The sequence below is a fragment of the Passer montanus genome, unplaced genomic scaffold (genome assembly GCF_014805655.1).
Source record: "Passer montanus isolate IOZ18808 unplaced genomic scaffold, ASM1480565v1 scaffold10, whole genome shotgun sequence".
Lineage (NCBI taxonomy): Eukaryota > Metazoa > Chordata > Aves > Passeriformes > Passeridae > Passer > Passer montanus.
In genome coordinates this window covers 8,441,481-8,513,569 of record NW_024356505.1, presented here as the reverse complement: position 1 = coordinate 8,513,569, position 72,089 = coordinate 8,441,481, and positions in this window count along the sequence as shown.

Sequence of the window (72,089 nt, the reverse complement as noted above, 5' to 3'; positions counted from 1 at the left end):
GTTTGTCTGTTGGTTTTCCCATACCACAGGATTTTGGGAGCAGTATGAATCCATTAGATTTATTTTATTATCTAGTACAATATGTGTAGGAGACATAGCTCCTACGAATGTGTTTCACAGATCACTCATGTATGGAGACATTAGGAAACACTAACATTTTTTTAATCTGAAATTCCCCTTTCTCTCCCCTCAAAAAAAAATCTAAGCAATGATGCAAATAAGTTTTCAAAAAGATTGTTTTATGAATACATGTGCTATACTCAGTCTTTTTAAAGAATAGAAATCACATAAATGACACTTTCAGAAACTGTAGATTTATGAGTTTTTTAAACTTTCCGATTATGCTGGCAATGACTAAAAAAAATAAAATTTTGTAATTTTGAGGAGAGAATAATGTACTTTTTTATTAAAATAGAAATGACACACTGCTGCATATCTAACTTGATTTAGTGTTTTTATTAGTTATAGAACTGTTTTAATACCTCACTAACTATTGCTTTCTCCCTCAAGGTTTTCATTGTTCTCATACCCTAGAAACAAATTGATAATTCTGAAAAAAATAAAGTATTTCTTAGTTGTTTGCTAACAGCAGAATAGCAATCAGTCACCACAGGGTTACTACAATGAGCATCATTATATCTGGATCCTTATCAATTTCACTATATGGGTAAGTATTATTGCTGCATACCGGAACTCCTTTGGTGTTATTGCTTAATTTTAATTGTGATTGTAAAATGTGAAAAATGTGGATATTTAAACCACAATTAAACACCTGCTATACTTGTTGTGCATTGGCATTTAAAGATATATTGAGTATTTAAAATCTGCTGAATCAGATATTATATTGAGGGGGGAAATAAAAAATAAAAAATCTGGGATTGGTTTGAAAGCAAATGTTTGCTTAAGGAAACAGTTGCCGGGAAATTTAATTTAGCCAAGTACGTGATGCAACATCTGAACCTTAAAATATTTTGAAGAGTAAATTTTGACATCGTGCTGTTTCTCATGCAGCTTCAGAGGCTGCCAGTCCCTTGCAGCTTCCAAGAATCCCACTGTCCTATGTGTGTCCCTCTGACATCCTGCAAATGGAAAATCCTGCACTGGAAAACACCTGCCCAGCATTAACAAGATGTAAATGGCAGAAACAGCAGAATGTCAAGTTGCAGAGACACAAAGAAATTAAGGTTTTTTTAGAAAAAGCCTCTGCTGATTACTCCCAAATTCTTAATTTCATTCCAGAGTGAAAACATTTCTAAATTGCTTCTGGTTGTGTGGTGAGAAGAACAGAAAAACACATGAGCACATGATTTTTGTTAGGCGTGTGAGTAATCTGAATGAGTTGGAGCTCAGCACATGTTGATGTGCTTTGCTGCCTTGGATCTGTTAGTAGTGTAAGGTGGTTTAAATCTAGCAGACATAAAGAGAGGCAGCAGCTCTCAGTACAATTAAATCTGCAAGCAGCCTCTACTGCACAGCCTGGCTCATGCACCTTTCCATATCCCATCTCTTTCCCCTTCCTTAAAAATAGGTTGAAAAAATTGTTTGGTGTGAAAAATGAGAGATTTATCCTCTCAGTAAAGGCTATTTTTCTAATATTAGAGGGAAAGTTTGCTTATGGGCATTAAAAATTGCCAGTATTTTAAATCTTACTTTTGCTGCTTTATGTCTGTTGTTGTTTGGTGTTTAGCCACTTGCAAATCAGAAGAAAAGAAATTGTATCCACGCTTCCATCTTTGACAATATGGTGGAAAGATTTTTCTGAGCCTTCAGCTGGCTTTTGCCCGTTCTGGAAGAGTGCTTGGGGAATCTTTTTCTTCATGATTTACAATCTAATCGGGTACAGACCTAGAACAAAATCCTTCCCCAAACCAAACCAGTAGCTCTGGGAGGAAAACTGTTGCTCTGTTTAGGAGAGGTAACACCAGCATTTTTCTTCAACTGTAGAAGAGAGCTTGGTGTTTTTTAGTGGTCTGCTGATAGGCATCCTTGATGGTGCATTGATTTTGGGTTTATTTCCTGCAATCTAGATTCCTGGGAGGATTCCCTGGCTTCTTGCCTCTGTACTTCTGTTGACTTTGCATTGAACTTTGAAATGATTCAACATGATCAGCTGTCAGCCTCCTACTACACACTGGGCAATCAAAACAACTCCCTTCCCCTTCCTGGGAGAGGAGGGTTCCCAAGGGGTCTTCATAGTCCTTATCTTTTCCTACTTGCTGGTTTGAAACCAGTGATAACTGTCTAATAGTTGTGAAAAAGCAAACACTGTTTCAATAACTAATGCTTGCAATAGATTGACAAGTTCTGCATTTCAATTTTTTCCCCCAAATTGTTGCCTCAGTTTTGAGGTAGAGTACCCCCACTCCTTTCTGTACAGGCCAAACAGCTTCTCAAATGCCTTACCACAAATAAATCATTTAAGTATCTTCTTCTTGTCTTAAAGCATGTCTTGGCTACCAGCACACTTTCCTGTCAGTCTTCAGTAATGGCTTATGTCAGGTGGAACCTCCTGGGAAAGAAATGAGTTTATTTTAAAAAGTTTATGAGAGCATCTCCTATATCTCCAATGTGTGTCATAGAGAAGGATTATTAAATATAGAATAAATAACAGACAACTGTATTATGAGGCTTTAATTCCATTGAGGGATTCCATTTTTCAGAAGTGGATTTAGTGCTCATGAAAGGTGTCAGGTTGAGGTCCTTGGAAGCCAAAGTGGTCTTTTTAACCCATAGATCAGGTGTGGTATTAGCGAAAACATGCAGGCTCTCCCACGCTGTGCTGACCAGCAGCACTTGTATTAGTGCTTTAACCTGTCCATGCAAAGCAAGTAGAAGGGCAGGCCCAGGGGGTGCAATGGAGGTTAGTGTAAGCAATCCAGAATGAGCTCTGGGAAGGCTGGCAGCTCCACATGGGTTGGCGGTGTGTACAGAGGCATTAGCCAGGGTCCCAAAGCGTGGTGAGCCCCTGGAGCTGTGCTGGTGGGTGCACACCAACTCTCAGCACCAGGCAGGCACTGCACCAGAGGGGAATAAACCCAGAGCAGGGAAGTCTCCAAACCCCACAGGCAAAATGGTCTGGCTCACAGGGCTTCTCTCATCCCTGTGATGAGCTAACCCACAGGGAGCCTCACATTCCTCAGGCTCGGCAGGACGTGTGGCATATAGAGGCTTACATTTTAAACCTACACCTTTATAGCATGAGGCCCATCAATTAATTTACCTACTCTTGTGTCAACTTTGGCAGCTTTATAAATTGGAAAAAGAGATTCATGATCTAAATCCAGCCCCTCACTCTGCAATGCATTGATGCCTGTAATTCCTCATAGAAAATATCTTTCCTGAAGTCTGCAATGTGTTATAATCTCTAATTATGAATATGTTCACAGAATTTGTTCATCTCAAGATGCACTTGTGCATCTGTTATTTATGCACTATACATTAAACTTTACATATAGCTTTAGAAATATTTCTGCAGATGTGCACTTGTGCTTAAAAGACCATAGAAAAGGATATGTTAAGCTGTGTGATGAGGTCCTTGGGTATGGATTATAAAATACGGGAAAGAGCATCATCTTTTCCCCATGGTGGAGTTGTAACTAGAGGCAGACAATCCTGTGCTGAAATTTTGGGGTGGAAGGGCATTTCCAGAGTCATGACTACAGGTGATGTTGCAGCCCATATCTTGGTGGCCTCTCAGGCAGTCTGTGGGCTCTGTGCTCCTGCTGCCAGGCTCTTTGGGGTGGGGGGTGTTCTGCCTGCCCTGGAGCCCAGGAACAGACAGTATTTACTGTCTGGGTCGTCATGGCAGACAAGCCTGGTATCAAGGGCATCCTCAGGTCACCCTTTGAAGATGATATAGCAAGAAGCCAATGTGTTTGTGAGGGCAGGGAAGTCTGGAACTGAGTAAGAGAGACTGTAAACTTATTAGAGAGGCTGAACTTTATGTTTAAATAGCACATAATGCAGTGGGAACTGGTCCCTGCCTGGCACTTTTAATTGCTGCTGTAATAATAATACAAGAAACAGAGCCACTGTTCTGTACACAGCCATACAAAAAATGATAAATTGTTATTCTACTTGTTTTCCTATTGTAAAGTAATGCTGTCAGTATGGAATTCATTTAACTGGAAGATAAGTCCTCAAATGATTACCTTAGAATCTGAAGGGGGAAAAAATACAATTCAGCACTAGCCACTACAATAAAATTAGAATTAAAGGTAATATATCTTGAAAAATGAAGCAAAAAAAAAATCAGATGGCCAATAAATGCATGATGTACAAAAATAAATTTATCTTTGAGCACACCCCAAGGTCTCCTCTGGGCCCTGGTTCCAGACAGTCCCAGAAGAACACGAATGCCACCTTAAAGATGTGACTGCTTCAGGATCTAATGCTTTTCTAAGAGTGTGTTGCTATGAAGGAAGCATTAACAGGTTTTGACAGGGAGATGCTACCAGATTTGTTTTATATGTTAGGATTCCTTGTGTAAGCCAGCTAAAGGTGCACATGGTTTATGGAGATGAACCCTAAGAGAATGTGTTTTTGAAAGGTGCTGAGGTTCCTTCATTTCCACAGCAAGTTAATGAGGACTGTGCCAGAAGGGAATACAAATCTGTTGTGTTGGCTGGTTTTGGTTTGGTTGTCTTTCTCTTTTGTTTCTTTGAGTGTGGACTTCTGTGCTTCACAAACAAAAGCTTTTTCTCTATGAAGAGAAGACACCAACATATCTACATAAAGTGCCCCAGCAGCTCTTCAAAAAGACATTTGCTTGTTAATCTAGAAAGTAACAGTGTATGCAATTAAGTGCTCTGCTTTCTTCCCACCCTACAACCCAGTTTTGCTTTTCATGTTTTTGTGTTATGCTTAGTACTAGAAGTACCTGAAATATTTGACAATTGATATAAAAAAGTATTCCTTGCTTTGCCTTGAAGCACCATATCTTTATGGAATCATAGAAGCTGGAGATTGTAAAGGCCTTCTGGGCCATTGGAGCCACCCGTGTGCCGACACTGGATTGATACTCTTTTCTTTTCCTGTGAAAGCTGCTTGTGATATGGCGGTGCAAAGAAATTTGCACTTTAAAAGGACGCATTTTCATAAAAGCTCAACCTGATTTTGTCTCTGTTTATGGTCCAGATATATGTAGTACTATACAGGCCATATGAAATTACAGCAAGAAGTTGTGAATGATGTAGGAAATGAAAAATTCGTCACAAAGAGCAAGGAGGTAGCAAAGCTGTGCTTTTGATATTAAACTCAGATATAAGCCAGGCAAGGAAACTAGAAGCAAAAGGTCTCAAGCAAATATAACCCCTATAGAATAAAACCGAGGAAAATAAATAGGCTAATTAAAAAAAAAAAAGAAAAAATCAAGCTTTAGTGTAGCTTGAAAGCATTTATTCTCTCTTATTAAAAAGAAACGCAAACACTTCCCAGCTGAAGAGAACACTTCTAAACATGGCTTTGTCCCACATGAAGACAAATAGCAAAGGCTTCTGACAATTTGGGGAAGAGCTAGAGTATTCATATCAGAGGAAGCTGTTTGTTTCTATTGGATTTTTGGTTTGGTTGGGTTTTGGTTTTTTTTGCAAGGGATATGGAACACTCATTCTAGGGCTGGTAAGTAGCACATACAGAATTTAATTGTAGCACATATAATAAGAAGGAATCTCCTTACTAGAGATGACCTCTCAAAATAAATTCAGGTAAAAGACAGGTAATGCTTAACATCATTACTGCAGGTATTCTGACCTGATCTACCTTCACACCATTGTGTAAGGATTCTATACCACACCCTTTAGGGCGAATAGCAAATATTTCTATATTTGTTTCTGTAATGTGCTATTCAATCCTTCTATCTTTGCATACAGTTTTCTGAATCTCTTGCAGAGCCCTTAAAAATTATTTTTCTGGTGACAAGGTATGCAAGGACTCCTCTTCAGGCCAAGTCCATGCAGCATAAGGAGGTGCATGTCTCTCACTGCTTAAACCCAGGTGTGTTCTTCAACACCTAGATGAATTAGATCCTTAATCATCATCACCATCAATAGCTACTGCTTGAATGCTCTCCTTGCAAAATGTGACTTTTTAAACATGCAGCCCTGGGACTTTGTGCTGGTCAGCAAAGCAACCACACTGGGTGATGTTCCCTGCTCTCTGCATACACGTGGATTAAAATTACTGCAGCAGCTCCAGTACTTAATTCTTTTGCCAGTGAGCACCTGCATCGTGCATGTGGGACTCTAATCTTCACATGCGTGATGGCCTCAAATAATTTCTGCGGGTTTTATAGGCAATTCTGTGCTGATCAAACCACTGTAAAGAGAGACCTGTATCAACCCATAATTTCCCCCCCTTCTTTCAAACATATAATCTAAGGTTTCCCTTGTGGGTGGCCCTTCTTTCTTTTGTGCCATGGTAATTTCTTCATAGGTGGTACCTGACAAGTCCTTTTTTACCCTTAGAGTTTTTTGTTCAGATTCCATTCACTTCAAAATATCATTACCATTGCAAACAAGGAAAATGTGTTTATCAGAAACTGCAAACTCCTTTAGGGCCTCATAGGATTAATCACGGTTATAAAGTTTTATTAAACACAATTTTTGTTTAATGACAAGCTCCACCAGTCCTTCCCATTCCAAACCAATCCTGTCCTTAGGGTGTATCTAGCACAGCAGATTGTTTTCAACAGACTCTCAAGACAATCCCTATTACTTTGTCATGCACAGAGATATTTTTCTTCCTGGATAATTTGAACTTCCTTAAAAATCACATCTGTTTCATACTTTATTTATTTGTAATTTAAATCCTTAAATTGAATCTTTCATTACTAACATCTGGGCTTGAAATGCAGCCCACTTGAAAAAATACAAATTTTATTTTATTTGTAGTTACCCCCCTTCACTCAGTAGCATTGGTACAAACATTCCCTGGCCAGAGGCAAAACAGCCGGGTATCTTAAAGCTGTGATGCCGTACCACGTGTAATATGGCTCACTTGAATGTCCCTGAAGTGACTGGCAATTTGCCCAGAATTAGACTGAATGCAAGTAATAAGCTGTAGAAATTCCACAATATTGACAATTAGATATCTCTATACAGCAGCAGCTGTGTATTGTTCTCATGGTATATTCCTCTCAAAGCACCTCCTAAAAAAGGGGGAAAAAAAAACCTGGCAGAAGGTTGCAGGCAGCAGAAAGGTAATATACATTGTATGAAATATCTCAAATTCAGATTAATAGGAATGTTTCTATTAGCACAGTTTTCTACACCAGGAATAATGGCTAAGGCAAAATGCTGAGGAATTTTCAGTTTATAATACCACATCTGTACTGGTAAATTGCTGTATTTTAAAGCTTTTTTTTTCCTGAAAAAGATACCTACCCACTCTTTCCTTTCATCATGAAAAGGAGGAGATGGGAGTATGGGCTTGCCTTTGGTTGCTGCTTGATTGCCACCAAAACAAGAAAACAGAAAACAGACATCAATGTCCTGCACAATGGGGTGTCCCCAAGATCTAGCAATATGGCCCAGAACAGAAAGGTGGGGTGAGAAGAAAAGGTTTGGGTTTTTTACCTGTTTTGAGAAAATTCAAATAGCTTTGTGGGACTTGCTGGAATAAATAAATTTATTTCCTATTAATTTTCAATTCCCTCATATTTCAAAGTTTATTTGTCAGTCTTTCTACAGAAAATGTGGAAAATTAATTCACTGAACATTTATTTTATTTTACTTACAAGAAGCAGCTGCCCACAGCGAACGGATTCAAATTTTATTTTTTAAAACATACTTTTGAAGTTTGTATTATGAGCTATACATCTTTGATATTTTGCCCAGTGGATATCAATGGAGCTTGTTTCTGTCAGCTACTAAGCTTGTCAAACTTTGGTTTTGGTATCTGTCTTTATTGTAATAGAAATGATCATTTTTTTAAATAAACTGCTGTTTGGTTGGTTTGTTTGGTTGTTTTTTATTTTTTTCCAGAAGTACCATAAAACTGAGGGAACAATAAGATGTCAAGTTTTATATTGCAGATGCTAATTTATCAAGCTAATTACCAACAAAATGCAACTAAATTGCTGATAATCTTGAGACTGATTAATTCAGCAACAGAGATATTGATGAGTATTTAAAGGTTAGGAATAGGAGCGTTATGATGCAGGAGCCCCTTCCTACTTCGGTGCTTACCACAGAAGAATTATCTCAGCACTGCATGGCATACACAACATTTTGACAGATACGTGTGCTGTATGCCAAACAAATTGCTGGAGAAAGGAAAGGCCAGTTTGTGCATTTCTCTGCCTAGCGTGACCACGCTGAACATTGTGAAAATAGAGGGAAAGGTTTTATATGGCACTGTGTATTCAAGCTTCCCTATCCCGATATCTGTCACCCCAGATCCTGCCATTTTCATTTCCTCTTTTATATTGTCTGCTTTTGTGCAACTTCCCTCCCTTTCTTCCTCTCTCGTCTGGACAAAAAACACCAAACCACTCCACAAATGCAAACACAATTACAGTTTGTGACTCATGGCCTTTTCCAGCTGCAGAAGTGAAGGTGATGCCTGAATCCATCAGTCCTTTGGTCAGAGATAACTTTTCCTCCCTGGACAGTGGGAAAAGTGTTTCTTCAGGCTTTATCTGAGTGCTGTCTCCTCTCCTGTGGGTGCTGAGGCTGCTGAGTCAGTGCCAAATGAGGTCAGTCGTGATGTCCATTTCGGGGAACTGGACACAGGCCTGAAACATCCTGAAATGGCATTCCTTGGGCCCTTTTCCTGCCAGCAGCACAACATCGGGTCCCTTTGGTGCCAAATGTACTCCAATAAAGGAGGTTAAAAAGCCTGTTCATTAATTGACTCCAGCACTGAGTGAGTCCCTTTTATAACCTGTGTTATCAGCAGAAGTACAAGCATGGTGTGGTAAGGAATGTGATTACGGATGAGATTTCCTGGGAGAGGAATTAGCTGGCTCTGGTGGTGATCTCAGTTATAATGAGCGCACTGCCATCTTTATGAATGCAGTTATAGATGTACTCCCACAGCCCTGAAAAACACCGAGCTCCTCTGCCTCGCTGAGTAGCACCAGCCAGGCTCTCAAAGGGTTAATCTGCAGTTTACTATTGAATAACATAAAATGAGCTGTAAATAATGTAATGATATGTATTGTTAAGCTACATATACTGTACCAGGTGCAAGTACTCCCACTCCTCACTTAGATATAATCTGGGGCAGTCAACAAACACAGATGCATTTTAACAAAAAAGAAAGAGAGAGGAGAAAAAAAGATGAAGAAAGTATGAACAAAAAAAAATTAAAACATATGTAAGATAATTTAACTGAGATAATGATCCAGGTAAAACCTGGCCTATTTTTCAGAGTCACTTTAACTCTGCCGTGTAAAATACAATGGCATTTTGACTTGTTTTTGGAACATGCATGAGCCAAACACGTGTGGAAACACCTTGACAGGCCTTTTGTATAACTACAAGAAAACTGATAATCCTAAATCAATTACATGGGGAAAATATGAATCTTTGAATACTAGTAATTATAATGGTTATTTTTCACTTTTGTAGCACCTGCAAATGATGCACTGTATATATAACAATGATTCCAAAAGCTCTAATTAACTGTTTATTTTTTTTCTTCTTGTTTGCTGGCTGTAACCAGTCCACATTAATTGACAATTTATACGAGTGTGTGTGTGTGTGTATGTGTGTGTGTGTGTGTGTGTGTGTGTGTGTGTGTGTGTGTGTGTGTGTGTAGATATGGATGTATATTTTTCTCCCCAGCCCACAACCCCCCTCCTCCCCCCCACCACTATTTTCTATTACTTACGACTGTCTGGAAATCACAATTACTGAATTTGCCTCTTCTAGCTTGGTTCTTAAAGCCTCATCAGAGACTTTTTGCTGAACTTCCAGTAATACTCAAGGGATGGAAAAATGTGTGTGCTGGGCTGATCCTACCTAGTGGGGACAACTGCAGTCCCCTCTGTAGCATGATGACATGGCTCCCGACTAATAGTGCCAGTCAGAATTCCTAACTGCTCCTACCAAATGCGAAAGAGCTGGTTTTGGAAGACCTCCAGCCACAGCTTTCCACTGCTGATAGATTACTCTGAGCTATTCATGGAGCAAGATTAGCCTGACCACCATGAAGAAAACTCTTTGTTCCGTGTCATTACCTAGGACGGGTTGAACCATGCTAAGGCAAAGCTGCATTGGTGAGCTAAATTCATAGAGAAATTGGATCAGCGGTTGTTCTGAAATTATGCTATTATCGTTGAAGGAGCGGGGGTGGTGGATTTGTTGGGGTTCTAGGTAGGGAATGTGAAGCACAGCAAAACTCAGTGCAGAGAGAGGGGGGACAGCTTGCAGTAGGCACTGTTAGGATTTTTAATGTGGGTGCGAGCACGCAGTTGCCATAAAAGCAAAGCACGGCGGAGCTTTGTATTGAAATGAAAATGCAACTGTGCCTAGGCAGCGGCCAAAGGGTGCTGAGCCTTGGGTGGGCACCACGCACTGCGGCAGCTCCAGAGGCACCGGAGCGAGAGGGCCAGCGCCGGCGAGGAGGCACAACAGCGCCGCGCACCGCGAGCGCAAGATGGCTGCTGGAACCATCTGCAGGACATCAAAGTCTGCTGCCTGATGGCAAGTGGGCTGCCAAAGCTTCTAAAGGCTTTGGCGCCTGCATGTAAATCGGATGCAAACTGTCCATCTGCTGCATGGCACAAGTGACAGCTGATTCTTTTTGCAGTCCGTAAGATGAACTAGACCTAAGCCAATCCGTCCCTGTTCCTAATCACACAAGGTTTGTCCTACCAGTTTCATTAGCCAGACACACGAGATACAGTATGTGGTTTTTCATTTTGCTCTGTACGTGACACTATAAAAAACAATGCTGGGGATGGGCTGTGAAACCAAAGGGGACACACTGCTGCTACTGCAGAGAAAGCATATTGGCAATGTTCAAAGCATATTGGGGCATAACAGTAGTCTAAAAACCCCAATATGGATTAGGACAGCTGACCAGATGTCTTGACTGACATTTTTTAACACGATTCAAGGGTGTCCCTACAGTACATAAATGCAAACTATACATCTGTGTACTTTTTTTTTTCCACTGGAAATACCATACATGGATGCTTTGATTGTAGCTTACAGCTCCATTGTGAGGAGAGAGCCATTCAATGCTGCAGCTCTGGCCTTCTCCTCTGAGAAGCTTGCTGGATAAAGTTTGACTTGGGTTCCAGTGTAAACAGGCAAGAGAGATGTTGTCTTCAGCAGAAAGTTACCTACCTCCTCTCCTCATCAGATGGGTAGTGGGAACTTGCTGGAATGCTGTGTTGAAAGTGGGGGATGAGATGTGATATACTGTTATAATAAGGGAATGTTGTTCTTTTCTAGACTGGTCTCAAATTTAGAAAGTTGAATTACTATGAAAACGCGATTATTCAGCTGTGCAATTGTTTGTGAGAAGGAAAGATCAGGAATGGTTGGGGAGGGGAAAGCAGTGTAGGTATACTGCGAAGCAAGGAACAAAAAGGGCGAAAGAATTAAGAAGTTTTCAATTTCCCACTTTGTAGTTTTTAGAGCAGAGGTCACATATGAAGAGTGGACCCCCTTCCCCAGCCTCCTCATCTAATTAGGCATGGGTGGTGGCAATGGTGAGCTTGCACCAGCACACTGAGTCTGGACCGTGTGTGTTACTGTGGGCCCAGTCAGCACTGCTTCTTCAGATTGCAATGAACACTTCATGTGCGTATTCCACCCTTCCATAAACATCCATCAGTACTTTTCCCCCTTCTGCCTCCTGTACATTGCTGGGACAGGGTTAGGAGCTCTGTTGGTACGAAGCCAATTTTTCCACCTCCCTATTCAGAAACAGCTTGAGGTATGGCAAACCTTTCTCAGCAACTAGAGTTTATTCCAAAATACTGTTCATTGCCCCTTCTCCGGCCTCAAAGTACAGGGAAAACTGATATCTCGCCTTCTTCAAACAGGGAACTGTATTAAAAGCCAATCACAGACTTTCTCTGTCCCTGCTGGACTTCAACATGGAATTTGGTGTCCTCCACTGATGCTCCTCGTTACTGTCTGAGGAGCAGATTGATAGTGTTTGCCCATTTATAACCATATAGACTAATTGGTTTTAGCGTGCACTCTCTAGTTTCCAGGTAAATGTGAAATGGTACATAAATTTATGGTTCCAATAATTTCCTTCATATGTCTTTTGCTTTTCCAGTGACCAGCTCCAAGCCTCATGCAGAAACAAAAGATGTCTTTAAAAACAAAAGATCCTTTAGTATCAGCAAGGACACAAATAAAGTTGTACCCAGCATCTGTAGGTACATTTTCTGTGGTGCCAGCTGCTTGGCTCTACACTTTATGGATACACAATTTTTACTTAACACTTTTGACAACATAAAGGTTGTGCTTTTCAGTGATAAATCTTACTGACACTTAAGTTTGGCTTTTATGTATCCCTTCAGATTTGTAGCATACTCTTAAAAAAGGTTTTGTCCTGTGACATAAACTACCCTTGTGCCTATACAGATACTGTATATTTACCCAAAATCTAGGCCTGGTGTCTTAGGTGAGTATTTGAGTCTAGGGGAGAAGAGTTTCTCTGAGGAACCATTGAACGATAAAAACTCTGCTCCAGAAGGTCCCAGGGACTGGAGGACCCCCTGACTGTGCTGCTGCAGAGGTGCTGTCAGAGGACCTCACACTGGCAGCAAACCCCCGGAGTCCCTGCCTCTCACATCCCTGCCTGCAGGTGTTCTGTGTGTGGCCCTGGAAGGCTCCCCAGCGAGCAGGTTGTTGGTGCTGCTCTCATGGCAGCATCCTCCCAGGCTAAGCAACCCCAGGGCAGAAGGGCTGCAGGTATCTGCATCTGTGCTTAGCCTGCTGCTGGCCAGGCCAGCTGCACTGCTCCATGGAGAGGATTTTCCTGCTCTGCAGGTGAATGTTTGGATGAGTGTGCCAGAGCAAATGACCTGAGTGTGCTCAATCTTGTTCAGGAAGCAGCTGATGGCTAGGTTGGTCACCTGTATTAGAAGGGTGGAAAGAATGAAAAATTAGGTATAAGGGGTTTAAAGAAGGCAATGCAAGCCTATGAAAAGACAGCTGTCTATGTTCCTGTGAATGAAAAACAAGAGAAAACACTGTTCCTTGAGCACAGAAAATTGCTCTAGGCCTGTGTGGTGAAAAGCACCTATATCCCTAAAAAATGAATACCATTGGCAAATTGCTGATAATGTGCCAAATGGCTTTTAGGCTTGTATTATTAACTATGAAACTGATGATACAAACTCAAACATGCTGATAGCATAACACTGAACTGTGCAGGTATACCACAATTCATTTGTCTTTCCCAAAATGACCTTCCTCTTTGCTGACTGATGGAAAATCACGGATGAAAATGTCCTGGATGAAACTGATGGGAATTTTCCTTCTTTTTGGTCCTGTGCATGTGCTATGACTTTCAGAGAGCACCTGAGATTGCAGGGTTTTACTGCTAAGATTGTAAGTTTTACTTTAAATCTGCCCTAAACAGACACACATGTAAATTACTATCATGCTGTCGCATCAGTAGATCAGCTTACAGTCCCTTATAGATTCTCTTTGTCTTGTTATTTTCATTCTATCCAGGAACTGAGCATCAAAATGGATATTTAAAATACAGCTTTCGATTTACTGATCTACAAATACACTTCTGACCTCCACATGTAGGCCATTAAATCCTACTGATTTGTCTTTCTGGACTTTTCTTATTATTATTTCCATGAAAAAGTGTATTCCTGAAAACTGGATGGGGATTTTGAGCCAAAAAAACCCTCTGACCTGGGAATGTGCCTGTCACCAATGGTTATTGGAATACACACTTGTTCACACTAGACTTCCAGCTCAGCAGCTCTGCAAAATAGATCACATCAGAACATCTACTTCAAAGCAATTCTGAGAGTCTCTGAAAAATACAGTTTCCCATGTGCCTGAAGAAAAGAATTAACACTACATCTCAACATTAAATTCAGAAGTATAAATAACCTGTTTGCTAAGACTGCTCCATTTGTTCCCCATGCCGGAAGCCTTACTTACAGCATGAAGAAGGGAAAAGAATGTCACTTACCTCTTTCAGTGAATAACGTAAAATAAGGGTACAATATTGAATAAGCAGGTGGTACCACCACGCTGTGACCCAAGGGCTGGGTGGAAACAATGGGAGGCAGAGGTACTTGTTCCTGGTTTAGTGCTGATCTCATTGCATAAGATTTCCTTGAATCCATGCCAACCGTGTTTGAGCAGAGGGGCCACTTAGCATTCTTCTCCCTTTTATTGCAATGAGACTTAATGCAAAAATGGGGGGAATGGCTTTTAACAATGTAAAGGCAGTATTTTCCCTTTTCTTTGATCTCAGTTCAGATCTATTCTGTCGTTCTTCTTGCTGACAAATGAGAGAACTGAGTCATCGATGTTTTATGCTCTGCTATGACAGAGAAGGTACTTTCTGCTTTTCACAGTCCAGCAGTTATGCATGATGCAATAAATACAGAGGCAAGGTCAAGCACTTAATAAATATGTAGTGAAATGTATATATTTGTTAAAGCCTGAGTATCATGTGATATCTTAAACAAAATCGTCCTTCAAACCAACCATCCATCCATCCAGCCAGCCATCCATCCATCCATCCATCCATCCATCCATCCAATTATGTTTGGTAGTACGTGGTCTTTAAATTCTGCAGACCATCTCCCTGGCACTTCAATAAAGGGCCAAATCCCATTGTCTTCACTTGGTTTCATTCATACGACCTTCCTCTCTGTGGCACCTCTGCAACCTGCTAGAGATGCAGTGCAGTCTGCATGCTGGCCCCAAGCTGGAACACATTATTGCTCAGGCTGTGGAAAGGCTTTTGGATCCATTCTTTGCACTGCGGCAGTCCTGTGTGATCCTTGCCTGGCATGAGCTTCCCATCTCATACCAGCTCCTCTTTTTTGGGAGTTTTTGTGCAGTGTTAACGTAGCAGAAAGTTTGGGGTTTTTTACTGTTTTTTTTTTTCTTTCTGGAAACAAAATGACTCCTGACAAGATCAGGGAAAACATTTGGGACACTGCTCATTGACATTTTACCTGAGGAAAAAGAAGATTGCAGCATACTCAAAGTAAATCACACAGCAAAGGGAATGTCCTCATTTTAGACTGCAGAGCAGAGAGCCCTGTGTGCTGCAATTGCTAAGGTAATGGTTGCTGCCGCTCAACTGTTTCCTCGAAATGCAGCCACTCTGCCTTTTTATTTTTGGGCACTTTTGCATGCATAATGATATCCATCCATTTAAAGGCAAATGTCCTCTTAGTTTTAATGGGCTTCTGTTCATGGAACATTGTCAGATACTGTTTTTACTTTACTGGTTTTTTTTTTCTTTCTTTCTTTTTGTAATTTGGAGATAACCGCTGCTTTGTCATGACTCTCCTGAAAGAACAGGATACCTGTGCCCTTCAAGCAGCTGCTCAGCCTCTTCCAGAACAGGGCTGCTCTATGTACATTGTGTAAAGATATAAATTTTTATGGTGTAAGTGTTTTTACAATGGATTTATCACATAAATAAGGGATGGAAGAGACCTTGCTGGTCTGTTAATTTACCTTCTGTAATATTAGATTATTCTCCAGAGTGCATTTTCTAGATCCATGGACAGTCCAATTTTAAATGTCGCAAATGATGGGGTTTGTATAGCTTCTTGCAGGTGAATTCATAGCCTGTATGGCCTTAGTCACCTTTCAAATATTTACATGTCCTCTTCTCCTTTACTTATTTTTTTCTGAGTTGACATGATGCATACATGCATTTTATTTTACACTTTTGTTTACAATCTATTGTCTCCCTGCCTAAGAACATTAGCAGGCCCTCTTTCTTACCACTATCATTTCCTATTGATTTGTTCTTTCATATCACATTTTTTGTATTTTTAAAATACTCTTTTTTCTCTACTGTCAAACTCAGCTCAATCAAGCACTGCCTAATGTTGCCTCTGCAGCAATGCAAAGGGTGAGAAGGCATATCTGTAATTTCTAAAGGACTGAATAATTTCCAGGTGTCCATTTTAAATACATAACAATGTTTCTGGGGGAAAAATGCATTAGAGAAACACAATTATGAGAAACAAAGTTTTCAGTAATTGTTAAACTGATTTCATAATTTCTTTAATTTTTTTTTTTGAAATTGAAACAAGACCTTGATTTTCTCTTCAGTCACTGTAAATATATCTGCTCTCTGTAGCTCCCAATTAAATATCATGTGTGAATTTACCACCTTCTTCAGATCATTAATAAATTTTACTGAGTTAGATTCCAAACAGGCTTTTAGGGTCTATGATAATTGTAATACTTTATGTTATGGTGCATCTTCAAAGCTGGATTTAATGAGTCACAGAGCCTACCTGTAAAATTGTGTCTGGAATGAGTTGAAAGGGGAATCATATTTTTTTTTAAACAGAAATATTTTTTGCAGAAGCTCTGAGTAAAAAAAAAAAAGGCAATATTTCTTAAATCTACCTATCTCCCAGCTCTGCTTTTTTGCATTAATTTTTTATTTAAAAGTTTTTCATTCCAGTTGGCTTGCAAACCCTGTAATAAAGTGCTTCTAGGATCAAAGGAAGTTATTTTTATAGTATTACCTCATTTTCTTTTATTAAAATAGAGAACAGCTTTAAGTTATACACATATTTGGTCAAAATTATAGAAGCCCTAACCATACTTTCCATATTTTTTCTAAGGCGGAAAGGATAGCCTAAGTTTTGAGTGACAGTCATTTAGGGGGGCACAGAACCTCGTCTGGAACAAAACAATGCGGTTCTTCTGTGCAGTGTCAGAAACTCTCCATGGCATTTTCAGAAATCCCTTCTCTTAAGCAAGAGCAATATTTTCATGGATGTAATTCCAAAATAAAGGCCTTTTCTTTCATTTTGTTCATTGCAGTGGAGTTTAGGGTGCTTAGGAAATGAAGGCCAGGGCCCTAGGTAATTGTCTATTCAGGTCAGGAAGGCTAATTAATATGCAGACACTAGCTATGTTTCCAGTGTTGTGTTAGAAGACTTGGTTTATTTGGCCAACGACAAGAACAGTGTAATGGAAAAGAATCAGCCTTTGGAATAGAAATATTTACTTGCATGTACTCATGCTAGAGGGTGACAATTGTGTCCTCTGTACATTTAAGGATAAAGCAAGTTTTTAGAAGAGCTGTAGCTGAAAGAGAAACAATCCATACTATCTGCTGGCCTAAACAAAGATGAAGAGAGATATGTGAAATTTATTCCATAATTCCTTTATGGATTTCCCATTAGACTTTGAATAAGACTTGTAACCCTTACAAGTCATGCTCTTCTGTAAAAGGTGTATCACAGCAAACTCTTTTGCAGATATGTGTGTATTTAATGAAATTAATTGAATGAGAAAGGATTATAGCAATGTATATCTTAGAGACTTCCTCTCATTTACTCCTTTTGGAAACAAAATATTAGAAGTCACACAAGCCTTATTGGGCTCAGAAGAAAATCCTGGGTGCAATATACCATTATGTATCAATCTTAGACAATACAGTAAGATATGGGCAGGGGTCTTTGTGATTAATATAGTCCTTGATCATAAAAGTTATGCCAGTGGTTACAAGTTCATTCAGGCATTTACAGCCTGGATTTGCCTACTACTCATGTTATTTACTTGCAAGCGTGCACCCACATGTCACTGCAGGCCAAAGCTGGAATCACATGTGAGTAGAAACACTTCATCCTGAAGTAAGCACTGAGCACTGCATCTCAGCTTAGATTCATGCTCTCTTTGTGGATTTGGGTCAGACACAAACCAGTATAAAAAGTTAAAGCCCAATTCATCAGGAACCCACCAAGACTGGCTTCTCCTGAGCACAGGGAATTATTTGAACCTTAGTTATAGCTAAGCTAGTAGTCCATGATTTTGGTGTGGAGCACATGGATAGCAGACCTGGCATAGTTAAGTCTGATTCCTGGTCTATGCTTTTGTTAACATCACAGAGCTCATGACTGCTGAGCACAATAGCAATTATATGTACCCCTCTATTTAAATGAATAGTAGGTGAAGGTCTGGCCCAAAGCTTTTCTGACATATGTTGCAAAATTAAAAAGGAACCTGGAAAACAATTCTGATATACGGATGGGAAATCCACCTTGCTTATAGAGTTAAATCTACCAAAAGCATCATCGATTGCAGGGTAATGCCATGAGATGTATCAGTGTCTCTAGCAATCTATTTCTGGAAGCCACATCACTGCTAACCATTTGTATGTTGGACTCATCAAGCTACTTGTGGATTTACAAGATGTTATTCTCATTAATGATATATAACTAATGTGAGTCAAGACATTGCTTGTCACTTTAATAGAAGTCAGTGGCTTGCCCGAGAGATGTTGCCTTTGAACTGTGTACAAGAAGGTACACAGTGAAACAAAAAAAGGATCAGCTAGTTTTGACCATTCTGGATACAAATTTACAGATAACCTTTTGTTCTAAAAATAAATCAAAGGTAAGATAGGTAATAGGTAAAAGTACCAAACATTTTACTTTTTCTTATAATTCACTGTCTCTAAAATATAGCAACTGAATAACAGCCTGGGGTAAAACACCCAACAGGCTGACCAAGGGCTTCTAAGCAACAATGGAAATGCTTCTATTTACCTCACTGCAGCTTGGATTGGTCCCCAAATTATTTTCATTTTTGCAGTTTAAAACAGCAATCAAGCTGATTCCTGGACCATATGTTCCATGAGAAACAAAAGGATTGTAGTGACTGTGGATATGAAAATTCAGTACTTTTTTAGAAAACGAACAAATAGTACATACTTGTTGTGTCATTAATTTAAAATTTTTTTATTATTAAACATTGATGCTTCCTCTAATTTTTGTGCTGGTTTCTTTTTTTTTCATCTAGAGGTAATAATATATCAATAAATATTTCTCAATTCAGTGCATGTATAAACCAGATTGTTACAAAAATGTCTTTAATTTAGCCCATTTTACAAGGTAGAAGTCATTTATAGTTATATACATTTTAGAGTTAGGGCTACTGTATAAGGCAAAGCATTTCTATTTTTTCTGTTGTTTGAGCAGGCTTCTTTTTCTGCCCTTCTTTAACATTTCAGAATATAAAATGATTAAGAATGCTCTGAATTGATGGAGATTTTCTGTTTTACTCTTAAAATTTAGCTCTTAAAGTACATTTTCCTCTACAAGCTTTTGATAGCTATGAGACTGTGGTACTGTTAATATAAATAATGTGTGGCCACTGGGAAGACATATATTTATTTACAATAAAAACTGACACATTAATTATTTCATTCAGTAGACAAGCATGATCATAAAGACTGGGCTTATAGAACATAGCAGGCATCACAGCAAAAATCATAAATACTGTACTTCTGTTTAGCTTGACAATGGCAGGTAATAGACTATCATTTCTGTTCCCTTAGCTACTGTATCCTTTTCTATCCATCATTCTTTATTGTTATTATCACACTTATTTCAGCACTCTTATATCAGCAGCATTTAGTGATATTGCAAAAACATGGTTCAGAAAGGCTGAACTTTTAATTGTTATGAGAAATAAGTTAGCTTAATTATTCTGTGTAAGTAGAAAATATGTGGTTTGTTCTTCTTCCTAAGTCCTTCCTTCCTAATCGCAATTCAACACCCTTTTTAAGCATTGCTATGTATGAACTTCATGCTGCTAGACAAATAAATTCTTTGGAAAAATGCACATTTTTATTTGGAAATAATGCCATCTCTTTGTTAGATTTGCAGCAATCCTATTTTGCCTCTACTGTTTTTAAGTCGAAAATGAAAAATTATTTAGAAGATGTTTGTGCATCATATTGTGCTGAATGGTATGTAGGTCAGCATGCTGCACCATAGCAGATAAGGCACAGTGAACAAGTGTTCTATGTACTTACAAGCAAATATCAGTCATAATAGAAGTAGACAGATCTACAAGAGCGTTTTGGCTTAGGAAATGTTTCTTGTCATTAGCATTTAAAAAAAGCTATGAGATTCAGGCCTATCAGCACTGATTCACAGCAAAGCCTGGCTTGCACAGGTTGTTATCTGTTCAGTACAGAGGTGCAGCTGGTTAGCAAATGGATTTGCAGATTTTTTTTTTTTAGCAGGGATGAGTAAAAAGGCAAAGAATCAGGTACTTACAACCCATTCAGAATGTAACAATTTTGTTTGTGTTATAAACCAAACCTTCTGTTTTTTTGCAAACTGCATTATTTTTAGAAACAGAACCAAGAAAAAACGGCTGATTTAAAAAAAAATCTTTATTCATATTCCAGTTTCCCTAAGGGCTCCAATATCCATGAAGTAATACCAGCAAAGGGAGCAATGAAGACTGCAGACTTCCATGATTCAGTTTACAATGCTGCTTTATTGTGTTAGCAGTCAAGTCAAAAGGCAATATCTAATATTTTTAATTTTTTATTTCTTCCTCTATGTGTTCTCAGAAATGTGAAGGGGAAAATATGACTGATTCACTCCCTAATGCTATGGCTGAAGGTTAGGGTAATTTTTGTTTTATGTGGAAGTGGAATCATTCCTCATGGAGATAATAATCAGGGCTGATACTGAAAGTAGCTCAGTCATGCCTGAGTTGTAGGGTGCTGTTCTGCACAGTTATTTGCAAGGTGGAAGGGATGGATTTCCTTTTTAAGGAAAAATGCTGTCCATGAGCTAATAGGGCCACTTATCAGGTATGTGAATGATGTTCTTTGCTGTATGGCAGAGAAAAAGGCTATAAAGTGCATGGAAAAGGTCCTCTCAGAAGTCTTCCTTTGCTAAGGAGGGGATGGTGAAAGGGCTGTGTAGGTGCATGTCAAGGGAGTGACCTGTGGAGTGACCCAGTGAGAACCACAGCTTCAGCCTGAGATTTCACCCGAGTTTGAAAGGACAGTGGGATGATTTTTAGCCTGCCTCCAGTACTTGTTAGCTGAAAAACAGCTCCTAAGTGTATGGACTTAAGGAAAACAGCTGCACACAGAGCATGGTTTCAGCCAGCATCTTTCCATCAAAGAATCATACAATCACAGCATCACAGATTCATAGAACATGCTACATTGAAAAGGACCCATCAGGATCACCAAGCCCAACCCTGGCCCTGCAGAGGACACCTCAAGAATCAGACCATGAGCCTGAGAGTGTTGTCCAAATGGCTCTTGAACCCAGACAGACTTGGTGCTGTGACCACTTCCCTGGAAAAACTGTTCCACAGTTTTAACTTGGGCTGCTGGACTTGGAAGATCTCAAACATCATAAATAATGAACACAAATGGGGCCAGTAAGTCACTGATGCTCGTCAGCTTATCAAAGTTTTATCAAATAATAAAATTGCTCCAAATTTTAGATCAGTATTAAAGGTATTTCTCCTACATCTGAACCAAACAATAACATTTTATGAAATACCAGCCTTGGCCAGTGTCCAAACAGGAGGGTACTAGAAATCTGTACATTAAGGAGTGCATTGCTGAGTCCCTGCAGGCAGAGAACCAAAGCTTGGAATAAAAGGAATATATGCTAGGGAACAAGTATGAATGAAAGGATTTGATTGAATATGTAAGGACTATACAAGTACTGAAACTATGAGGTGAAAATATACAGTAAATATTTGTATTGTTGACTTGAAAAAGGGAAAGAAGAGATATTTAAGCCTGGACAAGTGAGAACAGAAAGGAATCATAAGTAAAGTGCCATGGAAAGCAATGCAGCTTAATATTTAGGCTTTGATTTTGCACAGAGAGTGCTAAAAAAAGGCATATAAATGCATCATGCAAATATAATTCAGAATAGAGTATGTTGTTGCAGTTCTGCTTTTTCGGGTACTGCTGCCTTGTTCAATGTATTTTAGATGTGAATCCAATGATAGGCAAAGTTTGAATCTCCTGACAACGTTTTCAGGTAAAACTAGAAACAGGAGAAGAGCCTCCTCAAATTAAGTTATTTATGGTGTCTGCTAGACTACTGCAAAATTAACTCAAATTTGCCATGAAAAAATTATGTCCTTTTTTTTCTGGACTAAATTCAGATCACTGAATTTAATGGACATTCTATGGGTGTAACAGAGAGCAACATTTTGCTCAGAAGCTACAAAGAGAAATGTCTCCAATATAATTTTATTGTATTAGTATCTTACATTGTGCACCTTACTGTTGATTGTAGTAGCAGGTCTCTGCTTGTGCATACTTGCCATTGACTGATAAGAGACATTTATGAGCTATAGCATTGATAAGATTCTCACTCTTGTTCACGGAAGATGAGAAAGATTCCCTTACTTTTATGCATGTTGAATAACAATACATGATCTGTTGGATAAAATGAGGCAAAGAAAATCCTATGCAGACTTTTTTAGATGAGTGTCCTATAGTAAAACCATTTTTAATGCATAACCATATGGGAGTGTCTGTACCATGAATTTAAAATTTACTTTGCTCTTCCTTTAATGTAAATTTTTCAATTAAGTATTCGTATCTCTATAGATTTTGTAATTGTTAATTTATTGCTTGCCTTAACAAAGTTTATCGACTGAAGGACAGCAGATTTCTTTAGCCTGAAAAAGCCAAAGTGGGAAGCTATAGTTTTCCCACACTGGCTGAAGTTCATACACTAAACATAAGGGTGGCAAACATGCTAAACCTTCTCAAAGATGTGAAAACTTAGTGCAGGTGACCTGGACATATATGTGAACTTTAAAATGGGTCCTGCTGCACAAAGAAGGTGCATTCCCCATGCTCTTTTCCTTTGCCACCACCTTTTTCTTTGCCACTACCTATCTAAGCAAGTGACAGTATTTAAAAGCCTAGAGTTGGGCTGGACTTTTCATGCAGAAATCCAGGGTCTCTCACACACAGAGGGAACCTTGCTTCAACAGAAATGTATTTATATCAAATCATCAAATCGTGAAATGTAAATCTGTAGTAAAGCACAATTTAAAAGTATGCAATAAGAAATGTAACCTTCTTTAGCACCAGTTGATGGATCTAATAATGTATCTTTTTATAGTAATGGAGATATATTTGATTGTGTATATAAATTTCTAAAGAGCATAACATAGCTTTGAAAAATCAAGGATGACATCCTAGGAATCAGTGGAAAAATTTTCATTCATACAAGGGATAGATTTTATGAAGTGAAATTGCCATTTAAGCCAAAATTATCTGTAATATGCCCAATTCAATGTAGTTCTTTGTCTTACCATAAGTTTGACATTTTCAGATTGTGGAAAAATGCATCTAAGGCACACTAGGAGGGAATTTAATTGTAAGATCTTTCATTAATTACAAAGTTCATGCTTATAATGTCTATTACCTTAGCAAGATGCATGGACAAAAATCATTGCTAAACTCAGGGTGTGAATTTATGAACCACCACTGTAGTCACATTGTAAAACAGGTCTCAGACCAGGGAAATAGATGGGAACAGCAGCTGAAGGCTCAGGGTGCAGTAGCAGAGACCTGCAACTTTGCAGGGAGCATGGGCAGCAGTGGCAACACCTGGTCCAGAGTGCCATCCATGATCAGCCCTTGGGTCTGCCTGCTCTCAAAAGCTTCCTGGCAGGTGCTGCTCTAGTGGTGGCAAAATGAGGGAATGCCACCTGCAAAGGGCAAAGAGGACAAGCTCATTGCCTCAGCAGCTGCTCCCTGCACTGAAGAGATGCAGGTCTACTGGAGTAGAGTGAGACTGTGGAAATAATGCAGGTCAAGGCAGTCTCCCCAGGGGACACTGAGTAGTTCACCATGCCTCTGCTTCTTAGGACCTACTACCTGCGTCAGACTTTGTTTACCAAGCCTGTTTCAAATGCACAATGTCCTCCACACCTCATGGAGTGCAAAGACTGTTCCAACTAAAGAGCAGCCATCCTGGCTGCTGAGATAGGTGCATTTGTTTCCTGCATGGGTAAGCTTGGTAAATTTGGATGTAATGAGGAGACATTGTTCTGTGTGTCAATAATGGTGTAAAGTGTTTCCTTCTGACTTGTCCCCCTTTGCCGCTTACATGTGTAATGAATGAGGAAAGCATTGTGGACCCTGTTTGGAGCAGCATTTTATCTGGCTATCTGTATTTGAAAAAGAGGGGTCAGAACATCAACACTCGTAAGATGGTGTTGTGTTACTGCAATAAAGTGAGTTACAGCAATTTACACCAGCTGAGGACTTGGAACCAGATTTTTAGGAACACTTGGTTAAACAATTTTAGAGCAAAATTCTATCTTAGGCAGTTCCACATTTGCATCCAGTAGTGACCAGTACCTGGTGTATCAGAGACAGAAAAATAACTAGAGCAACCAAAGCAGTACACAATTAATCTGCTGAGTATCATGCATTGGATTTCCAGAGCCAGACAAGTCAAGCTCATACATGTAAACAGAAATCTACTGATTTTATCACTTCAAAAGCAGATCAGCAGAACTTGATCTTGCTTGCACTGCAAGTCCTTTGTATCTTTGAATTCAGTGACAGCAGGATCAGGGCTTTAGTCACCATAGGGCTAAACTCAGCCTTACAGCAAATGGATGAAGGGGTGAGAGTTGATAAGGAAATACATGTAATAAACTCATTGTAGGTTTTATGTTATTTTACTGTAGCTGCATGGTACTAAAAACTGGTAAACCAAATAGCCGCACTAAGACCTGATGCAGGGCACGTGCTTTTTTCTGTATTATATAAAAACACCAAAGGAAAAATTAATAATGAAACAAGAACAGCTATAAAAAGGTAGGCAATGAAAAATGACTGTGTTCAGGGAGAGAAAACAAATGCCAAAAGACTCATATGTTGTACAGATAAAAAATACTATACATATTGTTAGAAAGCCAGCATACACACCATATTATTCTTTAAAACATTATGGATCCAATTTGTAAAATCCTTCACAGCTTCCTGTTGACTCTGAATATATTGTGATTTGCCTAACATCAGTCAGAAATTGGATTTTCAGGATATGTGTGAGCTTGGTTCTACTTCCATTCAAAGCCGAGATTCAGTTTCTTAAGTCTTCTCTGAGAGGTCTTAGTGGAGTTTACCACATTGGGCTAATGGGCAAAGAGGCCAATTTTGAGCAAATAAAAACACTAAAAACATGATGTGCATTTGCTTGATGGCAAGGCTGTAGTTATTAGTACTTGTAAAACTGCAGACACAATTAATGGAACATGGCTGTGACATGCCCTGAAAATCAGATCTATTGCTGTGATTTGACAGATTGATTCCATAAATGTCTAAAAATAAGAGGTGGATAAGAGAATAGGGTAAGAGGAAAAGAATCAAAGAGCTTGAAGGCAGCAAAGAGAAGATGTGATTAAGTAGGCTAATAAATTTCTGGGGAGGGAGGTGGTGTAGACACACTTAGTGGGTGAAATTTATAGGTGAAGATGTTTCTTCTAGAAGCTCCCAGGAAAAAGACTGATTCCTATGCCTGTAGCATAGCCCTGAAAAAACAGAGGGGTTTCAGCCCTTTGTTACTTTGCCTTCATTGGTATCTTGCTCTACCCAACATTTTAGTCATGTCTAAAGCCTCTCATCACAATTCCAGGATGCAGTCGTTCTGTTTCACCAGTAGATCCCATCCTGGTAACATAAATAATGCAGAATACCTTTTCCTGTTACTTTAAGGTCTCACAGTAACCCCTTTGGTCATAATCAGCACCTAGAGAAATCTCCATAACTGAACAGGCCTCGTATGGTAAAAGACATTCCAGAAACAAAAGCCTTCAGTGGATAAGTGGTGCACCCTGCCCTTTTGTAGGTTTCTTCCTCATCTCAATTTCTTTTGGCTGTTTGCTCACATATGAACAATATAACTCACTATCCTGATTTGACATAAAGTAATGCACTTGTTTCAGGAAACAACAATGTCTGAATTAAATAACTCTGCTGGATGGCGCATGTAGGAAAGCACATATATATACATGTGTCCAAATACACCCATTTAGAAATGCTCATTTGGCAAATTAATAGCCTAAAAACTTCCCAAACAAAATAAACATGTAAGTCGTGATTCATATAAAAAACATCTCCTTCTGATTAAATCATCAGTTCAGTGTAAACAGGGCAGAAGAGTGTTTTAAAGAGAAGGTTATGAACCCCTTCCTCACAGCGCCGTGCTGCTCCTCAGCATGCACTGACACAGGGGTTCATGCAGCTACTTTTTGGAGTAATTACTCATGTTGTAAAACAGAGGCTTACAAGCTGGGGCTTTGTCATTTGGTTATGAAATTAACTGATTTGTGCACATATTCCTGTAGATTCAAATATTTTATCAGTATGGAGCGCAAGGCATGAAGGCTATTCCTGTGCCACAGCTGTCTGAAGTGTATATGTGAGGCAAATAAAATGAAGTGAAAAAGAAATTTATGTACAAAAAAAAAATCTAAAAAAGAAAGGGAAATGGTCCTTGATGTTAGAGCTTGTCTTGCTTTATTCCGGAATTCTGTTGTTACTTTTGAAAATGTAAAAGCGGTTCCAAAGCACATTGGCACGTGCATGAAACTGCAATACTCACTTGGCACTGCCTGTTCCCAGTGCTGGCAGTGTGGCACATAGACCTCTTTAGCCTCTTCCTCTGTTGTTTTCTGCACAAGAGCCAACCATTGTGGCTACTCATGAGGCAAGGCTGGCAGCTGAAGAACCCAGATGCCAAGCTCTGGATTGTCTGTCTGTTCGGTTTGTGGCTGGTCTCTTCCCTGTCATCTGCCCTGGCACTGCAGCAGGCTGTGTAGCCGTCTGTGGAGTTGGGTTCAGGATTAGGCTTCTGCTGGATAGCATGCTCTCCTGGTCACTGTTTGCCTTTCGAATTACCCTTGATTATGAGGAATGCGTTTCTCTCCTGCAGACTCCACCCAGGATAAACGTGCTCGTGCAGAGCTGTTTGGTGGAGAAAGGGTGGGTGCTCCCCTCCCTTGGCACAGCATGGTTTTAGCTTTAGAGCAGAGCATGGGTAATTTCAGCCCTATAAACCCAACCATCTCCTCTCAGTCAGGAAAATTTTCAAGTTGAATGTGATAAAACACTTGTATGTCTTTTATGTGGCTGAGCCCCCCAGGCCCCGGCAACGGCCTGAAGAATGTCATCTCTGGTCTGTGTTAGCCCACATGCCTGCAAGACTCTGCCTAGGCTCCAGCTGATTTTTAATCCACTGCAAGTGTCACAGCTGAGCTACATGAGGTGGTTGTTTTTCTTTGGGGGTATTTATCTTTGACACCCAGAAAGTTCAGCAGGAAATTTAAGTGGGGAAATTTCCAGGACAATAGAAACACTGCTAGTGAGTGCTTGAAGGGGTAAAGTGTCTTTTCTTGCAATTTATCAGTGTAATATTGTTATAGCTTGTGACAACAATCCTTGATCATTAACATATATTCTTCTGACTTTCTTCTTTTGGATTTAGAGAATATTAGTTGACCAGAACCTGTCAGTCTTTGAGTTAAACCTCTTTGTCACTGCATCTGCCTGATACTGGGTTGAGCAAGGGAAAGGTTCCCCATATTGAGATCAGGCTCTTGTCCCACCGACACAACAATCATCTGAAGTCTGATTTTCAAAGGACTGATTTCTTTCCTCTAGAGTCCTCTCTAGCTTGTCTATGGATTGGTATAGATCCAAGTCACTGCACCCACATGTGCATATGTTGAGAAATGCAGGAAAACTGGCTGAAAGGGATTGTGCAAAACCTGTTTTGAATGCTTCTAGTATTATAAAGTTGCATTCATAGATGTTCTGTGAGAATGTTTCTAAAAGAAAGACCTTTCAGTGAGAGGATAGAGAAAGGGATTTTTTAGCAGTCCATTTGCTGGTGAGTAAGTCTGTAAAGGGTACAAAGAAGGATGTGCCTGATGCAGCATTTGTAGATGCTGGGCCGGTCAAGGCATCAAAGAATCACAGAATAGTGTGGTTGAAAGGGATCTTTAAAGGCCATCTAGTCCAACTCCCACTGTGAGGCACAGGGACATCTTGAACTAGATCAGGTTGCTCAGAGCCTGGCCAGCCTGGCCTTCAGTGCTGCTGAGGGAGATGGATGACATGGGGACTCAAACACTTTTGTAAATATTATCTGTTATGAGACTTTTGAGAAGGGAACACTGGGAGAGAGGAACCATTGCTTGTCCCAACTGGACATCTCAAATCACAAGACACCAGCATGGCTGTAAGACTAGCTGGGAATGAAGGTGATAGTTCACTACCTGCATTTTTTCTTTTATCTTTTAGCTCACACTTCAGGTGTCTCATACCCCCTACTATTCCATACAGCTAGAAATGCAGAAGTGCAGGAGGGAGCAGCACAGTGCAGCTGTGTGATGGATGCCCCCTGGGCACAGCCAGTAGCATTGGTATGCTCTCACTGCATCAGAGGCATTGTCACACCATCTATCAAAGCCTGCCACAAGCATTGTGTTGCCTACCCAGGTACTTCCACCACATCCAGAGCTACTACATTTCCAGTCCATCTCCAGTTTTTACTAGAAGTTACTTTCAAAAACATTCCTATTTGGAGCTGGAAATGCTCTGAGAAAGGCCAGTGTCCATGTTATTCTTTCTGACTGGAGGCAAAGAAAAAGTGGCTTTTCGACAATTCATCAAATTCTGTTTGGACCAGGGAACTATACTATGGTATTGTGCCAAGCTGCAATGCCAGCTTTCAGTAAGATGTCAGTAGATAATTTACACATAAATTTCATACTCAGAATATTATTGAACAATGCCTTTCCCAATTTTTAAAAAATTAAGATAATTTATAAACCTCAGAAATATAATGGCACGTCACATAGTCATTACCATTTAACAAAAAAATCTATTGATTAATTGTCTAGTTAGTTCCAATTTTAATATTATTAAAAAACAATTCTCTTTTTTTATAGAATACATTTTTCCTATCAGGAGGAAATATAAAAATTTCAGCCTCCCAAGATGATCAACTTGTTTTAATAAACTTTATAACAAGAACCTGTTGGTGATTTCTAACAAGTAAATTGCTTTCAGTTGGAATGTGAAATATGTAAAAAATATTTGAAGTAAAAGTTAATTTTCTAAATATAGTTTGGATTATATTCTCACATTTGAAAGCAGCTACAAATTCTGGCCGCAGTATGCAGAGGTAAACATTTATCCCTTTTAAACTGCATAAAACCCTATAAACTAGTCAAAAGCCTCTTGTGTAAGCTGGACTGCTAAAGTTTTTCTTTCAAAGCTTCTACCCTATGATGGTCTTTAAATCTATTTTTAAGGTGTTTCATGTCTGTAGCCTGTGCAAATGACCACAGTCAGAGAACATACAGTTTGTGTTGGCTGCACTGTTTGTGGGGAGCTGCCGTTCATGCTCAAGAAGGTTGTGACCACTTAGCTAGAAGTGCCCTCCTGCCCCAAAAATCAGGCTGATGCTGCAGCATTGTTTCAGGATGCTCTGTGAAGTGCTCTGAATTGGGTCTGGGAACAGAATCAAGGGATTTTCATTTTACCCTCAACATGCACTACATGTATTTTATACCCCTTTCATTCTGTGGTATAAATCTGCAGAGGCAGGTGCTTATCACTTCTTACATCAATAAATTCCTTCTCAAAGACTGAAGAGATATATGAATCATCATTTGTTTTGGAAATCCAACCTAAGGAACAAAATATGAAAACATTACCATTATTTGAAATCATATTTGGACAACAAATGACAGATGTATGCTGGTGTTGCATTTACCTCTTCTCTTTAATAATGTAATTTTACAAAATATGTAGTTTTGGTCTCTCACTCCTGAAGAATTTAATCAGTAGTGTTTGGACCATGTAGATAGCACGTAGACAATTTTTTGGTACAAACCCCTTTAAGAATAAGTTGGCAGAAAAAAATTATTTAAAACCTCATTAAAAGGAGCAGCTAAGGTTTGGCACAAACAAATCTCAGTGTGGGAATTAATTCTTTTTCACCAAATTAAAGAATATCGGTTTGTTTGTTTTAAAATGATATTGGTGCAGCAACCCCCCCATACTTCCTCCCCCACAATATAGCTGATCTGCTGTTTTTGATGCTTTTTTTGTGCTTGTAGAATTCCTATATAGCTGCTATTTGAGATGAAATTTGGCAAGTGATTAGACCATAATATGTCTAAATGCTTTGTGTATTTTGGAGAAAAATAAAAAGGAGCTGAGATAATAAAGCTCCAAAAGTTGCTGCTGCATATGTACTGCAAGTGCTTTTCAAAGAAGTTTCATAAGATTTTTAATTAGGTGGCTAAGACTACACATGGTAGACTGGAACTGTTTGGTCTGTGGGGTAAATAATGTGCATTTTAAAAACATTTATAAATACATATTCCCCCACTTGACATTGCTATTCCAGTCCACTGAGTAAATAATGCATATTTTAAAAAATTCATAAATACATATAATATGTAAAAAAGCTGCCCAGATACTGTATTTGGGACCTAGAAACTTGGATGATGCTGAAACAGACACAGTCCCCAAGGATAATGATACATACTCTCTAACCTCCCATGGAAGATTTCTTTCAAAATAAAGCAAGGAAGGAAATTCTATAGACTAAATTACACTCAAATAAGATGAAGGCTGTGACACAAACCTTCAGAACTCTGCAGAGTCAAAGCAAAGTTTTCCTTTGTCCTCAGATCATGCTGTTGAGTTTTTTTTACTCCATTCCTTTATTTTCCTTCTTGCTACCTTAAGAACAGCATGATTTAAGAAAAGAAGGTCAGCATTCATGTTTCATTTCTTGAGCCCTGTGGATCTGAATACACATGGATTATTCAGATAGAAAGGGTTTATTTCTGTTCAATAGTTTTCTGGATTTGGGTTTTTTAAAAATTATTTTTTAATTAAAGGAATATAGAAGAAATCTCAGGCAGAAATAATGCCCCAGTTTGAGGCAGGAAATGCAGAAACTCTAAATAAGAAGTATAGATGAAGAGGTCAGGGCTTTCACCTTTGTAGTTCTTTATACAACAAAATGCTGAAGCACACACTTAGCTTAACTTTAAGCTTTAACTTTAAACTTTAACTTTAACTTTATCCTCACTCCTATTAAAAAAACAAAAACAAAACAACAAACTTAAATACATCTTTCAGTCAATTTTAGCTAGAGCATATATGTTTTTCTGAGTCAGTGCTTCAATTTACATGGATAAAGGAGCCCTGACTCAATCTCTATCAGCAAGATTAAACATTGTTAAGGTATGTAGACCTGCTGGGGGTTGTGCTGTGTGGTGGTCAACAAATCTGTTCCCTCCTGCTCTGTGCATTTATTTTCAGGTATGCAATAAGGTGTGCCCACTGGGTGCAAATTCTGCCCAGCTGAATGGCAGCCCTTCATGTCATCCTGAATTTTATATGGAACAGCAGAAAATGAGACCCCAAAGAGAGCTGGATTGCAAAATTGCCCATAAAATTATAGGCAGTGAGTCTGATAGGAAATGTTATGAATTTTAACCCCTGGTTTGTTTGGTTTTTTTCCCTTCCTTCTATACAGAGACCACCTTCATGTGATCTGGTTCCTTAGTGGAATTATTCTTCTGTGTATCTTTATATAATTTTCTTAGCTTCTAACCACTGTATTTCTGCACAGTTTCGTATCTGCTAGCCCCAGCATTTCCAGCCTATGAAAACCTCATAAATCTACTTCATTTTTCTAATAAGACATGAAAGTCCTTAATTGGCCTTAATGAAATGCACTTAAAGGGCAATAAACGTGTTTAAGCCCCTCTTTCAGGGTGAGCTACAGTACTCTCACTCTGCTCTGTTTTAGCCTTTGTGGTAATTAATCACTTATTCATATGTGGCACATCAGTAACAAGATCAAGCAACTACTGCACAATTGCATGATAATAAGCTGCTCATATATGTGTCAAGATTTAGCAATCCTTTTTAAAGCCTAATTTAAACTCATTTTACAACTAAGCAGGCTGCTTCTCTGAAGTATTTCTGCCCAGTATCTTTTTTACATATTGCTGCTGAAATGCCATCTTTTTATTTTCTTTATAGGGCTGCAATTGCCTGAAATCTACTCATGGCACCAAAGTGAATTACAGCAAAGTGAGAGCCTTACCATTGTGTTATTGCAAAGGGTTTATCTTTGATGAAAGACCACAGTCACCCTCACACAGAAGGAAAGGCCACAGAATTAGCGTCCATTAGGATAACATTTTTGAAAAGTAATGAATTACAATGAAGTTTTATTATCTAGGCCTCTGAGGCTGTGTCCCCTGTGAATCTTATGCTGGTTGCCCTTGTCAATGGACAAGAGAACAATCTGGGTGAAGGGAACCAAAGTTATTTTCTAGCAGTCAGGCCTTTGATTCCTGGCAATGAACCTGCTCCTTAAATCTGAAATCTGATCAGTATTTGCTGTAAGTTCAAGAATTACATTCTTCAGACATGGAGAAGTGTATATATTAGAATCTGAGTTCAATTAATATTGACAAATGTTGATGTCTTTTGCCAATCCAGTGGTCAGAGATGAAAACCAGTAGTGTTCAAAATGTCTCTGGGACACATACCTGATTTTACCAACCAGGTGTTGTACCCCACAGTGACATATCTGTTGCAAGTGACCTATGAATAGGAAGTGAGGTGTTTATGTTTGGTTTTCAACCAAGCAAGGGAAAATGTCAGTGCTTGCTACATATCAAAAACAATGGATGTAAAATGGGCATGGATTATCTCAGATGAAAGACGTGTTAAAAACTATAATTTTAGTTTCAGTTTTAGAATTGTGGAGCCTATTTTTTTATGAAATTATTTCACAACAGCAGTAAATAGAACCTGCAAAATCATATATGGATTTCTAATGATAACTTGTTGTCTTTTAGCCATTCTGAGTTCTTAAAAATTTGTCTATTGTTGTATTCGACCTACAAACAGAAGTTTGTGTTTCTTCTTGTGAATGGAGGCACTTAGAGACCAGAGACCATGTGAGTGCATGGGCACTTTAAAATCACTTCTTAATCCAGCTCTGCACAGTAACCTGTATATGGTAAAAACACAGTTATCTGCAAGCATGCTTGTGGGAATGTGTGTTTTGGCTGTGGTAAGGTTGTCAGTAAAGCTAGAGACATGCCCTAAATTCTGGCAGCTCAGGATTGACACCCATGTATGTATTCTGGTTTGGACTCAATTTTAATGCAGAGAGACAGGAGAAGGAAGAATACAAGCTCATTTCCTAGTCATCTTCCCCATGCAAAAGAAAAAGGACCCATATAATCTTCTGTATTTAAGTGCTTGTGGGAAATGCCCTGACTGAAGAAACTATTTCCAGAGGGGATGACAGAGTACATTGAGGAGAGCCTGTCACAAGCCACATCTTTTTGCTATAAAAGCAGCTTACGTCACATATTGCTGAGCACCTAAAACTCAGAAGCAGAACACAGCAGGTTTTTGTCAGCTTTGGAATACCCTTATACCCAGAGTTAAACAATTTGAGGAAACAGCCAGATTGGAAGAATGGAACAATTAAAACCCTATTAAAGTTTAAACCCTTTTCAAAACTGGAAGACAACTAGGGAAGGTTTAAACAGCTCTTCAGTCTGTAGCTGCAAGCAATTGGGACCAGCAGGAAAGAAGGCAGTTGGGATACAGCCTTATTCCAACAGTTGCTCATTCTCCAGGAATTGATGTTGTCAGTACATTGTTAGCTCAGGCAGAGCTAACAGCTATGGAATAGTACCACAGAAGTATGAAGGTTTCTGCACTGCAATTAAAAATGCAATAGAAAATAATTTGTTTAAAAGAAAATATCAAAGACAAGGTGGAAAGAGTGGAGAGTTAGACTTGACTAAAGCTGAAGAGTCCATTTCAGTTCTTAAGGTACTCAGTCTCTCTGATAAGAACCAGATTGTGCCCACAATCTGGGTCAAGACACTTTGAGAGATGTTATGGGAAATCCTAAAATTATTGCTTGAAAAAGCTATTCAGATTTATCAATCACAGGAAACTATTTGGTCGTAAATAAGGAGAAGCTTATGGGAGGAATTAGGTGCTGTGAGGTGCTGAATGTGGCATAGAATGTAAAATGTTACCTTGGAGAACAGTGAGAATGGGGCTGAGGATGGGAGGAGAAAGGAACGCTGCTAGGAATATCCACTACATACTTTTAGGAATAATTCTCAGCAGGAGACGTGGGGGAATTTTAAACAATCAAGAACATGATTCCTAAGGTATTTCAGATATATGTTCTAGAAAGAACATACAAACGTAGTTTAGACATTGGAAAAAATCTCAGAGGATGACTAGAGTATTGTATATGGAACTTGCATCTTTGAGACATTATGGCATGAAAACCAAAAGTGCAAATGAGCTAAAAAAGAGATTATGTTACCACAGTCATCAGTTGCAACTTTTGGTTCAAGAAGTCCTTAAACCAGCTTCTGATGGAAGCCAGTAAAATATACCAAGGAATCAGCTCAACCACCTCTCATACCCATTCTTTCAGTATTCACTGTTTTTTAGTTTTGGAAATATAGTATTGGGAAAGATGGAGCTCTGATATGACCTTCCATAATGACATTATAATAAACTGAGAAAGCTATAAAATCTTCTTCCTGTGCCAGAAATATAGTCCAAGTCAAAAAATAAAAAATAAAATAAAACACTGGTGGCACAAGGAAATTTAACAGTAATTTGTTTATATTGGCTGGAAAAATCCTTTACTTCTCCTTAACTGTTATTTTTATTCTTATTTTTTCTCTGGGATATTCTATTAGAGAGAGAAAGGAGACTGCATATCAAGTCTGTACACTTCACACAGAATTCATAAATACCTGATTCTGGATGTAGGACAGTTTTCAAGAATTTGCACTGCTCAAGCTTTGAAATAAGGTTGTAGATGCAACACTACTGTTCCTATTATCCAGTAAATTTGTAGAAAACCACAACTAAAAACTTCTAAAGAATCTCAGTTCATGTAGGCTGTACTCAATCTCATCTCTATTTAGCACTCTGAAATTACAGAGCAGCACTAATGAATCAAGCATAGATTATCAACTGCTACCATTTTGTTCAGCTAAAAACTGAAAACCAGGATATTTAAATTGTCAGAAAGTAATTTCAGAATCCCCAAAGACAAACAGAAATAAAAGGGGACAGATAAAGCAAAATAGGATTACTTGCAACTTGGGAATTTCCACCATGTCATGAAAATGATGCTATGTGTAGCTACAACACAAGAAAAGAGGAAGAGCTAGCAGTGGTGTCACAAAGAGAAGCCTCAGGATTGCAGATCTTACATGCTTTTTTAGTTGTTCATCCCTGAGGAGTGTATAGTAGGGATGAATTGATAGCTGCTGGGCTTAGTGCTCTCTGTCAGCAAAGCTACTTGTGCAGTTACCTGCAGTCTGCAGTACAGATAGAACCATTGGTGCAAGTTGGTCTACTTTTTTTACATTCTTATATCTTTAAAGAACTGACTTTAGAAATTTCAAGTTCTGCATTATTTTGAGCAATCATTGCTGTTATTGTTACATCTAGCAGGAAAAGGAAGTTCTGTATTTTTAAGAGGTTTGAGACAAATGAAATATTTGACAGATGCTCTTGTTGTGTGCTGCCTAATCAGGACTCAGGTGCTGAGAAAAACAGCAAGACAAGGAGCCTTAGCCTTCCACAGAGTGGGAAGTATGTGCCAGGCAAGTTGGCTGTATATTTGTGTTTTTGAGTAAGCACTTTGCACATTTTCTGTGATGTGAGCTAGTGCACAGTGTCCTGACATTAGAAAGCTGTCACAATATGGTTGTACCAAGTTACATAGATGCAGACCAAAACCCTCATACATTTCATTAGGACTGAAGTGAATGATGGAGAAAGATCTGTGTGGAAAAATACATCTTTGTTCCCAGTTCTTGTAAACCAGTGATTTCTCCTCATGGTCAGAGGCAGACTTTTAAAAGAGAAGGCTGATGGTCTGCTCTCAAAGTCACACAGAAGTGTAAGTTCATTTGATTTCTGAAGATCCACCATCTATTTGGATTGGCTTGGTAAGGCTGCTGTTATTTATTGGCTAATGTCATCCTTGATCTACCTACCTGTTCCCTCCAAACAACTTTTGATTTTTTTGGTGAAGATCAGGTAAAGTTGATGAGAGATCATTCCAGCCAGAGTTCTCTCCTTCAGGGCAAAAATGCTGTTGCTTTTCAAGGTGCTAAGTGAGAGAAGAAGAAAAGATGATATTGTGGGATGCACTGCTGGAAATTGAAAAAGGAGAGGATATGGTGGAAGATTCAAGGGTCCTAGACTTTTCTCTTGCCTGTAGAGAGTGTTTACTTTCTGCTGTTTAACATGAAGATGGGAAAAAGGCCAGTGTCTTGACTCTGATTAGAGACAGGAGTGGAAATGTAATGAAGGAAAGTAAAGAATGGAAATTTCACGTCAGGTTTAGGGAATTTTTGAGGAGAAGATTGCATCTCCGTGATGGGCTTTTCTTCAATTAATTTTCCACTTGCTTTTTTAAACTCATTCATGTTTTCCTCATTACATTCCATGATGTAATTAAGTATGGGAAAGCATGTCCCCTTTTGTGTTTTACTTGTTAGAGTCATTCAGTGAATGACCTTTCCCTGATCACCTCTCCTACACTGCTCTTGATTGTCTATTGCTTTTCCTCTCAGTCATTCCTTTTTCCAAGCTGAAAACTCCTTCTCTATCTACTCACTTCTCACATGGCACTCACTGCACATCTCTGATCACCTTTGTCACTATCCACAATGCCTTTTCTGAATCTACTGTAACTTTGTTGAAGTGGCTGATTAAAATATTCAATATGTACAGCATTCAAAATTATAGGTGAACAAGGCAGAATAATGTTCCCATTTTCTTTGCTATTTCTTTCTTAATAGTTTCTAATATTTTACTGGCCTTTTTGAGTGTTGCTGAATGTTGAACAGACGTTTCTAGATTAGTATTCAAAATTACTCCGAGAAATCTTTCCTAGTGTCAATACTAGTGAAAAGCCTACACTTTTGTCTGTACAGTTAGGAATTTTTTTCCTGCTCGTTCATGACTTCTTGCGTGTCAGTGCTTAATTTTGCTAATACTGCACTGTGCAGTCCCTCAGCACTGTGATAATCCTTTGTGACTCCAGCTGTTTCAGTGCTGAGGTCCTGAAAAACTTTGTGTTATTAGCAAACTTTCTCAACCTCTCCATTCTCTTCCTGTTCCACATAATTTATGGTATGTTGAAGCACACAGGTCTGTCTGTGGGTCCCTGAGGACCTGGTAACCTTCCTCTAAGAGGAAAACCCTACTTTACTTTAACTCTTTGTTTCCTGTCTTTTAACCAATTATTAAGTCAGCAGAGTGCTTTGAGTTTTATTGCACATTGATTTAATGTCTTTAAAAGCTTTTGGTGAAGGATCTTGCCAGACCTATTTCTTTCAATCAAAAAATACTTTCTCAGCTGGATTGCTTACTACTGTTAACACTTTCATTACATTTTAATGGATTGGTGAAGTATGATTTCCCTTTGCAGAAGCTGTCCCAATGTATCATTTATTTACACCTCTACTGCCCATGTTCCTTATTATTGATTGTACCAATTTTGACCCTAATGATATCAGACTTATGAAGCTGTAGTTTTCTGTATCTTCCCCTGGGAAACTTTTTAAAAACCCATCAGAGCTGTCTTTTTTTATTACCTGATATGACTTACTTACAGTTTTAGAAACTTCTTTACAGCTGTGGTTATATAAAATGTGACAGAGTTTATCCATTTTTTTCCTTGATTTCTCTGTTTGAAGGATACAGATATATTTTGTTTAGTTTTCAAGCTTCTCTTATACTTTACTGCTTAAACCACAAAGCTTTTCTGTATTTTTAGAGTCTTTTTTGACAGGTGACAAGTGTATTTTCTAAGCTAGTAACATTAGATTTGAAATATTTTGCCATTTTAGCTGCTCCTTTAAAATTTTTTTTTCAGTGTAATATTTGTCTTTACTTTCATCCCATGTTGAAACTGGAAACAACTCACAGTCTATTATTTTCCAAAGTCTTATGATCTGTAAACAAGTCTCATGATTGTGCAGAGGGTTTGATTACAGGGTTCCAGCTAATGGAATAATGAAATTGCTCTGTCTCTGAATCAGTAGCCTCCTAATGACCTATGAGCTTGCTGCCAGTTTCAAACAAATTTGATAGAAGGGTAGATCTGAAATATTATTGCATTTTTAAAGTTTCATGGAAATTGTCTGGGTACTGAAGAGGGACCTCAGCTGAATGACTGCAATGACCTGAAAGTCAAAAAAGGTAAAACTTAGGCATTATCCTGTTTCTCGGGAGATGGGTTTATAGCCAGAAACAGAGCAAGTGCTGTCTCTTGCCTGATAGAGACAGGAGACATAAGAGAATCTAAGAGTCTGGTTCTGGGAGAATTTTTGAGAGAAGGAAGACACAGATAAGTATAAAACCTAATTGCATTAGTTCTTCAGCTTGTGAAGTCAATTTCCCAATGTTTGAGTTGACAACATGATGAAATTATGGCTAGATTCTCTCTGTCCAAGAATATTCTTAGAAGGAAAACTAAAAGTCAGCTTGCTGTATCTCCTCCCTATACTACTACTTTTTGTTGGGTGATGCAGCTAATTCTTCCCCCCCTTGCAGTAAAACGTTCCCAGAAACCTATTCCAAAGGTAACTGGTCTTTTGGACTCTTCACCCTGAGGGAGTGGATGAGAAACAGCTGCTGCCTGTATGGCACCTTGGATGAAAGCAAAGCTGCACCAGCTTGGCTGTCATGGAGGCAAGAGCAAAACCTACTTTTTCTTAGAATTAAATTAATATAACCCCACAGCTTGCTTGGCCAGTCTCTGGCCTCTTCAGATCATGGGAACAGGCAAGGAAGGCTTGAGTTGGGGCTGACAGCAATATGCTGCAGTGAGGAGGGAGATTAGGGTGCCTGGAGGGAGCCTGTTATTTTGGGGTGTCCTGATGCTGCAGTGAGGATGCTTGGAGGTGACTTTATTGTCCAAATGAGCACATCCAGCTCAGTCTGCTCTGAACTGTAGTTCTCCTCGTTCACTTACATGCTGCTTCATCCCATGCAGGATCACCCTGCTAATTTGGAATAATTAAAAAAAAATCAACAGAACCAAACAACTTGATAATATGTGCTAAGGAGAGCTGGCACGACTTGCTTGTCTGTAGCACTTAAAAATGAAACGCTCCATCAGCAGGCTTCCTCAGTGCCATTCAAGGTGATGTAAACATGTACTGAAAATCTGAATAAAGTCATATTTCTAACGGTGCAGGCAAAAATTGTGACCTAGTTTAATCAGTCACTGTGCTTTTCTGGTTGTTCTGATTTGTTGTTCATTTGTGTTGGGCAGCTGGACAATAGGATTTTGCATGGGCCACAAACAATGAAATAAAACAGCAAGATGTACTGTGTTTTACTGAAACATAGTATAAAGGGCAGCAGGGGACTAGTCAGAGCCCAATATTCTGAGACTGTAATTTTTTATCACTACTTTATTTCCTAAACCAAAATGTTTTTGAGTATAAATATTGGATGAAAGCAAAGCTGCACCACGTTGGCTGTCATGGAAGCAAGACCAAAACCTACTTTTTATTAGAATTAAATTAATATGGCATAAGTAGTTTTATAGTTGTAACATTTCAATATTATTTATGTTCTAACTGTTCTGCATAAATAGAACTGTTCCTTGCTTCTTTTGGTTTTACTACTAATAAAAAGTAATGGGCATAATAATTCAGCGACTGTTTGCATTTCCAGGCACTTTTGTTCTGTCATGTTTACCTACTCAAGGAGACATACTGAAAGCCAGACCACAAGAAGCTTTAACACAAAATATAGCAGCCACTTTTCAACCAAACTATGTCACTGGGAGCAGGAGGACCCTAAAGCAAATACTTACAATTAGGATTATTGATGAAAGTTCTTTCCAAAAAAAAAAAGAAGACTGAGAAAGTAGCTCTGTGCCGACATCTACTAGGATGCCTTTTCAGTTTTACTCAGTGCATTACACTAATTACATTATAGGTATATTAACAGACATATTTCCCTAATTACCAATTGATTTCCCAGACTACTCAAAAATGTGCAGAAAAAAACCCACTACTTGTGATGGACATGAAGGCAATATTTTAACACTGACAACTTGTTGCATTTCAGTCGCCAGTAAAAGGAATTTTTAAGCATGGAAGTATGCCACCAGTCCCAGTGCCAAGAAAGCTAAGAATCTCAATCACTATAAAACTCATGGAGTCAGATTATACTTCCAGGGTCTCTAATAACAAAGGAACAAATGTAGATTTCCTCTGCTAACATGCCAAAGGATGTGGTGTACGAGCAGTATTTTTACATTTTAGAGTATATTTAGCAGCACAGCTTGGAATATAAAGAAGAAAATGGGTGATGTTCTGTAACTCAAAGAAGTCTTTTCTTGAACTTCCCTGGAGTCAGGAATGCACATGGTACACATTGTACTTCTGATAGATTTATATAAAGCAGCCTGCATGTAACCTCTTTCTAGTTAACCCTTAAAGGTAAGGCAATGTGTCCTTTTCACAAACTCTGACTTCAGAGAGCGTAAACTCTTCCAGGCTCTTCCTTCTGCCAGTGCCTCCTATGAACACTTTGGAGCCTGACAAGGTTTAAAAGCCCCTCTCCTGACTCAGTCTCTAAACTCCTTGTCTCATGGACATTTGAGAAACTAAACAACATGGGCTTCCTTAGATAAAGGCAGCTTTTTAAAAAACCTGTCAGAACCTTTGGTCAGTGACCGCTTAATGCAAAGTGATACCTTTCTCCTTACTCACAACACGGTACCACTTCAGAGGGTTTTCTTCCTGTGGCCTCAAACACAAATCAGCTTGCATTTGTGGGACTCTAATAGCTCTTGACAAGTAAATTATGTAAACTCCACTAGCAGAGTTTGTGATGTCACTGCTTATATGAACTACCTTTAAAATTTCCTCTGTTCTTATAAAAGGTATGATCCTCCTTTCATACTTGTGTCATAACAGAATGGTCTTGGGGTTATAAACAGAAGGAAGTGAGGTGTGTTTTTTGTGGTTATTAAGCATATTGAGTAGAGTGGGTTACATCTTTATCCCTGCCAGATCTGGTCCCCTTCATTCCACTAATACCACAAAAGGCAACTGAATATCCACTGACTTCAAAGGACTTTCCATAAAGTTTAGAGAGGCATATAGTTTACATAGTTTTTTAGAAACCTAAGGATGAAATTCAGCTGTTGACTAAACAAGCACAAGCTCCTTGATTTGACTTCTTACATGGATTGAGTCTGAAGCTGTCAGAGTCTGCTTCTGGTTTTGCTTATATTAATATTGCAAAAAACACAGAAGTCAGTAGAATTGTTATACATGCACAAACTTACTAAAAGTTACAAGAAAATTAGGCCCTAAGTCTCCTTTGCCTGAGTCATGTTTTAGTCATTGATCATTTTATCCTCAATTTGGGATAAGCCTTGATGAAATTTTGCACAGGCCTATCATGTTTGCAATCTAAAAAGAGGTTAAGGAAATAGCCACACTGGGAGGAGTGACAGTATGCAAATGCCTTTGCAAAGCACATTCATCCTCAGCAGAATTGTAACATGTCCCATGGTTCTCATTAAGGGTTCTTTGCTAAATCTTTTTGTTTTTCCTGTCTTACTGGCAAATGTTTACTATTCCCAGATACTTAATGTATTTAACATCAAACTGTATCTGGAATCATAGACAGCTGCTGAAAATGTTGGTGAGTGTGTAAAATACTGCAAACAAATAAAAGCTGACAGTGGGAGCTGTGCAGGAATTCTCACAAATCAGGGTAAAAGATGAAGGAATGGATTATGCTTTCCTCCACAGCGCTGTTCTCTCACAGTCTGGACAGTCCCCCTTTAAAAAATGAAATATTTTTTGCATGTCTCCAAACCCGATCATTACTTAAACACGAATCCTCCCACAGCATTCAGAAAATGAGTACTGCTGTTGTCGCATACATTGACATAGAAGCTCTCTCTCCTTCCCAAAGCATCTCAGCCTCAGAGTGTCTGAGCTGCTGCTGCTGGGCTCACCACGGCTGCTGGGGCTTCTTTAGGACAAGCAGGTGTCTCACAGTACCCAGATGTTCTGCAACAGAGAACAAGGCCTTGAAAATCATCTCTCCCTGGTACAACCAAGCCTGAGACACTGTTTCATTTCCCTAGTGAAGGAAAACACTGTGGCACCTCAGAATCTCTGATATAAAATGCTGACTTCTGATGGCAGTTGCTGTTGTTTTAGTTATATAATCCTCAATGTTTGCATATTGGCCACTGAAGAGTCAAGCTCTGGCACAGAAACCCTGGCATTTTTGAAATCCAAGTGCGACGACTGACTATGTACGCCTGGGAAGTTTGGGCTATGCCCCTGCAAGTCTACACATAAAAGAAAATAGAAAATGCAGTGAGTGGAGTCTTATGTTCAAATTTTGTATTGGAGATTCGAAACAGCATTCTTCAAGATCTAAAAAGTGACAATGACTTCTCCCAGCCTCAGAGGGATTTTAAAAAAATTGATTTAAAGTGATTCTGGATCAGGAGGTGCATACCAGTTTGAAAATGCAAATGCCAGATTGGTATACCCTGTTAAAATACTGCTGGCTCAATTACTCATCTCTCTGTTGTACATTAATTGACTTTGCCTTATCCTGTTCCCAAAAGGGAAAGTTTCTGTCTGTTTGTACTGTAAAGTTATTGATCTGCATGGTGGCTGTGTGTGAGTCCTCAGAGACGTTTTGCAGGAAGCAGGGGAATCAAGCACTGCAGAGTGAGTTACTGCAAATCCACATTGGGTCCAATTTTGCTCACAGTCTGTTGAGGCCTGAGCAGTCTGCAAAGCTCAGAGATTCAGCAACATTTGGATGGTAAATGAGGAAGGCCTTGCTATGAGGGCAGGTTTTTCCAAGTGCAGTGGGTCTACCCCCAGGTGTCCTTCCTCTGTGCAACCGACACGTTGGGGTTTGGAAAGAGAATGTGTTGGCTGGCTCAGGGTGAAATAAACTGCCAGGCTCTGATGTGGGCTTCTTTTATGTGGTGTCTGTGGAACCAGTTACAGCTCAGAGCAAATACAGCCACTTCTCAGTAAATTGTTTATGCCCCATTTCTAGTAGTTCTCCCACTAGTACAGATTGTTCAGCAACCAAATAGCAGCCTTAATCCATCAGGTTTGAAAGAGCAGAAATACTTTGAGGACAAATTTGGCCTCATGTGTCCATATTCAAGCTAGTGACTCTTTTGGATGTTTCAATTTTCAGTTTTTCTGTTGGCTTTTCTCTCTTTCATTTGACAAACCTCTCTTTTTCCATCTGGAATTCTACCTCCTGTGTCCAAATCTCATTTTTCTAACTTTTTAAAACTTTAGGAAATAAAGAAGAAATGTATAAAAGCCAGAAATAAAAGGCTGACCCGGCTGAAGGAAGTATAAAAACAGAGGCTGATTGGTTGCACTCAAACTTAAGTATTTCAGTTTGAGCACTCAGGAATTCAGAAAGTACCACTAACATTAAGAAAAATATGCTTTTTTGACTGTGTTTCTTTGTTATCCATGACCATTTGCAGAAGAACATGGAAGACTTTTTCCTATGGAAGGTCTTTTCCATGTAAAACATGATAAGCAACATTCAGTAACATTATATAACTCTTATAAAATATATTTTGTCTAAAATTCCCAAAGTATGGGGCACAGGTTACAGAACAGAATCATTCCTGTTCTAGATGAAAGACTCAGAGCTGTACATTTCTTGCTCCACTCCACATCTATTGGACTACGATGGAGGAGCAAATTGCGAGTCCACCGTTCCAAATAAAAGTGCTTGTGCAGACATAATTGTAGATGAGAAGGACATAAGCATGTACTTGCCAGGTTTATTTAAATGCCTCTCTGCCAGGGACCAGCAAAGACACTCTATTTCCCATCTTATGACTTGCATACTCAGTTATTTTAAAATTTACTATAAGCAAGTGCTCAAGCATGTAAGCTTAACATTCTCTTTCTGGGAGCGTTCGTGTGAACATGAGTCAAGTACTTGAATGTTTGCGGAAAATGAAGGCAAAAGAGGCGTCCGTGAATATTTATGGAAATTGATTGTGATGTGCACCCCATTCTGTTGGACTAATCAGAACAAGAGGGACTGTGGGGAGGCATTACCAGCAAGTTGCAGAGAGGCTAGTTTCTTTCCTGCTTCAAAGCAAAGACCAGGACAATTTCTCAACAAAGGAGATCAACAGCCATGCTTTGTGCATTCCGGTGACTGCATGTTGCCACACAGGCCCACAGGTCTAGGTGAGAGCCCAGGGGATGGGATAGGCTCACACCCTCAGTTTAATATAATAGCTTCTTCTGAAAACAAGATCATGTATTTACTTCTTCATCATATGACTAGGCAGAAGCAAAAAAAAAAAAAAAAAGATAAAGCAGACAAGAATATTCTCATTTATTAGGCTTAGGGAGCTCTGATGTTCAAGCTTGGTTCTTGTGGGAACTGAAGATAAGAGAAAAAGCTCCCCACTGCCAGATATAACCTCTGCAGCAGGATCTTTAGGAAAAAAAAAAAAAAAAGAAGAAGAAGTACATCTGAAAATGTTTTCCTTTGTACTGCTGGGTTTTTTATGTTCCTAGGGACCAGCTACATGGATCTGGGAATTATATGATAAACTTTGGATTTATGCTGTCAGTTCCTATGCGCCTTATTTTTTACTTGCTTAGATTCTGATCTCAGTGCGTTGCTACTTTTCATAGTGCATTTAAAAAATCCACTTACACACATATGGGTTTGATATATATCATACCCTAAGGATAAGAATGCGGCCATGAGATTACATTTTAACAATTAAAAGGAAGGAAGAAAGGAATTAAATTATTACCACATTTTAATTTTTCTCTTGGTGAACTACATATATTGGCTATACAGTGCTCTTCCAAAGTATAGCAGGTGTCTATTTGTGCCAAAGCAGACCTGAAATGTTGTGGCATGGTATTCTCCCAGTCTGCACATCAAAATTTGACCTAAAGCAAAGAGAATGGTGGAATTGGTTTAGGACCTACCAAACATCTTTGAAGCAGGCAGAGAGCAGGCATGTTGCTCTCCAGAAGAAGGGAAAATTTATATTGAAAATGAAAAACTATTTAGAAAAGTGGGGGGTTTTTAACAGAATTTGTTTGATTCCTAAAGATTCTTAAAGGACCAGGAGCTCTCCTGATTCATAAAGGAATAGGTATGAAGCAGTCAAGCCAGGCACAAAACCCCAAACTGCTATGATTTTGTTGTATTAACAGAATAAATGCAACAGAATTTAACATAAACGGTCTGTAAACACATCACTGTCATGGTACTTTGTGCTGTGAGAAGCATGCACATGAATCTACAGTTCATTGTATAAAAAAAAGTAACCATTTATTTTACATTATACACAACTTGTTGGTATCTGTTAACTGAGTACTAGGAAAGATTGCTGGGAGCTGCTAGATCATGTTCTAGCTCCTGTTTCTGTTCTTTTAAGATCCAATGGTAAGCAAACATTAGAAAGGGACTTTTGATTCAAAAAGGTCAAGTTCAGGTACTGCAAAAGGCTGACAGAATGTAGCCAAAAGTGCCTACATATGCAGCCTGCAGAACAAGCTGTCTCCAGAAATGTGACTTCCCTGTGGTGTCCCCTCAAGCCCACTGGGAGGATTGGTTCATGCTCTTCTCTTAGTGGTTTGTGTTTTTAAATATGTGTAAGCAGTCATCTTCTCCACGTATTTTGGGAAGTACGTTTTGGTTCATGAAATATATGCTGAATACAGGTATCTTTTTGTTCAGACTTAGCCAAATGTAGGGACCAGGAGATGATTTTTTTTTTTTTGACTGCCTAATACCATGTTCTAAAATATTTCTGTTAAATGCAAGAAAATGCACTTGTAATTAATTCTGAGATATTTTGGAAATGCATATAATTTTGGGAAAAAATTTTATAGCTCCTATCATAAACAAACAATGATGCTGTCCCAGGAAAAATATATTTCACTCTCATGGGCTTTCATTGAATAAAGAGATTTTGAACTGAGCTCCTTAAAATATCAATGCTCTGTATTACTCCCCAGATACAGATATAAATCTTTATAATAGTGCACTTTACAAGCAGCACTCCTGAGTCTTTTTTTGATTGGTAATCACAGTGTTTCCTTATTAATACAGTAAAAAATGTAAAAGACATAAACAGATTGCAATCTATCTGTTCTTTCTGTATGGAGATACATCAGCTTCTGCTTTAAGCAGTGCTAATGTTTCAGCCATCATACTTTTTATGGGTTTATATGGGAAGGAAATTGTACCAGAAAACTGAATTCAATGACAGCCTTTCTGCGAATAAATCCAGTTATCTTTGGTATCCTGAATGTAATAAAAATGTACAAAAGTTAAATTTCTGCATCATCACAGAGTTATGTTGACTGTTTTTAATGTCAGTAGGGAAACAGATTTCCAACCAACAGGTTTTTCCCCCAAATACTGCCTAATTTCAGGTTATGTTTTCATTAAAACAGTGTCTAAGAGACACTGTATGCTTAATAATCTTGATACTAAAATGTCTGATGAAAATGTAAAGATATTCAGGAATAAAAACTAATTTATGTTTTCGATAAAATGTAATAGTCCAGATACTCCTAATACTTCTAAGCCTCATAATTTCCCTATACCCTTGTGCCATGACTTATGAAATTTCTGATGACCAAACTGCTTCCCTCCCCAGTTACAGAGGCAATATGTCTTTCTTATACCTTGATTAATGTTATGTTTGTGTTTGGTAGGGAGCTGTGAATATGTAGGCTTCCATAACTTGGCATGAATTCTGGTAAGCCCACATCCTTCCCACTAGCAACTTGTATTTCTGGAAGAATTCAGCCACATTCCTTGCCTTCTTTTTGTATGCCTGGAAAAAATTTTTAGGAAGCTTTGTCTGTTCCTTTGGGAAGGCAGAGCAACAAGGTTGTTCTTTTTTTGTTTTGTTTTGTTTGGGTTTTGTGGTTTGATTTTTTTGTTGTTTTTTTTTTTTGTTGTTGTGGAAGGTGAAGAAGGATTAAGATTTTTTTCCTACACCGTCTGTTGTACGCTGAGGCAAATGTTTTGAAAATCCAAGAACTGGGTGTCTTTAGAGCAAAGCACAGTTTTGGCAGTGCTGGGTGTTGATATAATTCTCATTTCAGAATATTATTTTGGCTTTATTGCTATTTGCTGTTTGCCAGCTGTCATTACCTGTTAGAGTCATCTACAATGAAGACAAATGGAAACTGAGTCTGTTTCTTAGACTCCAGGCAGAGTTAAAGCAAAGACTGAATGCACCAACACTATTTGTCACTGTCAGTAAGACACCTCCATAGTGCTGGTGAAGCCTGAGCATCTCTGGAACAGCTCAGGCACTGGTCTACAAGGGCCATGCAGATGTTGATCCCACCTTATTCCACCAAGAATTTGTACAGTAGGGCATGCTAACCTTCTGGTACATGAGCAACTGATGCAATACTGATGTAGTTCAAGACCTCTTGAACTACACCGTATGGCTTTAGGAGCATCTTCTCTGGGTTTTCATAGAAAATCCCCCAGTTATCCCAACAGCATTCTTTTGAGTCATTACGTGAATCTGTGTATAGCCTTTGAGGGGATGAATGGTGAAGTCAATAGCAAAGATAAATTCTGTAGATCTATATTATTAGGCTTCTATAGAATTATAATTACTCTACAAAGATCATGTTTACAGATTAGGTGTATAATTTCTAGGGTAACGCTGGGAACTGTCTTACTACTTAGTCTTAGGGATGATGATAAATACCAAATAGGGATGTTGTTGCCATGTCATAGGACATTTAGTAAGAACGTCATGGAAACACAGTTTGGTTGAAGAATCTATACAGCACTACAAAAGCTGGCTGGATGACCCCATGCAGGTTATAAAAAAAAGGATTTAGTGTCAAAAATGCAAATTTATGTTGATTAATATTTCACAGGGATCTTGTTACCTTTCTGGTCTTTTTCAGTGTGATACGATATAAACCTTATAGGAAATATATGTTTGCAATGTTTTCAGGTTATATGAAGCTGGGCAGACAGCAAAGGGTGCTGAGAAATGGGATTAATATTCAAAATTATTTTGGCAAGTTGTAGATACAGCCTGAAAAAGGGATGAAAAATCAAATGATGCATGAAAGCAAGCATTTCAGGTAACCAAACAGGGCAGGAAATTTGGTTAGGATCAGGTTTTCAGAATTAGTTTTGGGGTTAGTGTGAATCATAAATCATGAGGATCTGGAAGAGATAAGATTAGTGATGGGATTTATAAACAGAAAGACAGTCTGTCATGCAGGAGAAATGCTTGTACTCTGGTCAGAAATGGTAAAACCTAGCATGATTGCTAGGTATGTTTTTTGAGACTTCCAAATAAGAGCTGGATCTTATAGAAGGAGCTCAGAAAAGGAATGTGGAAATGGTGAAAATTCTGGAAAAGTGACTTCCATGAAGTACTGCAATACTACTGGTAGAGTTTAGTGATGACACATAGCTGGAGAGAAAACTAAGGTGCTGAGATGAGGGGTTTTCTTGGTTCCATGTAGAATCTTGTGGAGAAGCAACTCTTTGCAGTCAACCATGTGTTGGTCACAAAGGGTAGTAAATATGTAACTCCTAAGTCTTCCCAAAGTGCAGCACATTGATGTCCTGATTATCAGACACAAATCTTAAACCCTGTGGCGTATCATTATTGAGTATTAAGCATTAGTTATAGAATTTCTTGGTTGGCTCTGGCACTCTCTTTCTATATATAAATTAAGATATTTTGTCCGATTCTGTTTCTCTGCAAAATAATCAAATAAACATTGGAACTTTTAGAAACGATGGTGTCTGCTTATTCCAAGTAATGCTTATTCCTATACTGATATCTCGTCCTGGTGATTGCCTAGAAAGGTCTGTTCGTGTAATGTGTCTGGGGAGTCGTGTACAGTAGAAAGGGGCTGTGCTGAAGACTCACAATGGCAAAAAGAAGTGACACATTAATTGACTGGGGTGGACTGTAACACAGCAGAACATAATAGAAAAATGCGGAGAGTACAATGATGCAAAAGCCTTTAAAATAGATTGGACCACAGAAGTAACCACGTTCTTCCTTTTTGCCTAAGGTGGAAGAAGTGTATCTAGATGATTCCAAATTATGTTTAATCTAATCTAAAATATCTCCCATCCTTGCTGAAGTTTTCACATAGTCCTGAGAGATATAGAACTTTTTTATATACACACATATACACACATAGGAATTTTCTGTTGAAAAATAAACCTATTGCCAAATGCTTCCTCTCATGACTTCAATGATTCCTTCATTACCACACCAGAGTGTGAAGGTTAGGGTTTATCATACGTTTCTTTCTAATTATATGCATTTTCTAAACATCTTACTACTGTTCCTGCTGCTCTTCTCTTCAGTCTCTTCAATTTGTCTACATCTTTCATAAAGTATGACACTGAGAGCTGACACAGAAGTACCGCTGAGCTTGCTAGCAATGAGGAGAGTGAGACAATTTCTTTCCATGTCTTACACAGGATGTTCTGGTTAACACATGTCAGAATGACATCTGTCATTTCTTTTTGTAACAGCGTTACACCATAGGCTGGGAATTAGCTACTCTGCTGTCTTCCACCACACCAGGCCCTTGTCTATGCCACTGGCTCCTGACTAATTAAGCACGAGTGCATCCGTGCCTTTGGGGATTTTTATTTTTTCTTTTATGGCTCCTGTACTTTCCACCTTCCTGCACTGGGTTTTGTTCTGTTCACCTAGGAACCATGTTAGTATGGCTAGGGAAGGATCACAGGCTCAACCAGAACAAGCAAAGTGTCAGTATTTCTGAGATATTGTGTGTTAGCACCTAATGAGCTGGGAACAACTCTATCTCCTGATGGCTGATATGGACTCATTCTTGTGATCCTGGGTCACGTCAAGGACCAGACTCTGTGCTTTGCTGTTTTTTAACTTGAATAATCTGAGTACTGTAGCAGCTATGACAGCGGACACAGCGCTGTCTCCGGAACTAGAGTGGTTGTGAAAGCTGGTGTTAGCATGGAGCATGAAAGATAGTGGTGAGCCCTGTCAAAACTAAAGATCAGACTGGGCCCCTGTACCTGTTATTTTGCATGAAAAAAGGAGCAAATCCTAGGGCTTTTTTCCAAAGGACCATAAGCATTGCAAGCCTAGATAAAAGAGGAAATATTCCACTGTTTAGTCACATTTAGTCTAGGTTTCCATAAATCCCTGATCATGGGTATCTTCACAAATTGCACTGTATGGAGAACTAAGCTGTCCTTGAATATTAATAACCCAGACTAGCCAGATCAATTCTGTATTAAGGTCATGTCAGTCACTGCCTGCCTGGTGATGTCAGGGCAGTTCCAACAGTCTTTAAAGCACCACATTATTTAAGGCCACAAATGTTAATTAAAACTTTTGGTTCCATTAATGCACATATTCAGAAATTACTTGGAGTTGTCTAAAATGCTGGGCTTTTGTCTATAATGGGAATATCAGTGGAAACTCATAGGTGCCAAAGGCTTTGCATGTTCTGCCCCCAGCTTTGGAGCATGGTGCCAGCTGAGACTCAGAATGTTAATTCCATAAATGCCTTCAAGTCAAGACTACAGGCATGTTTGTTTAATCTGGCTTTTCCTGAACAAAAGCTTTGTCTCTGGGTGCATTCTCTAAAGTGCTCTGAGATTTTTTTTTTGCATGTGTGTGGTTTTTTTAACATGAAGAGCACCACATACGTAAATGCATAAAATGTGAGATGTATTTTTAATGTGCAGTGATACATTTCTCTTCATCACCCTATACAAAAAAGGAAACTTGCATTCATTTGATTCCAAGAACTCAAAGACTTTTTTTATACTAGCAATGAAGTTAAAAAAAATCAGCTCCTTCTAAACTTGTATATTACATAAATAATGAACATTAATGCTGTTTCAAAAATGGTAGCAATCATTTCTCAAATGTATTGTTATTTTAATACTCACAAGAGATTACTTTGATTTTCTGAATAATATCTAGGTTTACAGCGGGAACTGCATAGCCTATGTGAGTAATATGAGACCTAATTATGTTATACCCTGAAATCAATAAATATGTGCTCTTAAAAGTGAGTTATTGATGCCATTTGAACAAAATCACCTTACCTAGACTCATGATGCAAACTTGGACACACCAAGTTTGGTTGGAGGAAAAACCAAACCCTTCCGAGCAAAGCTGCTATTTTGCTGTTGTTTATCTCCCTCTCACCTTCACCTTCAACCCTCCCCCATCTCCCCTGCTTGCCTTCACCTGGCTGCCTTTGCTCATTTGCAAATCTCAATTGAACACTTTTTTTTTTTCTTTTTTTTTAATTTGCAAGAAGAAATGCAAATTGCTAAAATGCAAATGCTGGTAGTGACAAGAAACTATATGCAAAAATAAGAAATAGGACTTTGATATAGAACCAATTGTGTCTGTAGGAATGACAAATGATACTCATATAGTTAAAATGCTGCATTTATTTTGCCACGACTCTCCATGTGGACATTCTTACTCAGAAATAAACAATTTTTGTTTCCAGTTTAGATAAACTGCTTTCAAAGCAACAGAAGCTAAAATGGATAATCCCATTCATTTTACTCACATGCACACATACATTCACATCCTTATGGAGGAAAAAGGGGTTTATATTGTCCAGCTACAGTGGTTTGAATTCCCACATTATTATATATTGTTATAATTTCTGATATAGGCAGGCTTTTACACTCCATATGGCTTCCATATGCACAAACCCTTGGTTACTGAAGATGGATGAAAGCCATATTGTTTTTTAATGCATGTGCTGAGGAAAAAGAGCTATCACTAACCTGTGAACTGATTATACCTGGTATGCTTAAACTGATGTTAAAGCGTAACTGTAGCTGCATAAAGCTATGCCTGTAGCAAAAATCTTTGGTAGGATACAGAGGACAATTAAAAGCATGTTATAATTTTTCAGAAGGGATTTCCATTACTGGCAGAAGTTTATAAAGACGTTTTTGCTGGAAAGGAAATGTTTTTGCTGATGTAGCTAATTTTATGGAAGGAGATGGCAAAAGCTGTCTAGAAGTGTCCTGTTGGTGGTACAATGGCAGTCACAGTAGGACTGACTACTGATAGAGCTCTCCCAACAAACCCTTCCTAGTGTAGACCAGACCTCGGGGGTCCATTTCAAAAGGTGTTATGCAAATAGGGTGTTAAAACCATTGTGACAGCAGAGAAACAAAGACTGTTTCCTGAGGGAGAAGGAATATGCAAAACTGGCTGGGGACAGTCCAGCAGTTTGGGGTCAGGCTGTCTTCCTCTGCAAGGACCTGGGTGAAAGAGCCAGCAGGCAAAACTGGCTTCATTTGGCATGGCAGGGCCACAAAGCCCTCTGAGCTCAAGGCTAAGTCCAGGGGTATCTGGGTGTTTTGGGAGTATGAGTGGCTCATGTCATGGAGTTCAAGCCCTGTTTTGGGCCCCTGATTGGTTTTGCTGAGACTTTAGCATGAAGTGGAAAAGTTGCTGTAGAGGGGATAATGCAATGTTGGAGGAGAGGTGCCAAGTCCTTGTGCAGGCACACCCTGCAGTCCTGCACGGAGGGAGGGTGAGCAGAAACATCCAGACACACATGGTCCAAGCGTCAGAGGTGCCTTTCACATAGCACCCAGACGTTTCATGGCTCATTTCCCGTGGTTCTGGATCTGTGTCTTCAGAGAGGTCATAGGCAGAGGTCTGCTGAGCTTATTTCTTCATACATTTACAGAGCTATGTTCAAAATACTGAACCAGAATGAAGAACAAAGCTGCGTGTAACCTTGGGTAGAGCAGACAATAGTCTCTGCTTTCATTCCTCTCCCTTCTGCCCCTGTACACCCTTAGACATTGACTGGATCATGAATTAAAGTCCATGCTGGGCAAATCACTGTCAGCATGTAGTACAGCCTGAGTCCAACAGAAGTGCTCTTGATCTATCAGCAACATGAAAGAAATATTACACCCCAGTGGCAGCAAGCAGGGGAAAAAACAAATAAAATGTTATTATAATATTTCCTGTGAAGGAAGTTGGGATAATATTGTGGCTGGTAGCTGACCAGCTGCTTTCATTTAATATTTTTCTAATTTTAGTCAGTGTTGGTCAAACAAACACAGCTTTCAGGGGATTTCCTTCAGTGTTAACAGACTGTCGTGTAGTTAGTTGAACAGAAGCTCTGCAGTGTGAGGTATGATCAAGAAATGTGCCCTTTTTAAAAATAGTGCTGCATTGATACAATAATCTGCTTGAGGGGGCCAGATTTTCCAAACCTGGGATCTAGATCGTGCTGTTCATTGGCTTAACACTGCCGTAATTGCACATCTCTAGGGGACTGGATTTGGATGGGCCAGAGCTGCTTATGGTGGTGCAAAGCATTAAGGAAAATGGAGAAATTCTGTATTACAGTCTGGCCTGGGTAGCTCAACCCCTGGAAACGGTGGCTGCAGCTGGAGGTGCGAATGTACTGCCTCGCACCTGCAAAAAGGAAGTCTGGGACTCAGCCCTCTAAAATTATTCCTAGGTACAGAATGGGCTATTATAGTGGAGTTTTCAAAGAACTCTTTTTAGGGCAAAAAATAAAATTCGCTGGCTGGCTGGTAGCTGAGAGTCATAGACAGTCTGCCACTGTGTACTCAGTGCCCAATGTGCTGCTTATTCTAAGTTGAGCTGCTAAATTGCCCAGTGTTAATAATTTGTTGTTTGTTGCAGTGGTGGAGCTGCCTGCCTGCTCCTGGGGCTATGGCCATTTAACCATTCCTTTCCCAAGAGATGCTACCCTCCATCCTCACCTTGACCCTCTTTTTTGCTGCTAGGTTTCAAGACCTTTACATTGCATGTATTTTGCTTTGCGAGAGCTTTTCAGGATATGTTGAATGCTTGCATGACTCAGAGAGCTGGCTTCCACTTGAGATCCCTAAAATCCATAACATTAGGATTCAGAGCCACACGCTTCTCTAACATTCACAACCAAAATGTCATGGCCATGTGGCTCCTGCATTCAGCAGAATTATGGTTTGCTACAGATGTTTATGAGTGCATGGGCACAGTTAGAAAGTTTGCTGTCCAGTCTCCATTCTGCATGAAGGGATTTGAAGAAAAACCCAGGCACCAGATCCATTTTAGAAACTGTAAAAGCTGTTTTGGGGTATTCAGGAGTCCTGACTAAATTCACCCAAATGTTAACAAATTGTGTTTTTGTGTTAAAGGGAGATGGAACAGCTAGAAACATATGTTATCTTGTATCTGTTTCATATAGTACTATTATAATCAGAAACTCTATGTCATCTTAGCTTTCTGATATTTATGCTCCATCACTGTGTCCATAACACACTGGTTCAGTTGAGAATTTAAGTGATATTTTAATTTTCATTATTAGTTGGTAATGAAAACACAGTCTGATATCTCAAAATCAAACTGTGAAGGTCTTTGCTGAAAACTTCAATGGTGAGACTGCAGCTCTCTGAAAACAGCTCTCTGAGACAACTGGTATGCTTGCAAATAGTGTAAAGGGAGAAAAGCAAGATGGAATAGTGAATTACCAGAAACAAGGACCAGGAAGAAGTTTTCTGGCTACAAATGTCTGTGTTAGAATGACAGAGTGCATATATTCAAAGAAGGCCTGGCAAGGTAGTCTTAATGAAGGCACTCTGAGGCTAGCAATATTCTTCTTATTGCCAACACTTTAAAAATCAAAGTTAAAATCAAAGACTTTCTAAAACATGTAGCCACAGGAAGAATTTAGTCCTGTTGAACTGTATTTAATTTTTAAAGTTTTATAGGGCTCTTCTTCAGCAAAAAAAATCAAGATATAGGAAAAAAAAGAAGAGCATTTGGAAATTACAGCAAATTATAGACTTTGCTCTCCAGAATATGTTCACAAATTTTTTTCTCTTAATTTATTCGTTCTCTAGTGTTGCGAGCAAAGCTATCTGTAACTAACAGTGGATTCAGAGGAATAGAAAAAATTGTGCACCAGTGGCTACTACAAAAGAAAACCATGAAATAGAGCACATGTCATGGGGTACATCTGCCATTAGTTCAAAAAAGAAGAGCAGACATTCTTCTGGTACCAGGATTATAGTCACAGTGTTAAGCAGACCACAACACCTTTTTTGTTGCTGTAGTTCTGATGGCACTTTGATCTGGTGTTCTGTCTCTAATCACTATCTATAGACCTTGCCCTGATGCCACCTATTTGCACAGGGTGTGCCATGCTTTTCTACCAGCTTTGCCCTTTGAAACTGGCAAGATTCACCCTGTAAAGGGCTTGCTCTTAATTTTTCATCCTCAATTAAAAGAACCACACACTTGCCATATTAAAATTTAAAATTGTGTTTATTGAGACATATGGGTATTTACTATGTGCAAATGTTATGTTTACTTTGAGATGTTTTCATATGTGCATATTTCTGTTAGTGATAATATTATTATGGTAATCCCTACATAAGTGTGTATAGTATGTATTTTGAGTATCTCTGGAAGTATTTATTAGTTGTCTTGCTGCTAATCACTTTCAGATTGTAAAGTATTGAATAGTGGGCTAAATAGTTCACATGCCCTTTGATTTCCCATACCTTTTAAGGAATATTTCAGGCAATATAGGGTCTGTTACTTGTTCTAACAAGGCACATTTGGTTCACTTTATTGAGAACTTTTATGAAAAGAGATCTGAGTAGGATCATTTTCAGTCCTGGAAAATATTTTGCGGGATGGGGCAGGAGGGAACATTGCAGTTTAAAGTGAGGACAGAGTCTGACCTACAGATACAAGCAGATGATTAGAAAACAAAAAGATTTTGCAAGACTTATATTCACAGATGCTTTTAGTCTTAGTGTGCCATTCAATTGAATATTCTCTAAGAATGTATTGCAACGTTTTCTTATATTTTCTCATTAAAAATCAAGTTCCTTGAAATGATACTAGGAAAATCTGTTGCCACCAAAATAATCCCCTTATTATGACCATAGTATTAGTAGCTCTGATGTGACAAACTTAAGGGAAGACCAAACACTGTCCCCTGAAGTGCATGAGAGCTTTGATTCTCACTTCAGCAGGGCTCTGATTGGGTGGATTTTAATAGCCACTGCAAAACTACCTCGTCTAACACCCCCTAAAATTGCCTGAAACTCATGGGTACAGTGGTAATGTGATATAACTGAAGGGCACATCTACACCAGTATCTTAGTTCAGATAAAAATTGTGGGCTTGAATGGCAAAAAAAAATAGATCCCTGCTTTTGGAATCTCCATGGCATACAGGACCATGGTTACACAGAGCCTCCTCATAGATGTGAAAACATGATGCAGGAGATTATGAAAAAAAATAAAGTCACATTAATTATTCTTGTCATTCTTGGTATGCTAGCTTGAATTACTTCAAGATAAATTGGTCTCAGTGTTGAGAAGAAAATTCTGTGATATGTTTGTGTACTTATCAGAGTAGTGGAATATGCTCAAACACAGTGTTGCAATAACCCACTTCATCAGTGCATTCTCACCACAACAGCAGCTGGTCAGCATTATATCAAATGATTTATAAGGCAAGTACCCTACTTTAATTATGGTGATAATCATGCTTTATCAGACATGTTTCAGTGTCCTGAGGAAAAAAAAAATTATTATGAACATATTACCTTAAGCTCTATACAAATGGTTTGTCTCTTGACTATCACTTAGGCATCCATCAGGTAGGTAAAGCTTGGAATCTTCACCAAAAAAAAAAAAGAAAAGACGATCAATGTAAAAATTACATCAGAAATGAGAAAGGAAGAGAGTGAAAAAAAATCTATTTATTACATTACAAATTCTTTTTGTTTTGAACACTATATGAATCTCGCAATGGCAAGTCTTATATTTCTGTGAATTTAGCAGATGGAGGAAGGATGTATGAAGAGCTCCAAATCAACTGACAGAATAATTTACATGAAATCTTCACCTCTGAAAACAAAAGGATTCCTAAGCAGTAAGAATCATAGCAGATACTGAATTGGAAGGGACCCAAAAGGATCTTCAAGTCCAACTCTTAAATGAATGGCCCATTCAGGGACAGAACCTCAGCATTATTAGCACCATGCTCTAACCAGCTGAGCTATCTCAGGGTCAAGCACATCTCAAAAACCCTCCCCTTGATGCAATGGGGCTGTATGATTTGCAGTTACGTGGGAGAGGGATTTTCTCAATATGTTTCCTTGTTGAAAAAGAGGGGCCTCAGCAAGATTTATGGCTTTAAACACGTCATGTTTTTATCATGAGCACCAAGTTTTCTAAGTGGGTGGGTACTGTTAAACACACCAGGATGTGTCACAGCAGCGTGGGGTTGTAAAGGCAGGCCAGTAACTCAAAATGTTTCAAATTGTTTCAGAATTTATTAGGGATGAATGCTCCTGAGCACCTCATGTTTTCATACTTTTACTCTTGTTTAGGTGTTTAGTGGCTGCTGGGAGACAGATAACCTCTGTGGTTATCTGGTTAGCTCTTAACACCTAATTATCACTTCATCCAAGGCTTTGGGCTGGATGACTGAAAATCGGTATGTTTAAAAGTGTCTAAACAAAGGATTAAAAAATATATATTCTTTTAAAGGAATTAAATGAATTATTCCCATAATAGGAATCTCCTCAATAGATATGTGAGGAAAACTAAGCCAACAGCCCGGGGCTTTGTGGAGAAAGGCTGGTTCAATTAGACAAGGGATGAAAAAACCTGCTCTGATTTTTCCCCATGTGTTCCCCATTTTTCTCCAAAGATACCTTTGGTCATCTAAAACAATATAGTAAGGAAAAGCACAGACCAAGTAAGAAGATTCTTCCTTGGCAATAACCAGTACTAGTTAAAGAAGTAAGCAAAACATCTTCCTTTATAGCATTTCAAATGTATGGGTAAGTGTAAACACACCTTATTTTTAGCATAGGAAGTGGAATGCCTGTGTTCTAATTTGTGTCTTAACATTTGCTTCTGTAGTGACCAGATTCAAGGAAAGGGACCTGCTCCTGTTTAGAAGTGTCTGTAAATGGGTTTCTGGCAAATATCTTACTGTTAAACCTGATCTTGAAGAATCAGATCTTCTTTCACCTTGTCCCCACAAGCTCTTGTCTCAGGCCATCTCAAAAGCATTTGCAAAACTTTAAGTGGACACAAAATAGACATCTGCTTTCATATGGTTTGCAGTTCCTGACTATATACAGCATTCATATAAAGCCTGCTGTGGCTGTAAAGGCATTACCAGTGTTGGAGATGAAGATGAAGAGAAGGAAAAAGTGTAGGAATCAGGACAATCATTGGAGGAGGAGCCCTGGTTGAATCTGGTGACTGGGGGGCAAGACAGGCCATGGTCCACTTTTCAGAAATCACATGTTGCTGGCTTATACTGTAGCATTTGTCTCTTACAAAGACAGAAGGATTTTTGTGTCCTTTACCCTAGACTGGTGAATATGGTCTTCAACATCTTCTAGACACAGACAAAAAGCAGAAGCCTGCAAAGAGGTGTTGCGATACAAACTAATCAGTGTGAGACAACCATGAATGAGTATTCCATATAATTACTATACCTTTCATCTCATTCACTCATTTGCTCAATGACTTTCCATTTTTCAACTGTCACAGCATCTCCTTCAAGATTTTGAGCCTTGTCTTCCAGCCTTTTTGTTTCCCTGAAGAGCTCCAGTCCCAATGCCACATCTTCCTGAGGACCTTGCTGATCCTCTCTGTGGTTAAGTCTGTAACCTTCCTAAGGAATGTTTTATTTATGGATGTGCACTCAGCTGGTGAGGGGGAACATTTGTGTACAATTGTGTATGCATGCACTGCCATGGAAAAGTAAACAAAGCTGATAATTTCTAGAACTATGTGGGGAATGTCAAGGGCATAAATATCAGCATGTTTCATGAAATTCATGTACGGACAGGCATTCTGAATCAGATCATACATACTGTTTCCTCTCATGCCTTATCTGTTGCCGGTGAAGGAAACTGTCTTGTAAGTATCTGTAAAATAATCAGCTCAAATGGATTTTGTTTTTCCTGTCACCAATATATAGAAGTTGTTTTTCTCTAATTTTTAAAATTGTGAAAAGTCGTCTTATGTTAGGGAATATGTTTTTCCTTTTACAAGCTACACCAATTTTTCATTAAAATATCTTATGACAATGAGTTCCACTGAGTAACAGACTTCTGCATTTTGGTGTGGCACTAGCCAAAAGTCCAGAATCATTGACATGACTACAGATCATCTCATTTCAAATTTAAAAAAAAACCCACCAAACAAAAGAAACCCCAACCAAACAAAACAACTGCCCCAAAAATACCAAAACAAAAAACCCCAAACAACAACAACAACAAAAAAACCAAATAAACAAAAAGAAACAACAAAAACCAAACCAAAACAAAAAAAAAATCAGGAGACATCTGTTGAATTTACTAGTGCTTGGCTGTGGTGTACCCAAGGAGAAAATTTGTTTATTTCTATACATTCAGCCTTTTCAGTGTCTGAGAGAAGGAAAGACAGGTCTAATAGAGATAGGTTTGTTCTGGGGAAGTGACTTCCTTGGTACTGATATGTAGCCCCAGTCAGAACTTCCCTTTCCACCTGATTTAGTTTTGTTTTTAAGTCATTAAAACAGGAGAAATGAAGCTCAAATACATCACATCACAGTGGTTTCTACATGGTGAACACACAAATGCTGAAGGCATCTGCTGCTTCAGGAATATGATGGTTCTGCACAGACCCAAATAATGTGAAGAACAGGAGCAGGGATCAGCGACTGCAGTACTCACAGCCCAACATTTCATTCAGTACAACTCTGAAGATGACTAGAAAAGAAAGAAAATAGGTGCTCAGGCTTAGTTTGAGAATATATCAAGTTCCTTATTAAATAAGTCCCAGGGAAAAAGAGGAAGTATCACTCAGTAAAGGAGTGTTTACTTTCACTCTAACACATAGGAGGAAGTGTACAACCACTGTGCAAAATGCTATATAGTGTGTTTAGGTGTAGGAAATATTGTTGACAAGCAGCTTTAAAGGAAACGTTAAGGTTTTAATTAAATCTCCATATTGTTTTTATTCTGCAACTAAATATTTATTTTTAAAGAAAAAAGATATTTTTAAGGGAAACCTCCTTCAGTGTTGCTATCTTTTTTACAAATATCTTCTGAGAGATGTTCCTTATAGAGAATATATGGATCTGTTGGCTCTCAACATTCCAGTTGCTTCTGGTCTAGTGTGACAAACTGAAAAATCAGGCATGGGAATGCAACTTAGTCTGATTGTGTTGTTGCACTAGTCAGAAGCTTGTGCTTGGTGCTATGTGCTACCTGCCTGTACCAAAAGGGAAAAGGCTCCCTGTGGGAAGTCCTATGCATTCAAGGCCTGCTGGAACTCAGCAACTGAATTGAGAGACAGGGTCACATTTCACACCTGATACATAAAGCCTGATCCTGAAATGCTTCTTACAGAGAAATGTCTGGGACTCCCAGGAAAGAACTATGGGAAGAGAATTTATAAATAAGAAGTTAAAATCTTATATGGAAGAAAAGTACCAAGAGGCTAACTGCTGTTTGCCACTTATTTAGCAAAACAATTAATTCAAAGAACATATGATAAGTTGAAGCCCAAAATACTCAGGCAGTTTTCCAGCAAAATCATAGTAAACTTGTATTCCAAGAACACCACAATCTGGTGCTTACCATGGTGAAATAAAGAGTATTGAGGGACTTGGAAATGTCTTCATCTCATTGTGGTATATTTAAAGTAGGTGAGCAGCTGATATTTTTCCATGTAATTAGTATTCCTGGAAAATTACATGAGTAAACAACAAAAACAAAAATTTGAAACCCTGAAATTTGCAGGGTCTGTATTTATATCTTTTAAAGTGACATTAAAATCATAAATGACTTGATGGAAGAAAAAAAAAAAGATAGAAAACTTACCTGCTGTTGTATTAATGTTAGTTAACAGAAGAAATAAAAGAACAATATCTAATATACTCTTAACTTCAACAATAAAAGCACAGATAATTTTTTATAATTTCAGAGAGAAGTATCTCAGTCTTAGTGAATAGACTTAGAATAGTCTTAAGGGGCTGCAAAAGTAGGCAAGAGGTTATTTTCCCCACAGACTTTTTTTATCTATTTGTCAGAGTAAACTCTCTAAACATAAAGCCTCGGCAGACTTCTTGTTTTTTAAAGCAGCTATTGTTCTGACAGTCTCTTCATTTTTGCTTTATTCTTTCTCTTTCAGCAGACCTATGCACCAGAAACTGAAATGCAATGCGAGTTTTGTCAAATCTACATCAAAATAAAGTTCCAAAGCAGTATTTAACAGGAAATGGAAAGAAAGCAATCTCCTTTGCTACACTAGCTTGATGCTTAGTTGTCAGATTTCTCGCATTTGTGATTTCTCCCTTTGATCACTCTAATAACAATTCCTTAGACTATTAAAACTGGAAGTCAGAGACATGTTAGTGGAAAATTCTGCTTTTCACCACTTATGCTGTCTGTGTAATTTTTGTGATTTGCTCACTTTGGACCCTGAGCAGAGGTTAATTTCACGATTCTCTTGCCCCCATGTTATGCCGGTGTAAACCTGCCAAGACTCGTTTGTAAGGAGGTTAGTGATGTGTGATTGATAGGCTTTGACAAAACCTACTTTTGGGCCAAGTGCCTTTGGTGAGGCAGAGTGGGTGTAGTCAGTAGGATTTTTCTGTGTTGCTGCAAGCAGTACCAGAAAATAGTAGGGAACAGGTAAGGCTGACACAACATGGATACATTTGGCCCTTGCTTTATTGCTAGTTCTGCTTTCTAGCTCTCTTTTAGAACAAAACCCCTCCTGTGTGAGAGGTTCTCCTAAAGGAAAGTGTCTAAATTAGTTTTCAATCTGACCTGAAAGCTGTGCTGAGTAAATGGTCCTTTTGATTTTTTTTTCTCTAGCACTTAGGACACTTCCAGATGAACAGATAACTACTGCTGTTTGTATCCCTCTTTCAAGAATAACCAACAGTAAATATTGAAGCAAAATAACAAAGGTGAGAATGTTATCTCCTATCCCACAAAAACCTGAATTGTCCAATAAGGACAAGGAACTGGGAATAACTTGGAAATGTTTGTCTTTCCACCTCTCTGTCAACACCTGTGGAGTTGTTTGCATTGGGTATTTTATATGGTGCTATATTTTGGGCTGCTGTTTGACACCATTTACAAAGCAATCTGTGTTTTAACATTAAAGTCTCTGAATTGCTAATATCTTTAAAGCAAGCTCCACTCACTTTCTTTGCTTGCTTTTTGTGGAAGTAAGTCTAGTGCTTGTAAAGGTGGAAGATGTGCAGTGGTAGCCAAAGCCATCTACTCTAAGAGCCATCATCAAGTAAACTCCTCTGTGCAGCAGTGCCAAGTCAATACAGCTTAACTGGGAGCTTTTTTGCTCTTTGGTCCTTGACTGCTCCTTAGCAGAGGATGACAATATATGCTTGTTTTGCAAAATGGACAAATGGAAAGCAAGATGAGGCCACCAAGGTTATTTCTGTTTGGGGTGTAAGGCAAGGTTTGAAGGCAGAAATTCAGGAAGAAATGCTAGTGCAGTGACCTGCTCAGAAAGAGGATCTGTTGTAGAAGAGCTTTTGTGCACAAGGGCTTTTGCGCACATATTTTTTTCCATTTTCTATAAGTCTACCATTTCAAAATCATTGATACCATGCCCTCAGGACATGGTTTGGTGAGTGTAGCTGACTAGGTGAAGGTATGGATCCTTTATTAGCTTGTCAAAGTATGATGCAGCTGCATCATTTTCTCACCCATTTGCTTAACTTAAATAAAGGTTGGTGGTTAGGCTTCTGTTGCATTGTGCTCTCCTGCTAATTATCAGTGTGTCTGTTTTAGAGACAATTAGCCACCTGGTTCATTCTCCCATTGAAGTCAGGTCATCATGAGTTACATCTGCTTTCAGGACTCTTCAAGTCCAAGACATAATAAAAAGATGATGGTTATGATTATAAAAGGCATGCAGGGTTGGGCATAAGCTGTACAGAGCACTGAGTTCTCAAGGAGGATTGGGTTACAAAGCTCTTGCAGGGGCTTCCTTCTGCACGTCACAGAAGATGGATGTGAAAAGAAAACAGATTTTGTGATGCCAGAAGTCCTTTAGCTTATGAATGGTAAAGAGTGTTTGCAAAGGTAGATGGATAAAGGCTAGGCAAAGTGAGATGTGATACTTCCCTTTGGCACTGCGGTGATACAACACAAAAGTGACAACTAAGCACGTCTCTGTGCATACAGAATTTGCATAAAAATAAAAGTTGTTCAGACCTGTGGGTGTTTCCTTTTTAAAAGTGTGCTATATAATGTGGCATAAGATTATGTGTGATGCACATTTACTTTTATAATCCCATATGTTCCGGTAAAACTCTGTATTTTGAAGTAAGATTTTATTACCATAGAACCTCGTTAATTCTCGCTAATGACTGGGAGACCCTTAGCAAATTACTGAATTTTGTATACAATCAAATGCCATTTAATGTATTGTGTTGCTAGATGTTCTTCTACATCCTGGGGAAGATGAGCTGCGGAGAACCCTGCCGCTCCTGCCTCCGCTATATTCACTGGGGAAAAGGGGGGTACAAAGTCATTGCAGTGGGTTTAGCTCCAGGTGTTTGTTAAAGATGTTCACATGGGGCTAGCTCTGGAGAGGATGGAGCTCTGAATGAAAGGAAAGAACAGATGGGGACCTGACAATGAGTAGATTAGCATAATTTACTGTTTCATCCTTTCTGGCTTGGGGTCATGGAAGGATCACAATCTGAATTTTTCTGGAGAGCACAGGTGTCATTATCCTCCTAGATATCAATACGGCCGTTTCAGATTCAATAGGACCATCTATTTTTCAGACTCAATAGGGCCATCTTAAACAGAGGTAAGACTGAATCTTCCAGTAAAGAGCACACCATAGCTTTTCCTGATAAACGGAAGCAGCACACATAAACTGAGACCACAGTGTTCACATTTACTTAGGTACACTACAGATGTGTGTATCAAATGTGTATCAAAAAGGTGAGACTTAGAGTGTTCAAAAGAACTTCTTGCATGCATAAATATACTCCTGGACACATCTACTGGGTGAGTTCTCATTGGTTGGTGTGAAATTGTAGAATACCTGCTTGCGTCTCTTTTACCTGCTAGATTATGGAGTAATAATAGCAAATCAACAATTAAGATAATGGAATCTAGTTCTTCATTAGACACTCATTTTTCAACTTAAGCAGATTAACTCTGCCTCAAAAAAATCAGTCCTTCTTACTCCTTTTCTCTCCCAGGACAGAGATTTTTCAGACATACTGTAATTGAAAGCAAACCCCCTTAATTTTATTTACAATGACTGGGTAGGAAGAGGCTAAAGTGAAAAATCTGGGGGACTAAGGGGCTCAATAAAGGTGTACAGAGGGAGGCAAACTTGGGTTTATAAATGGAGCAAATGGCAACATTTGTGGGACTGTCTAGGAAAGGGTATGCAATTATTGGGAGGTCAGGTGAAGCCCCCAGAAGCAATGCAGAGGTCATGGAGGGATGAAACTCACTCAGAGGCACAGAGAAGATTGAAGCAAGGAGAAAAATGGCAGGAGTATCGTGGGGCATCCATGGACGGAATGGAAAGGAGGAGGGAGATGGGAGGCATGAAGGTGAAGAGTTATGAAAGGGGAAGACTGGCATGGACGTGGGCTTATGTGAGAGTGGTACATGGCATGACCAGATTATTGGAGAGAAATGAAGTGCTGGCGTAGGCAGGAGAGAAATAGAAGTGAGAGGAAGAGAAGGAAGATGATATGGCAATGGGGAACTGGAGCGCACTCCTAGCTGTTCATTCGCAGGGTTCTTTAGCACTTGTCACGTTTTGAAGACATGTATTTTATAGCCAAAGTGTAACTCAGAGTAGGGCAGGAAAGACTGTTAGCCAGTTTCCTCTCAAAGACTACTTTCAGCTAAACTTCTACCAACCAGTCAGTTGGTCAACAGTTCTCAGACATCAAATCGTCCTCCTGTGGAAACCTATTGTATCCATATAATCCAAGTATTTGGCATGATGAGAATTGCAAAGGAAATTAAAAAGTCCGCCATGATCTGACACCTGAATCTTCTGTCCTGACACTGGCTACAGGTGCACCCTGGCATTTTCAAGGAGTAAAGGTCCCTACAGCTACACATGGTTGGATCTGATAGTCCACCCTTTTTCTACTCTGTTTCCTTCATCGTGTTTGCTTTTTTACCCACTTACATGGAACTTGGATAGGAATCCTCTTTCTGGTTCTCAGTGGCTGTCTAAGAACAAATTATACATCAAACCACACAGCTTCTTTTCAAGACTGAAAAGAATTTTTCAAGCCACAGAGAAATTACTTCCTATACAATTGCTCCCATACAAATCAGTAGGAGAAGAGTGAATGGGAGACCCTGTGGGAGCAGGATGGCAGTGGAGAGGAGCTAGATGAAAGCTGCTGGATTGCCCTAATTTCCTGGCATATAAGAAGGTAATTCACTTTGATAGCACATCACCACTGGTGGCTTTCCAACAGATGGGAAAGACTTGCTAGTTGAGGAAGTAAGTAATGTCACATGAAACATACATAATTTGCACAGAGAGAAAATGTAAGACCACTATTGTTTTGCTAACAATGATTCATGACAATGACACTTTGGAGAGTGCAGACCTGGGTTAGAAGTTACGAATAAAATGCATTTCTGCTTCAGGGATCTGTTCTTGTATATGTTTTCTTGCAAACTTTAAGGAAGCTGTTGCAAGCTAATCTTACTTAGCAATTATGATTTACTTCAATTGGCTCCACTTTTCATACTAGTTAAACTCAGATTTAAAGAATAATATCCACCCTGTTGCTTAACATAAACTCTGTTAAAATAACACACATTTAAAATGGCATTCTTGGCATTATGGAACAATCAAAGGGGAAGACAAAAGCTTACCATAGCATTGATAGATAGATAGATAGATAGATAGATAGATAGATAGATAGATAGATTTCTCAGGAAAAAAGATATTGTGAGATCTTTTAATGAAGACATCAAAGAATACATCTCAGCTAAAAAAAAAGGATGTCTCCTGACAAAAGCCAGTTAAGGCATGAATACATGTTTTTTTTTTTTTTAAATTTAGACTTGAAAAATATATATTCTTGAAAATGTAAAAAAAATCCCACCACTCCATCCACCCAACCCAGTGCTCTTTTAGGGCTATGATGCAGCTATAGAAATACAATGATATATGATGCATGGAATCTTGATACTTCATGAAAGAAACATAAAGACTGTGATTTTGCTGTTACCTAAGGCATGATATTGAAATATGAGTTCTGGAAGAGCTATTTCTCAGCTTGCCTAGAGATTCTGGAACAAATTCTACTCCTGTTTACATCTCTGTAAATCTGGATTTACTAAATGACAGGTGGTATCATTATCCCAAGTGCATGCACTCCTAACTGAGAGCAGGACTTTGCCCTACATAAAGAGGCAAACTAATAGTTTGCCAAGGTTATCTCCCATGAGATACCCTTGTTTTGTGCATTCCTCGTCCTCTACTTGAGGCTGTCAACCTACATGATATCAACTCCCTTTGTAAAAATCAGTGTGAGCAGACTTTCAGCCTGGGATAGCAAAGAGCCTCTACTGGAGGCCCTGAAGGGCTGCACTGCTCTGAATTCTAAAATATATGTAATAAATGTGTGAAGTGACTACTACAGGATAAGTGTGATTGCAGAAACAGCCAAGGGAGTGAGCACGAAATGTTCTGACATGCTCAGGACTTAAGCCACATGAAAACAGCAGAAACATGTGCTGTCAAACTTACTTGTCCTTCAAGTCCTGCACCTTCTCTTCATTCCTGTCATTCCTTTGTATTCACCTGGGAAAGCAGGAATAGAGGACTTTCCCCACACAGAGCCCAGACACTCCTTCCATCTACTTCAGATTATGCATTTAAGGAGAGTGTTTATTGTTCACACTTATACCTGAAATATCAACACGTTCACGAGAAATTTGGTTGAACTGTTTAAGCCCTGCCATTAGTCCTCTGTGTAAATATTTACACAATCAGGGCCACAGATTCTAATTTCCTTTGAGCAAACAGTGTCTTGGACTATAGCTGGCATATAGGGTGTTTTAACTTTGATAATATAACAGTACAAAATTACTGAAAGGAAGTAGTAAAAGTAGAATGAAATATAGAAGGAATCAGAGGTATTCTGCTATGTGCCAAACCAACTGTCTTTATATTGGTACAAGAGAAGAAGAATTTAGAGAGAACTTAGCAGCAAGGCACAACTTGCCATATTGTGCAAACCCTAACTGAGGAAAATCCCCGCTGTCTTGGAACGTTGCAGGTATGGCAGGTGTGATTAGAAGGCCTGCATGGTGGTATTGGAAATAGCACTTTAAAAGTTTATTCTGAGAGACAATAATTGATGCAGGATGTTTTCTACCACAGAATGGTAGCTGTCTTTAAATTTTATGCTTTCTAGACTTTAAATAAAAACTTAAGCTTTACAGTATACATTTAACTTGGAGTTCTGATGAAAACAATGGATTATGTTCCTTAGGAGCTGTGACAAACTTTCAATTTATAACATGACAGTGAAAAATAGGTTGTGTCAACATAAGAATATTCTTTGCTGTGACAAGATAAAACTCTGGCTCATCAGAATCATGTAGATACTGATCCAGCAATTTGATTTATCATTTATTTGTTCTGAAAATCTAGATTTAGGATTTGAACCCAGGATATTTATTATACTATAATGTCAAAATATTGGGTGCCACTTGCATTTAACTGGAACAGACTAGTCAGGATTTAAGAAAAAAATTAATTTGCCTGTGTTGTTTGAGGAAATGAGAGTGTGTAGGGAAAGCTAGGGTCCCATCATGAAGAAATTGCATGGTAAATAGAGCTTTATTGTGTACCACAAAGAGAGAAGTTGAAGACTGTTTTCTTTTATCATTCAGAGTCATTCTGGAAAATGGATGGTAAAAACTTCAAAGTCAAGTGCTTATTGATGTTTTTTCTTATAAAAATAGTACAGGCACTTAACAGCCTCTGTATTATGTACATTCTTTAGCATGAGTGGGTAGCTGTGTTAGTCAGCAGGACAAACTAAACAATAAAATTACTGATACATTTTTATAGACAAATCAAAACAAATACCTGGGCTTTCAGAATCACTCAGGATGCCTCTTTACAATAGGAACAGCCACAGAAGCCTGAGTGGTTCCAAATGTTGTGTCTACAGAATATTATTTATAACAGCGGTGCAGCCAGAGTCCTATTGTGCAATAGCAGATCAAGCTGAAACACCTCTCAATTAATTGTGCATTTATTAAACACTGAGATTTCTGAGAAAAATGTAGTTTTTAGGGGGAGTTCATACCTAAGTTTTTAGGCTTCAGCATGAGCCAGCAAGCATTTCAGTACGGCATATAATTTTTAAACTAAAAAGAAATGTACAGGCCTAAGCAAAGAATAGGCGTGCTTCTTTGCCTGATTTGAGCACCTATTCAAACAGCCAGAACTCCATATCTGATTCCATATCTATTCACAGGAGGAATTTAGGTGATCTTTGAAGGATGATTCAGAATAATGCCCTATGGAGGCACCTGGAGCCAGCCAGAAAGAAGCACAGGCATGGAGATACTGCTGGAGTTTAATATGAAGATTATTGACCTCAGATCTGTGGTCTACAGGACTGCTTCTGCCCCCAGGCAGCACCCCTAGATCTCCACATATAATCTGGAAAAAAAGGTCAGTGTTATACTCTTGTCTGCCTGGCCTATAGGACAAACTGCATTTTCATCCTTACAGATAAGAGAAAAAAGATAGTTTGCTTATGGAGAAAGAACCTGAATTGCTCACAGTTGCATTCTGTGGAGAAGAGGAAGGGATGTAGCCCCTTGAAACCTAGAAGAATCAGTTCATACCAGAGTGACACAAAAGGACTGATGTGTTCAAAGTGATAGAATACAATAAAATTTATTTAGGGCATTTGGATGTATCATTGTTAAGTCCAATTCGATCAATTTTAATAGAAATTGTGTTTTAGATTAGTGTTCAGGGCAGCCATCATCACGCCTCTTTAATTCTCATAACCTATACATTTTTACTGCATGGATAAATATTCTTTGAAACTAATACAGTGTCATTGAATCCAATATATCTGTGGTGGAACCAATCCATGCATACTCAAGTCACTAAATTTTTATGGAAATGAATAGATTTCCTTTCAAGGCATAATATTTTCACTTACACCAGTAGCTTTTCATTGAAATCAATGCTTTGTTTTCTAAACCAAACATATTTCAGTCCAGGTTCATCTACATATTGCTTGAATTTTTTTTCTTTGTCATAATTAAACCCATTGAACTAAAGACAGTATTGGATGTCTAATGAAACCAACACATTTTCATAGGGACTGCTTAGGGTGAATTTAAGCCAGTGAACAGAATACACTCTGAGTCTCAGCATGATTTCCTAAAATGAGCACTGTGAAGTGGAACATGCTTTTACAGACAATCTGCCTCAGGACTATGTGTCCATATTTTCCCATAAGTTGAATTTGAGGCCTTAAGGTTTTTCTGCTCTTTTAGAGGATTTTGCTGTTCTATGGTAGCTAGACAGGCTACAAGGAGGATAAGGAAGGGCTGGGGTGAATGGGTGAATGCTGGGTGGATGTTGGCTGAATGTTAGGGCATTCTCAGAGGAAAAGAGAGTAGTCAGATGACCAGTGTGCTGCAGATGCTTGATCAGTTTAGCCAAACCTTGGGACTCTGCTAGCTGGTACATTTTTGGGAAAGTCTCTAGGTTGTTCTGGATGTGGTGAAGTTGGCTGTCACACTGCAGTCACTCCACCACTCATCTGTTACCATCTTGCAGAGCTGTTCCCAAACTGTGCAATTTTTAGGTGGTGGCTGTGATAATTTCCATTACATGTCAGGGGAACAGAGGAATTCTGGGGCAAATCCAGAATAACTCTACTTTCCTTGAGTTATTCTACAATTAAGAAGTGTAGCTGATCAGTTTGACTCAAGAAGTTGCCATGCACTGTAAACAAATGTGCTGTAGACTGACACTGATTCATTTAATACAGTGCAAAACCAGATATTTGAATACGATTGAATAGAAAACAGCCACCATTTTGTTGTAGATGTTTTACTGTTTTGGCAAAGGTCAGACCTCATTTTTGTAGCACTCTGTGGAGTTAGTAGGTTTCTGAATCTACTTACAAGGGAAAGAAGCCTAGGAAAGGAAGGAGAAGACTGTATACAGAACTGTGTGCTTGCTCTTTAGAACAAAAGTGCTGATGGAGCTGTGGAAATGAGGCCTTCAAGTTTCTAAGAAGCAAAAACTTTGGCATTTTGTGAACAATAGAGGTGTTCACAGCAGTTTCTTCCAAACTGTATGGCACTTTTCAGCTAGGATTGTGTGCAGTTTATGTCAAAACATTTCAGTGAAGAAATACAAATACAGACTAATGTTTGACTTCTTTTGTTGTGTTGAACTGGAGCCAGAGAAAGTATTTATATAAAAATCCACTTGTGAAATGCATAACCCTCTCAATGTGACTTATATGTCTGAGACTTACAGAGAATTCAAGCTGATTGACAGAAAATACTGCTCTTATGGTGTCAGAATGTATTATCATGCTTATACAGAAATACAGGCCCCCCCTTTTTCCACCAATGTACGTGTTCATTGTCATTATGTTCTAGTATACTGGAGACGTCCAGGTACTGAAATACCCAATTTGCTAGGACCTAAAGCTACCACAAAAATATATTAGACAACCAGATGGATAATTCAGCTTGTTGGTTTAAAAAAGTGTGAATTAAATCTTCAGTATTTGAAGCCTGATCTAAAAAAAAAAATTATTCTTTGCACAGGTCAAAACTGCCATTCAGTGAAGGAAAGAAAAACAAGAACTGAGACAATTAGGAAAGCTTTCCATTCTTGTGCTACAGTTAGTTAGTTAGTTGCTCTTCCTTTCTTCTCTGTCTCCCCACACTAGGCTCATGCACATCAAGCGACTGACAGTGCAGCCTGCAGATAGATCATGAGCAGATTACATGCATCTTTATGTATCTGGCGCACAGGTGCTATCTGCTTTTTGCCAAATAGTTTACATTAAAACAAATAAATTTTGTGTAATGGGTCCTCTATGAGAATGACCGTGTCATTCAATTGCTCCCATTGCATAATTTCTTTTCCCTTGTCCCAGAGGATGCTCTTCAGACCACTTGCAGTACTTTTATATTTTCCCTTTGATCTTGTACCACTTTCTTATTCCCCTCTGCTCTGCTGAGATGTAACACTGTTGTGCACCTTTTCCTATTTGTTAAAGACTATGAGGATTTTGCACATGGAAGAATTGTTGTTTGAATGAAGAGGAGGAAAAGACAGCTGGCTCTAGATAATTTTAGTACCATGACCATTTTTATCAAGTGGGTGGCCCGCACTGGCACTCAAAAGTGTTCTCCCAGTGACAGAGTGGAAAAGCGTGTCAGTTCTTGCAAATGGGCAGCACCTTGAAAAGTAGACAGAGACAAGTGTCACTTCAGAGGAAAAGTACAGAAAAAGAGCTGCTGGTAGAAGCAACCTGGGTACTGCATCACACGTGCAGATTCACACTGGGAGTGTGGCACAGAGGAAAAAGGACAAGAGCATCAATGTCCATGTTTCTGGCCCAGTGTCTGTGCCAAGCAAGAGAGAGACAAGGGAGGGACAAAGCCACATAAGGGCTTCAATAAAAGTATAAGATAGGTCAGCTTGATGTGGCAGATCCTTGTATTCTTAATTGCATAAAATTATAACTTACACAGTGATTTAGCTGCCATAAGCAGCTATGTCTGTGGATGACATCCATCACTCTTCTCCCAACCAAACCTGGCTCTTGGAGTTTCCCTGTAACTCGCGTTTCACACCGTGTAGAAGTG